The sequence below is a fragment of the Eptatretus burgeri genome, chromosome 12 (assembly GCF_056783735.1).
Source record: "Eptatretus burgeri isolate ZD-2024b chromosome 12, Ebu_testis_v1, whole genome shotgun sequence".
In the NCBI taxonomy this organism is placed as follows: Eukaryota; Metazoa; Chordata; class Myxini; order Myxiniformes; family Myxinidae; genus Eptatretus; species Eptatretus burgeri.
Genome location: NC_140972.1, coordinates 47,219,997 through 47,292,085, shown reverse-complemented (window position 1 = coordinate 47,292,085; position 72,089 = coordinate 47,219,997). Strand labels below are relative to the sequence as shown.

General features: G+C 41.9%; 1 protein-coding gene across 1 annotated transcript; it reads right to left on the bottom strand.

The window, feature by feature from the left end:
* Nucleotides 1–19,011: 19,011 nt before the first annotated feature.
* On the bottom strand, nucleotides 19,012–70,830 carry LOC147015547 (radixin-like). Its single transcript, XM_085850383.1, has 15 exons — nucleotides 70,629–70,830; nucleotides 37,510–37,562; nucleotides 34,967–35,050; nucleotides 31,033–31,128; nucleotides 29,255–29,350; nucleotides 26,794–26,972; nucleotides 26,085–26,168; nucleotides 25,334–25,480; nucleotides 25,100–25,196; nucleotides 24,833–24,996; nucleotides 24,593–24,723; nucleotides 24,307–24,467; nucleotides 23,422–23,514; nucleotides 20,048–20,278; nucleotides 19,012–19,946 (listed from the first exon to the last, which is right to left on the bottom strand). The coding sequence occupies exons 2-15, from the start codon at nucleotides 37,519–37,521 to the stop codon at nucleotides 19,782–19,784; spliced, it is 1,740 nt and encodes a 579-aa protein (XP_085706509.1). The 5' UTR covers nucleotides 37,522–37,562; nucleotides 70,629–70,830; the 3' UTR covers nucleotides 19,012–19,781.
* Nucleotides 70,831–72,089: the final 1,259 nt, after the last annotated feature.

Sequence of the window (72,089 nt, the reverse complement as noted above, 5' to 3'; positions counted from 1 at the left end):
AACCAGTGAGATTCAAAAAAGAATAGAGGTATTAAAGAAATTAACTTATCTCACCAGGGAGGAATATAAAGAATTAAAAAGTCTATTTGCAATACTTTCGACAAGACTATCGACATCGAGAAGACATGTATTTTAATTCAAGTTTTTTCTTAAATAAATGGAGGAGAGAGTGAAGGCATTTCTAAGGATTCTTTATGTTTTAAAAATTAAGATTCAAATGTGCATGTTGGAAACTAAAAAGGTTTTTGCACTCTGCAGAAATTTTTCTCATAAATAAATGAGTTATTGTCTCAAATGTAAAAAGAAAACTAATACTAAAAATATTTCATATATTAAAAGTAAAAATAACAGGGTTATACAAAAAGGTATATGTTCGGTGTGTGGTTCAAAAAAAAAAATCAATTTATCTCCAAACACAAACTCGGAGGAGATATACAAAAGTTTTTATCAGGAAGTAAATTTACAACTACTGGAATACCAGGGGAATTACATCTTCCAGGGTATTCTTTCTGTGGTCCAGGCACAAACTTGGATAAAAGATTAGATGAGGCAGACAATCCTAAATCCTGGAGTAAACCAATCAATAGAGTTGATGAAGTGTGCATGAGACACGATATTGATTATGGGAATACCACAACGTTGAAAGAAAAGCATGAAGCCGATAGAGAAATGTTATATAATTTGTCTCTGATACAAAATCCAACCTTGAGAGAAAAAGTTGATAGGTTCATCGTGAAGAAGATGATTAGTGCTAAATTGAAACTTGGACTTGGAAATTCAAAAAACTTATAGGCTCTAATGATGCCATTAAGACTGAAGAGCAATTAGCTGATGAATTACATAAACCAATATTCACAAAGTTTCAGAGAAGGAAAGTTTATTCCAAGGAAGTTGATTATATCTGGTCTGCTGATTTGATTGAACTCAATAATGATAAGGGGTACAAGTATGCTTTAACCGTTATTGATTTGAGGAGTAGATATGCGTGGGTTGTCCCTTTAAAAAACAAAACAGGTAATACTCTTATGTTAGCTTTTCAACAGATATTTAATAAAAGTAAGAGAAAACCTAAGAAATTGTGGACTGATGAGGGTAGAGAGTTTTATAACAAGACATTTATGAATTTTCTAAAAAATAACAGTATTACATTATACAGTACCTTTAATGAAGGGAAGGCAGTTGTTGTTGAACGTTTTAATCGTACCTTAAAAGAGAGACTATATAAAAAATTCACACAACTCGGTTCACAACAATGGTCATCTTTTATTCAGGATATTGTGGATAAGTATAATGACACGATTCACACGTCAACGAATATGAAGCCATCAGAAACATTTACAAAATTAAAATATGAAAAAGAGATTAATGTCAGAAAACCTAAGTTCAAAGTTGGTGATATCGTAAGAATATATAGGTGGAAATCTCATTTTGAAAAGGGTTTTACTGAACGATGGACGAAAGAACTTTTTAAAATTGTTGATGTAATAGATACAGTTCCTTGGACTTATAAAATATATGATTTGGAAGGGACAGAGATTTTAGGTTCATTTTATTCACAGGAATTACAAAAGACAAAACTAAGCAGATAATACACCTTTGTGGACACTCGAGGGCCAAGTCCGAGGTGTATAACAGTATATAATGTGTGTCAAGGGGGACGTTCTTAGATCTGTGAACCCCAAACACAGAATCCTCAACTGAATAGTCAAGGTTTAACTTTTGTTTGTGTGTGTGTGTAATGGGAGCAATAGGTTGGCGCTTCACTCCCTCCTACTATACACCGTTGTGGACACTCGAGGGCCAAGTCCGAGGTGTATAACAGTATATAATGTGTGTCAAGGGGGACGTTCTTAGATCTGTGAACCCCAAACACAGAATCCTCAACTGAATAGTCAAGGCTTAACTTTTGTTTGTTGATGTGTATGTGTGTGTGTGTCCCAACCCTCACATTCAAAATCTCAACCCCAACCCTCACATTCAAAATCTCAACCCCAACTCAATCCTCGCCCAACACAATGTCTTTTTCAAAATGAGATTTCCACCTATATATATATATTTTTACGTTTTTTTTTCTTCTTCCAATTCTGTCTTTTAAGGCTTTCAGGTTTGATGACGTAGAAAGGGGGAGTAAGCCTGCACTTTCTTCCCAGAACTTTCTTGATCTTGCTCCCATCAAGCACCATCCGACAAAGAACTACATCGATAGGTTTAGATCCCAAAGAGTGATAGCAACTCCAAAAGTCTCCAAAATATAAATAAATAAAATAATAATAATAATAAATAAATAAATAAATAAATAAAAGCCCCCAAAAAAGTTTCAAGTGTCCAACATAAACCCAACTTTCCAAGTCTTCAAGGTATAACCACATTCCCGTTGAGTTTCCAAGATATGTATCACATTGTGAGTTATCAATCCAGAACCCACATTTCAAGTATTCAAAGTAAAACCAACTTACAAAGTCTCTTAAGGATAACTCATTTACTGATTTTTTCAAAATTTGTGAGTCTCCAAGGTAGGCCCCATATTTAGAACCATCTTGGCAGAACCCTTTTCCTGAGTCTCCAAGGTAGTTATTTAAACCATCAAGGCAGAACTCATTTACTGATTTTTCAAAATTTGTGAGTCTCCAAGGTAGGCCCCATATTTAGAACCATCTTGGCAGAACCCTTTTCCTGAGTCTCCAAGGTAGTTATTTAAACCATCAAGGCAGAACTCATTTACTGATTTTTTCAAAATTTGTGAGTCTCCAAGGTAGGCCCCATATTTAGAACCATCTTGGCAAAACCCTTTTCCTGAGTCTCCAAGGTAGTTATTTAAACCATCAAGGCAGAACTCATTTACTGATTTTTCAAAATTTGTGAGTCTCCAAGGTAAAACTTGTATTCTGGCTCATCAAGGTATAACTTGTTCAGTGGGTATTGTCTTGATAACTCACAATGAGTACTATTGCTGTAAAACTCTTTTTCAGGATTTTGCTGGTCTCCAAGGTATAACTCTTTGGTTGGGTCATCAAGGACGAACTCGTTCTGTGGGTCTTGGTCGCTCATAAGGTCTTCAACCAAGCCAACAATTTCGCCCCAAGTTGTAGCAAAAGCAGTATTTTCATTTCGTATTTCAGACACAATTTCCTGTGAGAGAAAATAATAATGTATTAATTAAGTTATTTAATTATTAAATGAGTATGCTTCAATCAAAGTTTGAAAATAGGAAAATAAAAAATCTTACCTCAATAGATAAGAGGTTTGAATCCAGTTCATCAACTTGAAGGTTTAGTTCCATAGAAGACAGAGAGTTCCAAGGAACACCAAAGTCATCCCACTCAAGGTCTTCAACCAAGCCAACAATTTCCCCCAAGTTGTAGCAAAAGCAGTATTTTCAGATACAATTTCCTGTGAGAGAAAATAATAATGTATTAATTAAGTTATTTAATTATTAAATGAGTATGCTTCAATCAAAGTTTGAAAATAGGAAAATAAAAAAATCTTACCTCAATAGATAAGAGGTTTGAATCCAGTTCATCAACTTGAAGGTTTAGTTCCATAGAAGACAGAGAGTTTGAGACAAGCACACAGAACACCATTGCCAGCAAGAACAAATGTTTAAAATGGAGCCTGGGTTTGAAGCTTTTATAGAGAAAGACTGGTGGGTGTGGTTTCCTTTGGAAATTCCCTGGGCAAGCCTAGGCAAGCCTTCATTGGGAAATTTTTCAAAACCATAACATCCTGTAATTTTCTAGTGATTTCTTTGTGAGTCAGAGATGAACTGGAAATGATGTAAGAGTGGGCGGGGCTTAGCAAAAGTAGGCGGAGCTTAGGAAAAGTGGGCGTGGCTTAGAAAAAATACCTTATGAAAAGTGGGCGGAGCTTAGCAAAAGTGGGCGGGGCTTAGGAAAAGTGGGCGTGGCTTAGAAAAAATACCTCATGAAAAGTGGGCGGAGCTTAGCAAAAGTGGGCGGGGCTTAGGAAAAGTGGGCGTGGCTTATTGAATACCTTGTGGAAAGTGGGCGGGGCTTAACAAAAGTGGGCGGGGCTTAGCAAAAGTGGGCGTGGCTTAGAAAAAATACCTTATGAAAAGTGGGCGGAGCTTAGCAAAAGTGGGCGGGGCTTAGCAAAAGTGGGCGGGGCTTATTGAATACCTTGTGGAAAGTGGGCGGGGCTTAACAAAAGTGGGCGGGGCTTAAAGAAAAGTGGGCGGGGCTTAAAAAATAACCTGTGGCTCAGGAGGTGGCCAAACAAGAGCATTAAGAGAAGTTTATCATTTCGTAATGGCACAAATGGGGTATCTTAAAAAATATAAAGATTCAAATGTTTTGTTTGTCAATATTTTAGATGGGGATTATTGTGCAAAGAAAATTAAACTATTGAAGGAATTTGAGAATGAACAAATCTTTATAGGTTCAATGAGTGAGCTGTTCAACCCCCAGGTGTTCAATTCAATGAGGTTCAACCTCCAGGTTAAAAGGGGAGACAAATAAATATACCTTGGGATAAAAAGGGGATTTATTTTTAGGGAAAAAAAATATAAATCGCTGAAAATCCCCCATTCATTTACATGGGGAAAAGTGAGCCAGAATCAGTATTCTTACCCTACTGTGGTATGAGTATTGATGGGTGATTGTGTACGGAGTGCTGTTGGTGGGGGTCTTGTTAGGGGGGGCTGTGTGGTTGATGTGTTTTTAACCAAGCCCATGCCCCCTCTCTGAGGTGAAGAAAAGAAAAGAAAAATTACAAAAATAAAAATAAAAATACAAATTTTTTTTCTTTCATTAATCAAAAACATTTTAATATATATTTTCTTTCTTGGATCTTGGGTTGGTGTTGTGTTCACACAAGCATGATGGGCTGAATGGCCTCCACCTGTGTTGGATTTCCTTGTTTATGAATTTGGAAGATGTTTATGGTTGTTAAATTTTATCTTATTTTCCCAAATGGGTAAAAAAAATCATTAAATTATATACTTAGAAAATAAATGAAAAAAATTATTGGCTTATTTAGAAACCGTTTTATCCTCAGTTCAGGTTTAATTTTGAGATAATCCATTATTTTATTCATGCAATATCTTGTATATTAATTACGATTGTCATTTTCAGGTAAATATCAACACATCATCAATCCATGAAACATAACCGTCATTTGTTCAGTCTCTTCTCTTGTCAGAAAAGGTGTATTATCACCCTCGTACTGAACATTGATTTCTTTTATTAATCTTGGTAAGCAATTCATTTTTGGTGTAATTTTGAAACGGTTATGTTCCGATTATGTTCCTATTTATATTTTCATTAATTAGAAGATACTCACAGAATATACATTGTTTATGGGCTTTTGACTGTTTAATCCCACTATCACATGCAGGACAATTCTATAATGTCATATGGAGAATCAGGAAATTCAAGAGGCTCTCGTATACAATTCATATTTATAAAGTAAAACTTTACTTCAAATAAAATTCATCTTCGGAACTTTCATTGGTGCTTTCACAATCATCAAAAAAACTACTTTCATAACTATTGTTTGAACACAAACTCTCGATATAACTGTCTTCTGTTCCAACAGAGATACTATCACTCTCAATCTTCAAAATCTTCACTTGAATAATGACTCGTATTTAATTAGTAGAAAAAAAATACGAGCATCAAAATCCATGTACTTTTATTCATCAACAGATTCAACAACTACATTTTTTATATTAAAGGTAATTTCAAAATGATCCTTAACCACTACTGAACGAAATGTCATTTCACCTGATATATTAACATCCTTTATTTCATCAAGATTTACATCTTTAGGGTTGTTGAAAAAAATACAAATTTCTTCTTGCATATTGCTGATTGTCTAATCTTTTCTTTCTAAAGCTTCATCCATAATATTTTTCTTTTTTGATACTTTTTCTTGTTTCAATGCTTTTTCTAGTTTTGAATATATTGCCAGGAGAGGAAAAACTTTTGTTTGAGCTACTTTAATTGATGTTCTTCCATATACACTAAAAGCCTTTCCACTGAAGAAAATTGAAGAACTCGTATTATAAACCACAATTGTTTTTATCCAATAGTTATATTTATCTTTATTCAATTTTAAATCCTCGACATATTTCTCAGTATATTTTACAAATGTAGAGATCGAGTGAAACTTGTCTTTTGTGTCTTGATGCATTGTATTTATCAAGTGAAAAAAGTTGGTGGGTAAAATGGTTGTAAGCACAGATACACCTATAAATTAAATGGAATTTTCATCAAGAAAATTTTAGTTAAAACGAAAAGCATCTATAAATTACCATGAAATTTTCATCAAGAAAATTTTATTTCAAGCAAAGTTTTTCTATATAAATATGCTAAATACAACAAACTGCAACATTTGTAATCATGAATATAAATGATATAAAAAAACACCTTCAAACCAACAAATACACATTCAATCTTTTCAGACAAATATCTCCATTTCAACAAGAAACAAAAACATTGTGATGTCTGTTTTAAGGATGTCTTAAAAGAGAGTTGTAAAAAAACACCTTGTCACAATAAATGCAAACAACATTGAGAGAAATTTGAGACAAAACCATTTGAAATAACAACTCTTCAAATATGTTTTAAAGATCGGATAGAGGTAAAACTTATAAGGTTTAATATTAGAGTAAGATCCATTTGGGAAGTGATTCATATCTCAAAGGATTCAATTGTCAAGGTTGTTAGTGGAATGTTGAAAAAGCATAAATCATTCAAAATATATCTTGCCTCCTGTACCTTCTCAAGAGAAGATAATGTTATTGAAGAAAAAAAATTGAGAATGAATCCACCACACCTTATTACAATTGATAGCTTCCTTAAATCTCCTATCTTTTAAGAGCTTATTAGATTTGAATTAGAAGAACAACAAGGTAGTGGGTCCAACATTGGGAATGTTTCAAATATCAATCTTAATATTCTTAAATCCACTCCACTGAAGGCTTCTTGTATCGATTTACCGAATGATATAAAGAATAAAAAAGGAATAATAAATATGAAAAATACAGATAATAAATGCTTTCTCTAGAGTATCTTAGCACATCTTTATCCACAGGAAAGGGACTGTGAAAGAGTTTCAAAGTATAAGAAATATGAGAATAAATTAGAAACTGGGATCTCGGCATCTCGAGAGAACCCATGAGCTTAAACGTTAAAGTTTGAGAATATGATTAACCTATCAATAAATGTTTATGGTTTAACTGATAAAAACAAAGTCCAAATTCTAAGAGTTAGTAATACAATATCCAATGATTATAATTGGTCAAACGAGCAGCATGTAGATCTCCTTTATTTCATGAATAAAGAAACCGCTCATTATGCTTACATGAAAAACTTTTCTTGATTTGTAGTCAAGTTTATAAATCAAAGCGTAAATCATATCCTTGTAAGAGATGTCTAAATATCTTTCGACCTCAACAAAAACTTGATAAACATTTAAAGTGTTATTGTGATGCCAAAACCAGGAGAGAAAGTTGTATTTAATGAAACAGTTGTATTTCAAAGGGCGGAGGAGCTCCTTGTGAGCCAACGGCCATCCATATCTAGTGCCCAACTGTGTCTGCGGACGTCCTCCTGCAGTTGGGTTACTTCTTATTAGGAGGTTGGTGGCAGGATTTGCACTCCAGCCACCGTAAAACGCTTCATTCCGCAAAACGCAAAAACGCAAAAAAATCTGAAAACCCACTCCGTGGGAGTACCTCCTGTGCAGCTTCCCTTCGCAGGGCAGCTCACCGGATGATGGGATTGGGGCAAAGCCTTCGGGACCCCCAATCTTTGATAGGAGGGAAACCACGGGGTAACATCCCTGGGTCAGATTGCGGGAGAGTGTGTCGGAGTGGTGCTGAGGTGTCGTCCACCAGACGGCGGTCTCCTTGGGTTAACCTGAGGCGGTCCCTTCGGGTGGGTGCCTGGAATGTCCTATCCCTAAGAGAGGATGATCACCTGTCTCTGTTATCATCTGAGCTCAAGCGTTTGGACATCGGGATTGCAGCTCTCTCTGAGGTTCGGAGACCGGATTGCGGCGAGATAATGGTGGGTGGTTACACCTACTATTGGTCTGGTCGCTCTGATGGTTACCATACCCAAGGAGTTGCTGTAGCTGTGTCCAATAAGCTGACCCCAATGATAATTGAGGTAACACCGGTCAACGAGCGTATTATGAGATTAAGGATTCGTCACTCCTTAGGTGTCATTTCCCTGGTCTCTATTTATGCTCCGACTGAGGCGAGTGATCTTACCGTGAAGGATGCATTCTACGCCACACTCGAGTCTGTGGTTGATCAGTGCCCCAGACGAGATACACTTCTAGTCTTGGGGGATTTCAATGCATCGACTGGAACTGATAGGGATGGTTATGAGGTGTGTGTTGGTCCCCATGGGTCAGGAACTATGAACCAGAATAGCACTAAGTTCCTTGACTTTGCAAGAAGTCATGGACTTAGGGTGGCTGGTTCATGGTTTCAGCGCCCGCAAGCTCATCGCTGGACTTGGTATTCCAACGCTGGCGGTGTGGCAAAGGAGATTGACCATGTCCTCATTGACGGTCGTTGGAGGATGATCCAGAACTGCAGGGTCTACCGGAGTGCTCAGTTCCTCAATACTGACCACAGGCTTGTTGTAGCAACTCTAAAGCTGCACCTTAAATCCTGGAGAATGGTACCATCCCAGCCTAGGCTGGATGTTGCCAAGCTCAGGGATGAGAGAGTAGCTGAGGAGTTTGCGAACAGGCTGAGTGGACACTTGGGGGTCTGGGTGCTTTGGGGATCCTGAAGAGTTGTGGAGCACCTTCAAGACCACCGTCCTTGATGTTGCCGGTGGATGCCTTGGAGCTCACCGCAGGGCAAAGAAGAATTTTGTCTCTCAAGGGACACTGGATACCATTGACCAGAGTCGCAGGGCCAGGCTGAATGGCAGAGCTGAGCTGTTCAGGGAGCTGAGGCGTAAAACTGTACGTGCACTGAGGGTGGACAAGGAGGCCTATGTGCGAGGAATCTGTGAGGGGGTAGAGCATCACCTGTGGACAGGTGATTCTCGTCCCGCTTACAGGGGAATTCGCGCATTACGTTCATCCAAGCCCATCCCTCGGAGCACTGCAGTTCGAGCAGAGAGTGGTAGGCTCTTGACAGAGGAGTCTGAAGTGAAGGCCCGCTGGGCCAGTTACTTTGAGCGGTTGTACCAGGCTGATCCCCCAGCTGTCGAGTTGGACGTCAAGGGTGTTACAATCCCTGTTGCTGACCCTCGAATCAACTGTGGTCCACCATCGCTTGTGGAAACACGGGCTGCGGTGAACCAGTTGAAACGGGGCAAAGCTCCAGGGATCTGTGGCATCCATGCCGAACTTCTCAAGGCTGGTGGAAATGCTGCACTCGCGTCGTTGCATGCAGTTTTGTGCTCTGCCTGGAACACAGGCATCATCCCAACTGACTGGAAGAGGGGCCTTGTTGTCCCTCTCTGGAAAGGGAAGGGTGATCGCCAAGACTGCAACAACTACCGAGGGGTGACGCTGCTCTCAGTGCCGGGCAAGGTCTTTGCTCGGATAATTCTTGATAGGGTTCGCCACCATCTGCTTGAGCACCAGCGTCCAGAGCAGTCAGGCTTTACACCAAAGAGGTCAACGATTGACCGTATCCTTGCTCTTCGTGTCCTCACTGAATGCAGACGAGAGTTTCGGCAGGGGCTGCTTGCAGCCTATGTTGATCTCTGTAAAGCGTTCGATTCAGTGAATCGGGATGTCCTCTGGAGGATTCTTGGTCTTCGTGGGGTGCCACCGAAACTGATCGATCTGATGTCTGAACTCTACTCTGGTACTGAGAGTGCTGTGAAGTGTGGTGGTACCGCCTCTGACTTATTTCCAGTTGTTACTGGAGTTCGTCAGGGATGTGTACTTGCCCCCACACTTTTCAACACTTGTATGGACTGGATTTTTGGGAGGATGTCGGAGAGATCAAGTTGCGGTGCATCGTTTGGCAATGTCAAGATCTCGGACCTTGATTTTGCAGATGATGCAGTCATCTTTGCGGAGACTTTAGACATCCTCTTGGGGGCCCTCGAGGTGCTGAATGAGGAGTCGGAGCCGTTGGGATTACGGATTTCTTGGGTCAAAACAAAGATCCAGGCTTTCGGTGACATCTTGGATGCTGCTGTCCTGTCTGTGTCTGTTTGTGGTGAGGATGTTGAGGTCGTGGATAGATTCACTTACCTTGGCAGTGATATTCATGTCTCCGCAGGTTGTGAGCCGGAGGTCAATAGACGTCTGGGTCGGGCCTGGGGAGTCATGGATTCACTGGATCATGGGGTGTGGCACTGCCGGTACCTGTGCGGGAGGACGAAAGTCCGAGTCTTCAGGTCCTTGGTACTTCCAGTCTTGCTCTATGGGTGCGAGACTTGGACTTTGACCAAGGATCTGAGACGGAGACTTAATTCCTTTGGTACCAGGTCTCTTCGGAGAATCCTTGGCTATCGCTGGTCGGATTTTGTGTCCAACGAGCGGTTGCTGAGAGAGACTCGGATGAGATTTGTTACCTGCATAGTCCGTGAGCGTCAGCTGCGGCTGTATGGACATGTGGCTCGTTTTCCTGACGCTGATCCTGCTCACCAGATTCTCTCAGCGAGGGAGTCTCATGAGTGGAGGAGGCCAGTGGGCCGACCACGTGCCTCATGGTTGCAGCAGGTTGACCATCATCTCAAGGAGATGGGGATGGGCCTGGCATCTGCCTGGGGGATGGCCAGACGGAGGCCCCTGGAGTACCGGCGGAAAGTGGACGCAGCGACGCGCTGTTCTGGCACATGCTCCCATACCTGAAGAGATGTCTAAATATCTTTCGACCTCAACAAAAACTTGATAAACATTTAAAGTGTTATTGTGATGCCAAAACCAGGAGAGAAAGTTGTATTTAATGAAACAAATAAATGTATAAAACACCCATTTGTAATAAATGCTGATTTTGAGAGCATCTTGGAAAACACTGATATTAAAAATATCAAAAGCATATCCCTTGTGGGTTTTGTTATTACATTAAATCATCTGTAGGAAATAAATATGATAAGTTGGGGTTGTATGGAGGACCTGATGCTGCTGATGAATTTGTAAAAAAGGATTGAGGATGATTGTGTTAAACGAACTGAAATTATGTCAAGAACAAATAAACCACTCGACATCTCCCAATGAAGAGAAATAATGTCATATATGCAAAGAGGCTTTGGTAAAAACTGATAAAAGGGTTAGAGATCATTGCCATATAACGGGGAAATATAGAGGATAGCTCATAATAATTGTGATCTTAATTATCGAATCCCTACATTCGTACCTGTATTTCTTCATAATAATGATACGCATCTCTTTATAAAAGAACTAAGTAAGACTTCTGAAAAGAAAATAGCAATTCCAAATACAGATCAAAACTAGAGGGGGAGTACTCGGGAGAGTGCAAAACCTCCGCCGCCAATACTGCTGGGTCACTCAAGTGAACCTTATATCTTATTCATTAAATATGATGTCAACAGTGCTGAGAGTTGTAGTTCTTTCCTCCAACATTTTTTTTTTGGGGGGGGGGGGGGGGATTTGGAAATCACTTAAAACATGTAAAAATGCAAAAAAAAAAAATGCAAAAAAAAAAAAAAAAAAAAAAAAAATCTTTTGTTGAAAAAAAAAAGTTGCAAAAATTTTTTTCTCAATTTTTTTGGGGGGGTTGGAAATCACTTAACATGTAGAAATGCAAAAATAAATTTTTTTGGTGGGGTTAACAATTTTGGGGGGGGTTGGAAATCACTTAAAATATGTAGAAATGTAAAAAAAAAAATTTTTTGTGGGGGGGGTAACAATTTTTGGGGGGGGGGGTTGGAAATCACTTAAAACATGGAGAAATGCAAAAAAAAAAAATTCTCACAATTTTTTTTTTGGGGGGGGGTGCACAAAGTCCAAAATTTAATGGCATGATCCTTGGACCATACCTAACCCCCCCCCCCCCCCACCAAGTTTCGTCGAAATCCGTCGAGGAGTTTTTCCGTAATACTGTTCACAAACAAACAGAAAGGGGTGAAAACAGTAACCTCCATCCATCTTCGAAGATGGCGGAGGTTAAAAAAAACAAAAAAAAAACATGAAGATCACGGCCAATCGCCACCAAAAATTTATCAGCTGAGCGCCAGACCATGAACTATATTCCCATGAAGTTTGAAGACGATCCGATCAAAACTCAAAAAATAAGGGTTTCGTTGACCCCTGATTTGCGACAAAGTGACCTTGACCTTTGACCTTCAAAATTTTGTGCACTGAAAGGGACCTCTATAGGCCTCTGATATGCGAAGTTACAAAAATTTCCAATAACTGTGCTCTGCAGAATTTTTTATACGTGATTACAGACAAACAAACAAAAAAAAAAATACAAGCTGACTAACATATCTTGCAAAAACTTCGTTTTGGCAAGATAACAAACAAGCAAACAGAAAGGGGTGAAAACAGTAACCTCCATCCATCTTCGAAGATGGCGTCCATCTTCGAAGATGGCGGAGGTTAATTATATCTCATTTACAAAACAGATTTATACTCGTGAAATGGGTGTAAATACAAATATTAGATTTGACGTAAATTTATGACAAGCCCTCTAAGTTATTTTGTTTCAACAATCTCCTCTTTTCCTAAACTTTCTAGTCAATTTAGGACTGAAGCCGACTTGGGGTAAGACATTTCTCTTCTTACTAAAAAGGGCATTTACATATATTATATGGATTCTTTTGAGAGATTTTAAGAAATAAGACTTCCTCCTCAAAAGCGTTTTTATAACAAGTTCAGAAGATGTCATATGAAAGGTGAAGAATATGAAAGAGAAAACAAGTTTGGAAAGAGTTTGAGATAAAGAATATGGGTGAATATCATGACCTTTATTTAATAACTGATGTTTTATTACTCGCTGTGTTTGAGAAATTTAGAATAATAAAGATTTCGACGAGGTCCGTCTAAAAAGAAACGGGACTGAGCCTGCTGTGTGCTCCACTTGCACTACTTGAATGAATGGGTTATGTGTCAGTCTTTCACAACATTCCAGCAATATATATATATAGTTGTGGTTTCCCGCCCATCGGGGTGCGGGCAGCTGCTCTTGCCCACCGAACAGACAAACCGAGTCGCAGCTTTCGGATCAACGCCGAAATCCAGCTACGGGTGTATCTTTAATCACACCGAAAATCAGCCAGCTATTGTCCGCGCGCGACAGGGTCCGATCGCCGAATTGTCGATTTACCTAATTATGCACGCAGACAGAAATGCCGGGGAATTACACCTCAACGGGACCTGCTTGGAAACGAGCTGCGAAGCAGCTCGCTCCATTTGCGATTTGCCGAGCAGTGTATATCGCCAAGCCCCGCCGGATCCGATTCTCTAATCAGTTAACAACCAGCTATATTCCGAACTCAATTATGGCAGTTCAATGAGGGAAAGGATGCAACGAACGGGTGAACATTTAAACAATGATATTTATTTATACATGCACATATACAATGCAATGGAGCAATGGGGGGAGGGGGAAAGGGGAGAAGGTTCGAGTGAAAGGAAGGCTGCAGCCGTTCTCTATAATTATTCAATCACTTAAACAGGTTTACTTCAGACTGGCGCCACAAACACACACACACACACACACACACACACACACACACACACACACACACACACACACACACAAACCCAGAAACAAATAAAAGGAAAACGTGACCGTGTGGTGAGTTCCCCGAGCTCGTGTCTTACACGATCCAAAGTGACTCCGTCACGACCACCGACCAAATCCACGCGTCCAGAGACTGCGAGAGCGCGCGCAATCCAGTGAGCATGCGCGATGCAGAGCCCAGTTCGAGAGAGAAATACTTCAGCGTACGCACGCACGCACACCAGAGCCTGCACCACCTCCTTATATCTCAAGCTCCACCCGACTGCAGACTCCAGACTGACCCAGCTCCCCACGCGACTCCACACAACCGCGCACTTGGCGTCTCTGCGCACCTTTATATTGGATCCGTGAGGCGAGGTTTTGATCTCCGATCTCTCACCTCTGACACCCTGCCGGCTCCGCCCCTTTTGATTGTCGCGAAGTTCGGAGAGAGCGGACGTGGGTGAAATCAGACCCAACGAAGGAGTCCCCGCGTCTGGTGGCAGAGATGTTGTTCGTGGGGAATTCGCCGTGGCTGGCGCAAAGATGGCGGCGCAATGGGGATGAAGGTGAGGCGTTGCTGTTCATTGTTATGCAGGTGGTGAGGGGATGTCGTGGTGGTCATTGTGGAGATGGTTGATGAGAGAGATGTTTTCGTTGTGGAGAGGTTTGATGAGAGGTTGTTGAGGAGATGGCAAGATGTCGTGGTTGGCGTTGGAGGTTGAGAGGCGGTTGGTCCAAAATAAAGATAGCAAAAGAAAACACTACCTCAAAGATCACAGCCCGGTTACGCGAATAAATCCCGCTAGACAACGGTGGGGAAATCTAAACTGAACACTTACTTATCGACATAACTGATCTAAGGACCTATATGGTGTCCTGTGAATTTCCACAACCGTAACATACATATATATATATATAAATATAATATGATTGATGGTTGACTGCGCTCAGTGTGATTTTTTTACAGGTCGTGCATTACATGCTGTCAAGTCTGAGTCGTCACGCTGCGAGTCGTGAGCAGAGAGCCAATCTGAAGTTTCTTGCCAAGCTTGGCAAAACACCTTCCGACTCCTTCGCAATGCTGCAGCAAGTCTATGGGGAAGAAACAGTCACGTACACGTGCATTTGAATGGCACAAGAGGTTCAAAGAGGGACGGGAGGAGGTTGAAGACGATCCACGGTCTGGAAGAACTTCAACGAGTAGAACGGTGGACAATAACGAGCGTGTGAAGCAGATTATTGCCTCACGGTGCGGATGATTGCTGAGGAACTTTCCATCAACAAGACAGTCTGGAGCATCATCACTGAAAATACACAAGGTGTACGCAAAGATGGTCCCCAAGCTGGTGTCTGAGGATCAGAAACAGCAGAGTCACTGTCTGTCAAGACATTATCGAGCACCTCGAGAACGATCCAGACCTGCTCAGGAGGGTCATTACTAGCGATGAATCGTGGATATTCGAATATGATCCAAGACCAAAAGGCAGAGTCGTCAGTGGAAAAGTCTGGCAAAGTCCAAAGAAAGCAAGGATGTTGAAGTCAAAGGTCAAGGTGATGCTCATCACGGTTTTTGACATCAAAGGCATCATCCACTTTGAGTTTCTACCACAGGGTCAAACAGTGAATCAATACGTGTACAAGATCCTCCAGCACCTCATTAGATCAGTCTGAGACAAGAGGAGGAATCTGTGGGAGAACAACGCCTGGGTGCTCCACCATGACAATGCCCCTGCTCAGTGTCCTAAGCATCTGAGAGTTTCTAGGGGAGAGGAACGTGCAAACTCTGGAGCAACCCCTGTATTCGCCAGACTTGGCCCCTTGTGATTTTTTTCCCATTCCCCAAGCTCAAGGGGGTGATCAAGGTGACCCAATTTCCTGATGTGGAGGCCATCAAAAGGGCCATGATGGAGCTCCGGAGGATTCGAAGCGTCTAAAATAAGCGATATGAGCTCCGGGGGTGCATCGAAGCGTGGAAGAAGATGGACAAGTGTGTGAGACTGCAAGGAAACTATTTTGAAGGGGGACAAGCTGTGATTTCAACATTTTTTGGAATAAAATTTCTGTGAAGTCAGTCCCGTTACTTTTTAAACGGACCTCATATGGACTTGATCCTTTCCATTATTATACATCTCCTGGACAAGCCTGGAGCGCGATGTTAAAAATGACGAACAACCCCTTGATCTTCGAAGTGATGTACATAGATGCTCTTTATGATTGAGAAGGCTAAAATAGGAGGAATTTCACAAGTTTGTTCAAAGATATGCCAAAGCAAATAATAAATATCTTCCAGACTTCTCACCTGATAAGCCCACATCTTACTAAATGTACTTTGATGCTAATAACTTGTATGGCTGGGTAATATCTGAATCTCAACCCTATGGTAATTTTAAATGGGTGAAAGAATAAGAGTGCAAATCCATCTTAGATGATATAATCTCCACAAGTCAAGAAGATTTAGATAAACAGGGTTATGGGTATTTTGAAGTTGATTTGAACTATCCCAGAAAACTTCATAACAAACATAAAGACCTTTCTTATGGAGCTGAAAAAGAAATACCCAAGAGCTATTCAGTGGTTATCAACATTTCTTCAGTTCTTCAAATTAGTTTCAATATATTCCTGCAACTAAATTACGAACAACATCGTTCGATAAAGAGAAGTACGTTTTACATCAAAGAAATCTAAAGCAATTTATAGAAGCAGGACTTCAAGATAAAAAGGTACATAGGGCACTAAAGTTTAGTGAAAGTCATTGGTTAGGTTAATATATTGTTTATAATAAAAAGGATGAGAACAAAGGCTAATGATTTTGAGAAGGACTTTTAAAAGTTGATGAATAATTCTGAAGCTGGTAAAACAATGGAAAATAAGGAATAGACAAAATGCAAGACTTGCTACAACTTGAACAGGCAGAGAAGTTGATAAATAAACCAAGCTTTAAAAAAAAGAGTAGAAATATTTACAGATAATTTTTGTGCTGTTCATTTGAATAAAGAGGGAAAACCGATTTATGTGGGAACATCTGTTTTAGATCTTTCAAAGTATTTAAGGTACAATTACTTTTATAATAATCTAAATAAAAGATATGGTGAGAATATTGTACTGCATTGTTATACATGGATACAGAAAGCTTCATACTTGAGATAACTACAAATGACGTTTATAAGGATATAAAAGAAGACAACGATATTTATGATACAAGTAAATATGATCCGAATAACCTGCTCTTTTCAAATAAGAATAAAAAGGTTATTGGTAAATTTAAAGATTAATTAGGTGAAAAGATAGTGAATTTGTAGGTGTTCGATCAAAGGCATATGCTTATAAATACTTAACGAGAGGGTTAAACGAATTCAAATGTGAAAAGAAACTTAAAAAGGTCGAAAGAAGAGTATTAGGAGACAATGAACTTTCAACATTACCTTCAATTTATATGAAAGAGAAAGGATGTTTATCGAGAGATGAATCTTATTAGAAATTATAAACAAAATATTTTGAAAGTGTTAGTGAGAAAGCTCTAATAGCATTTGATGATAAAAGATATATCATGAGTGATGGAATAAATACATTACCTTGTGGGTTTAAAGTACAAGTATTAATAAAAAATGGGGTTGGGGGTTTTAACGGGCTACCACTGCACTATTTTAAATGGATGAGTAAATAAAGTTATTTCTGAAAATAAAACATGAATATTTTATAGTATCTCAATACGAGTGCTCAATTTGATTAAAGAAACGATTACATGAAAGAGGAGTGAAGCCCAGCCCCTGGCAGGGGAGTAGCATCGAAAGGGAGGGCTATGACAAAGTAATGTGTTCCAATTTGAAAAAGAGAAATACAAGTGAGCGTAAGCGAGCGAATATTGGGACTGAGAAATGAGACATTACTGCATCAAAACCGCACTTTTGATACTACCAAGGACATTGCGAGCCAGGGTGTTTTGGCGTGCAACTTGAAGTGTAAACGTGCGCTGAGGTTCGTTCAATGACTTGCGGATAGCTCCGGTGTTTCCCGAAATAACCATGCTCGAACGGAGTCAGGCGCATGTTTAGGGCCAGAGAGTGCTCACGAAAACCCTCGGCCAATGTTAATTGTGGAGCTGTCACAAGGCCCAACCAAGAAGCAAATGAGGCAATGTTCGACTCTGGAGTCAGGCGGGGTATGGCTACAGCAAGCGGTGACTATGCGCCAATGAGGGAGCTCGGGAACGCCCACCAGGCCTCCTAAGCTGCTTTTTGGCCAATCCCTCAAACAGGCTCCATAAAAGAGAGCAAATCAAGCTGAGTCGATCTTTCAGCCAGGCTCTCTCCTTCATCCAGCCTCTGAACTGAATCTCTTCGAGCTGAGCACAGGGGCAGCGCAACCGAGCGAGGATTCATAACGCTTATAGACTCACACGTCCCTGTTAAGTTTTCTTCTCACGCATCTCTCTCGTCCACTGCAGACGCCGAACCAAGAGAGAAACAATTACTGGATCACATCTCTCATACCTTCCTCTTGCATCAATCTGCCTTCCACATTTCGCACCTCCCACACCATAAACACCCCCACTTTTCTTCCTCCTCCCCCTTCCTAAGCGATTGGGTTGCATTAGTCCGTCGACCGCACCAGATTCAAGGTCGCTACACCTCAACTGTTTCTCCCCTCTCTGGGCTAAATCTAATTTCCTCGGGTGCGTATATGATGGTGCCTGTAACCTGTGCAACATAAAGATTGCAGAAGGTTATCGAGTAACTCTGCATCATGTCTTTTTAATTTTTTTTTTTATAAATGATTGCATTTTTTTGCTGCACCCACCAATTCCTTGCTTTCCCATGCTATACATTTTGTGAACAAACCTATTACTGTGCCATGTAACTTTCCTCACCCTCACTTGTAATAAATTGCTTTGTTATAAATTTACCCAGCTCGTTTTAGTCTTCCTTCATTGGTCCAGCATGGTCCGCACACTAGCTTAGCCGGGAGATTAAAATTCTCCAACAGATTGGCTCCAACATCAGTCTGGCATTGTGCGAGTGGTAAGCTCGGTCACCTTAATCAAGATCCAAAAGATAAAAACACAACCGCCGAGGGCGCGATTCCTCGATGAGACTGCGTACCTCAGTTAAACGGTAGTCAGACTGAGGACACTGGGTCAACGTGGTTAAATTGCTGGTGTTCACGGTTAATTATCGACAGACATTCATGTGCGATGGCCTCGATTCCCAGTGAGTGTGGGGAGAACCAGGGATATCCCCTCCCTCGAAGTATCCCCACGAACCCGGGTCCCCAACAATATCAATCAGCCTTCCTCAAAGTCAAAAACCGATCCTCGAGCTGCAAAATGGGACCCAAATGTCACACAGCATTAAATAACAAACTCGTTGCACAAATTGCAATTAAATGACCTTTATTTGTGAATACTATTAGAACAAATACTACAGTAATTGGAAAGCATTAAGTAGGAATATGCGAGACAAAGAAAAACAAAATACTGAAAAGCAAAGATGCAACGAGCAGAAACTTTTTCAGTTGAATCCTGATTTGTTGAGTAAAGCCAGCATTGGAAATACGTATTTCCAAACAACAACAAAAAAAACTGGACAGAGAAATCTACCCAGGTGTTCTAAATGTCCATTTGTTCCAAACAATCGAGCTTAGACGGTTGGAAACAAATACAAAAAGGACAAAAACTTGGCTGTAACAGTTTCTAAACATTCTCCAAAAAAAAAGAATAAAAAAAAAACAAACCAAGTCATGGAATTGCAACAAAAGGAACGATAACTTCCATCATAACACTAAATCCAGACGATGATTTGTGCCTCAGACAGTAACTTCAAATTTGGCAACAGCTTCAAGACACGAGTGAAGACAAACAGTGTTGGAAAGATCCACAACGTGGATTTCATGTCGATGTCATTCCAATGACCCAATTGAAACTCACGTCTTTGAAACACGAACCCACTACCAAGCGTTGCTGATCGATCAACTTCCAGGGGTTTGACGATATTCATCTTTCAGCGAATGATGATAAAAAAATCTCTGCCCTTATTGACTGCAGGTATCGACATCCACTCTGTCCGGCTTATTTTAGAGGGAGAGGGAGGAGAGGGAGAGGGAGAGCGAGAGAGAAAAACCCCAACCACCCGACTGCAGTCCCTCCTCACATGGCCTCAAACTCATCAATTCTTTGCTTTGTATTTCCCTGACGAATTTGCCTCAGAGTTTTGTATTTATCCCTTCCAGCCTTCACATTCTCAGCATGAAGTAGATCATTTGTGGTTTTCTTTGTACCATCTCTGGCTGCCGCTAGCTCGCTGGTAAGAGCCTGTGGGGGGGGGGGGGATTAACAGCAATGCTTCTATGTCATTCCGCTAGCACAAATAAAACATCAAGTAAAACATGAAGTGTCCATCTAATTTAACACACCTCGAGTTGTGTCTGTACCCTCTCGTTTTTCTGCGCTTCCGTCTGTCGGTTCTCCTCCGAGCGAGTATCTGTCGCTCCGTCAGCTCTCAACTCCGCACTTCCTTCACCTCCTTCATCTCCCTCTTCTCCCTCATGCTCCGCTGGGAGCGGTGGCGGCGGAAGAGCTGTGGTTGACATAATTTCTTTTAGCTCCTCACGAGTCTTCATCAGGTCATCTTGCGCGTTAACTGCCTGCGAGGAAACGAGAGCACAAGAGGCAAAGCTGCCACCTGCATGCCAGTTTTTGAACAATGCACACCACATGCTGCTGTAGTTTTTGAAGTTCGAACCAGACAGATGAGACGTGCCACATGGAATTAGCTAGTTTTAGATGTTATATTTCCTGGTTACATCAAAACCAAGGACAGAATTCATCCAAGTACAAGTGGATATCTCTGCACAAATTTTAAGCTCGTGTTCTTATCAACGCAGCAACACACACCTAATTGTCTACCCCCTTTACCGACAAATGCTCATTTTCATCTTCAACACTTCACATGTTGTCTTTACATCGTCAGATCCCTTTCGCTCAGTAACATGAGGAAAAGTTGACCTTTTCCAAACACTGGGATTCCTGTTTGGTCATTTTCAGTCGTGGAAGGAAGATTATTATCTATACATTAAAGTAGCCGAATTTCGTCAAGTTCTTTCCACCAATTAGTTGGACAGCTGGTCTGACACCACATCGGACTGAACGTCAAACAAACAAAAAAAAAACAAGAAAAAGAGCAGAGATTGCAGGCCCTCACCAGGACTTGTTTTATGGGGTGTTTGTGTGGTGTATTTTGTGCGGTGTGTTACATGATTAAGAAAATACATAACTAGAATTGCCACTTTATAACTGCTGGCAGTGATAACCGGGTACCAAGATATCCCGCTTTGATTGGACACCTGACCCAGACCTATTACGTTTATTTATTATTCAATTGAATTCAGAATGGAATTAAAATAAATTCAATTCAAATCAAATGGAAGACCAAATAGGGAAAGTAGCAATAGTCATCAGAAGGAACCTGAACAGGCAACTGCTACTCCTTTACCCCCAAACACATACAGGCACAACTTTCTTCAATATATATATATATATATATATATATATATATATATATATATATATATATATATATATACATATATATATATATATATATATATATATATATATATATATATATATATATATATATATATATATATATATATATATATATATATATATATATATATATATATATATATACATATCTTTTTAGCCGCGTATCGCTTGCGAGACATGGCTCGAAGAGAGCTCGGCGTTGTTCTTCTTCTTCTGAAGACAAGACCTTTAAGAATTGGCTCTTTTATATACAGGATCCAAATCTCCTTAAATACTAAACACCTGTACACATCCTCGCATTGACGGTGCCTTTTGAGAGCGTCTATCATGAACTTTTAAATATATTTGGACATTTGCTTTAAAGTTACGAAAAGTTCACGTTACTATTTAAAGATTATTCCATTTAAAGTATTGTAATTTCGTAAATACACTACTTTCTCATCATGAACGACGATCATCCAGGACGGGTCTCGCTATTGGCTCCGTCAAGGCACGTGACAAAATATCGGAAGTTGTTTTTTTCTTCTTCTTCTTCCTCTTATTGTTCTTGTTCTTCTTCTGGTGAAGACAAAACCTTTTGGACGTGGCTCTTGGACACATTTGTCCTTGTTTTTTTAAGAACACAGATTTAAAAAAAAAAAAAAAAAATTAAGGCTGCCAGACCATGCGTCCAATCAAGTTGAAATTTAAAACATAATCCCGTCACTTCCAGATGATAATTGTGAAGTTCCATGTCGATTGATGAAGCTATTCAAGAGAATTTTTTTGTTCCTTTTTCACTCAATCCAATATGGCTGCCAGACCTTGTGACCTATCAATTATTTGTGAATACCCAGTTATCCCCAAGGCTTGGGGGAACATTTGTGTTAAATTTCCCCTCGATCTGTCCAGCGGAAATGTGAAAAAGCATGTTGTGGCATCATTATGAAGTTTTTTGGTTGATTTATCATCTCTAAGCTATCCTGAATCAGAATCAGCCAGGTGCCAGACTCACACCCTTGAGGAATTTTTTTAGAGGCAAAAAACAAAATGGCCACCACCGACTTTCGATAAATTCTGTTTTGGGCTATATCTTCACTTGTAATGCACTTACAAACAATTTTGGTGTCTACTACTGTTTCCTGCCACACTGCAAAAATTGTGTCTACTACTGCCACACTACAAAAATTCTCGATCCAACAAGTGGCTGCAAGAGGGGGTTGAGGAGTCGTGGTGGTGGATGGGGGGGGGTTGAGGAGTCGTGGTGGTGGGTGGGGGGGTTGAGGAGTCGTGGTGGTGGGTGGGGGGTTGAGGAGTCGTGGTGGTGGGTGGGGGGTTGAGGAGTCGTGGTGGTGGGTGGGGGGTTGAGGAGTCGTGGTGGTGGGTGGGGGGTTGAGGAGTCGTGGTGGTGGGTGGGGGGGTTGAGGAGTCGTGGTGGTGGGTGGGGGGTTGAGGAGTCGTGGTGGTGGGTGGGGGGGTTGAGGAGTCGTGGTGGTGGGTGGGGGGTTGAGGAGTCGTGGTGGTGGGTGGGGGGGTTGAGGAGTCGTGGTGGTGGGTGGGGGGTTGAGGAGTCGTGGTGGTGGGTGGGGGGGTTGAGGAGTCGTGGTGGTGGGTGGGGGGGTTGAGGAGTCGTGGTGGTGGGTGGGGGGGGGTTGAGGAGTCGTGGTGGTGGGTGGGGGGTTGAGGAGTCGTGGTGGTGGGTGGGGGTTGAGGAGTCGTGGTGGTGGGTGGGGGTTGAGGAGTCGTGGTGGTGGGTGGGGGGTTGAGGAGTCGTGGTGGTGGGTGGGGGGGTTGAGGAGTCGTGGTGGTGGGTGGGGGGGTTGAGGAGTCGTGGTGGTGGGTGGGGGGGTTGAGGAGTCGTGGTGGTGGGTGGGGGGGGTTGAGGAGTCGTGGTGGTGGGTGGGGGGTGAGGAGTCGTGGTGGTGGGTGGGGGGTGAGGAGTCGTGGTGGGGGGGGGTGATGAGTTGTGGTGGGGGGGGGGGTTGATAAGTTTGTCACATTTTACATTGTGCTGATGTTCCCTGCTAGTAAAGGTAATTGCAGCAATGAAAGGCAAAATAGCACCAATCAAAAATTGCATCTATCTGATCACATTAAAAACAGAATGTGGCTTCCAAGACATTTCCTTCAAGATTTTAAACCGATTGTCAGCACAACAGGAAACAGAAACATGCTCATGGCGATCGATCAGGTGTCGTGTGCCAATTGCCAAACTGCCACAGAGCATAATGTGTGGAAGACAAGGAGGGAGCATTCTCACCTTCTTCTGCCACTCTGAAACCTCTGCTTCTTTACACTTCTGTGCTTCCTCCAGCAGAGAGATGCGTTCAGTGAATTCAGCCAACTCCAAAGCCTGAGCAAAGTGAAGACTCGATTAGAAATGGCAGCCCGAAACATTGCCAAGACCGAATCTTGAGATCAAAATAGCAGCAACAGTTTGAGCAATAGGATGGGGTTCGCAGAGTTCAGAGCAATTGCTTAGGCTAAAAATTACCACCGGTTGGGAGTGACGGTCATCTCTGAAGCTCTGATCGGCTTAGAATGGCTTTGATGTCGTCTCGTCTAATGGTTCAACGTACAGATGAAAGCCCGGGAGTAAAAATTCCGCCGAGATCGGATAATAAATGGCGGAGATAATGTTGAAATTAGCTGATTTTTCAACTTTGGAGTGACCTTGACCTTCAATCGTGTCTAAAGTCATACCGTCATGCATCACTCATCGACCCCCACCGACATACTAAGTTTCATCAAGATCGGGCCAATTTTTTTTTTTTGACCGTATCACCGACGATTTTTCCAACTTTGAAGATACGTGACTCGATAACCAGGACGAATTTCAAAAAACCGGCCTGACCAAATTTAGATATTGTTCCATATTATCAGAATCCGAAGGAATTTCGAAGATCGGATCACAAACGGTGGAAGAGATTGATTTTGAAAATGGACGATTTCGCAACTTGAGTGACCTTGACCTTCAATTGGGTCATAGGTCATACCGTCGTGCATCCCTCATCAACATCTACCCACACCAAATATCAAGAAAATCGGAAGAAAAAATGGGGACATACGTACGGACGGACATCGAGACTAGTTTTATTCGGTCATCTCTTACGAGATGACCTAAAAACAAAGATAAGCTCCTCACAAGCTGATCCTGCTCCATTTGCTGCAAAGAGGACTGCTGTTCCAGTGCCGACTTTTCTTTTTCTGCTTCAATCCTTTGGAGTTCCAGCCGACGAGCCTCGGCTGCAGTGCGACTCTGCTGCTCTTCCAGCTCCTTGGCTCGATTAATCTGCTCTTCCAGGTCTGTTTTGCCACCAGAAGAAGGAAAAAAAAAAAAAAAAAAAAAAAAAAAAACGTATTTTTCAACTCCACATGTGCAACTGAGCACTTGTCGTAAGTAAAATACCAATACAAGATGTTCGTCGTACCCAGCTGAGCTTTTATGGTCTGTTCCTCTATAAGGCTGAGTCGAGCAGACAGCTCTTGTTTTTCTCTCTCGGCACGCTCTTTATCCAGTTCTGCCTGTTCCCGTCTCTTCTTCTCACTCTCAAGCTGAGCCCTAAAGGGTAGGAGACAGACAGAGATAGAGATATGGGGAGAGAGTCAACCATATCAACCCTGATCATCATGACTTCCACGCTCCAAAGCCCAAAGCAAGGTCAACCCACCTCTCTACCTGTCGCTGCTGTTTCTCCTCACGAGCCTGGGCCTTCATCTGCTGCACCTCAATTGTGTCTGGTTTCCTCCTCCGCATATACAGCTCGTGATTGCCCATGCACAGCGCCAGAACGCGCTTGTTAATGCGCAACCGTGGTGCATAGAACACAAAGTCCTGGACACCAAGTAGCAAGGACAAACATTCACTGTGAAAACAGGCAAGTGCTAGTACTCACAGAGGAGGAAGGAGCAAGTGCTAAAGCCGGATGGCCTCATACCGGTGCCTTTTTGTCGATGGGCTTGATGACAAACTTCTTATCACTGAAGGAGATGTTCCTGATTTCACTCCAAGGAAAACCAATCTTTGGCGTTAATCTGGGTTGATGAAAATTGAAGAGTAGTATTCAGGGATAGACAGAGAAAATACGGCAAGATTGAGGCACGGCCAAAAAAGTAGGTGTAACCACAATTTTCTGTAAATGGTCCTTTCCCAACCACCCCAAGGCTCTTACCGGTCCTCGTGTTCATAAATGTTCAGACCTAAGGCATCGACACCTAACCACAACTGAGTTCCCTTCTTGTTGCGAATGTCAAAGTAATTCACTCCATACATCTCAAGATCTTGAGCAATCTTTAGGTATTCCAACATGGAATCCTCCCTGTACAAGTAAAGGATGGGATGGGATGGGATGGGATGGGATGGGAAAAAGATCGATGTGAAAAAAATGCACCCATTGCCTCTTATCAATTTCACATCTGAGTTAGTGTGGAAGGAATGAAGATGCTACTATTATAGGTGTGACAAACAAGACCAACAACAACAAAAAATAAATAAATGTATGCAAGGAGTTAACATTACATGACCTGGACCCAAGAATCAAGGTTTGCATCTCCAATAGCAAGGCAGATGTTTGAGGAACAAATCATCATGCTCTCCACATATGGTACAATTCCATTAAATAATAAATTGACCAGGATTACAATGGTGTAATCACCAATTCCTAGCATATAAACAAACAATTCACCTGCATATTGCTCAGGTCTAAAAAAAAAATATATATATATATATATATATATATATATATATATATATATATATATATATATATATATATATATATATATATATATATATATATATATATCCCCAATTTGTTCACAATTAAAGGTGGAACAATCATGGAAACTTGTTCAGACATGACTGATATGTGGTGAGAATTTGTTAGTGAAGCTGCAGCACAATCATAGAAAAAGATTGCTCACCTCAACATGCTATTATGCTCCTTGTGCCAGTTCTGGATCCGTTCTTCCCACTGTTCACTGCTCAACTTGTGCTGCTCCAGAACCCTGAAATGGGGAGAATACAAAGGGGATCAACTTAAGTTAAAGGTAGACACAAAGGAGGAGTAAGCTTCAGTTACGAGTACTGCTTGAACTTCACTAAAAGCACAAGTGTGTGGGCCAAAAATAAATAAAATGACTGATCATAATATGTACAATTTCAATTCCATCAGCAAGATGAAAAATTCAATCACCCTCAAGAGTGATCAGCAAGCAAATGAGATGCTGTAATACAACTACCAGCTGGAAGGATGACCTAAAAGTATGCACACTCGCCTCAAAGTCGAGTTTGGGTTATAATCCCGACCCAGCTATAAACTATACCAGTGTTTCACAGGCAGGGTGACTGATGAATCAATGAGTCTGCCTTTCCTCGGTGATATTCAACTGAACATCCCATTTCCTGGCATCAGCTGGTGGACGTTAAAGTCCTTCATGAAGAGTAGGCAAGTAATCGCTGACACCATGAACAAATTCCAAATTCCTGCCCGACCCAACTACTGCTGTGAAGGCAATGACAAACCACCCAGGATAACCCTTGCAAAGAAACTGCTTTGGCAGCACCAACGCTCTGCAGCAGAGTACAGTATACATCAGAATATAACTACTAGGCAAAGCTCAAAATTCATACCTATGAGGTAACAGCCGGTCTCCAGACAAATAGCCTGGCAGGTGAAGGTCTGACTGCCAGTCCCCATACTTGGCTTGAACAGCATATGATGCCAGAAGTACAGACGTCTCCGGTGGACAGTAAATCTCATCTGACAAAACTGCATCTTTGACTTGAAGAAAGAACAAGCGCTGCGTGACCTAGGGGAAGGAAGAAAAAAAAAATAGAATGGCACTCCAACAATGTGCCACCACCCACATTACACGATACATACTTGTACCAAGTTTGATTTAAATCCCTTAGCTGTTCTCAAGTATCACATTTTTTGCCTGACATGACCTTTGACCTCTTGATGCCAAAATCTAATCAGTTCATATCAGCATCATAATACGTAAACTTATACCAAGTTTGGTCAAAATCCCATCACTGGATCACAAGCCAGCACAGCAACAGAGTTTTTACCGAATGGGATCTCTGACCTCATAATCTCATCGGTCTTTACATCAATGTACAAACTTGTACCAAGTTTGACTTGGATCCCTTCAGCCATTCTTAAATTACCAAAAGCAATGCCTCCTGCAACTTCATCAATAGAGCCATGAAAATAAATAAATAAAAGGAATAATTTTGCATCTGCCCTCAAGCTCTCGAGGTCCTCCTTTCAAATTTAATGCTTCAAGACTGAACTTATTGTTATGGCTGTGGAAATTCACAAACCACCATTCATGGCCCGTAGGTGAGATAACTCTAATTACATGTGTAGTTAGCCCCAAACCCGTTGTTTAGAGGGAATTTATGTGATTCATTCGGGCTGCGACGCTTTGAGATAGCCGTTTTTCTGTTCTATCTTTATTTTGAACCAACCACGTCTCAACCGCCATAACCATCAAACCGCCACCGATAAACCCTCCACCACCCTCACCTCTCTCCTTCTACGGCCATTCCCGCACCACCTGTGAACACTGAGCGTCGGGCTGTCTTGGTCTCGTTCAAGATACGCACCGAGCCGCGAGTGCAAATAGCGGCCTTTCCGAGGAAAATTCGGATCAAGAAAGCTACACGCCCACTTCTGAACCGTTTCCAATAGCAAGCGCGGAGCGGCTGTGTGAAATCGAAATATACAAATTCTAGGACCAGGGGAGGTTCACGCCCACTTTTCCTCCGTCCAATTGGCGAGCGTGGCTCCGCCCCCGAGGTCATTCTGATCTGGAAATTTGCATATTGTTTCTCCTGCCGGCCTATAAAACGGTGAGCGCAAGGCGAATAGTGGAAGAGTCAGTTTTTGGTCGGAGGGCAGAGTGTGGCAGAGAGTGGAGTCGGGTGGCAAAGGCATCGAGTTGGGTTCTGCAGTCGGCTGAGGAGAGTTGTGGGAAGAGGCCAAGGAGCTCGGGTCCGAGGCAAGAAGGACGGCGGTCGGCGACGAGGTCGCGGTGGGAGATCGCTCGTCGCGGGACCCAAGCCAGCCAGCCATTCTCCCTCCCCCAGGGCATCAACACTTCCCCCTTTTCCCCCACACTGAGATAGTGCAACAAAGGGGGCCCCGTTCCCACCCCACTCCAAACGTCGTGCCAACGAAACCCACCAAGGAGCACAGCCACGCGCCCACATCTGCGGCTCGTCCGCCAACATTTCACGAGGACGCGGGTAGGACCCACCCGGTCTCGCGGACCTGGCCGCTCCTTCAGGTCACATGCACATATTGGCCTACAGGCCCGTCTGCCCCCTTGTCTATGAGGGTGGCTTCTTTCCTTTTGAGTAAATGTGTGTTGGCACCGTCTGTAAAGTAGAACTGTATAAGTGTTGCCGTGTGTACGCGTAGTCGGGAGTAACACTGCGTCGTTGTTGCTTTTATTGTTTGGACTGCTATATGTGCATTTTGACTGTTTGGCTGTATATGTGTGCTCTCCGTGTGCCGCGTAATAAATGTGCATTGTGTGAACTGTTTTCCCATTTCGCTTAGTCTTTTCTTTATCGACCCTCCATCACGTAAAGGGTTCGTAGTGGGCTTAAAACGCCCGATAATTAATCGGAACCGTCGAGGCCGACGATAACACCGCTCGGTTATCCCGATAGCACGGAACGGACCGCTTAAGCGGTTCGTGTCTGGAGTCGGCCTGTGGCGAGGTACGATCACCCGGTCAACCATCCGCGCAGGAACTTGGGTAGATCGAATTTGGCGAGCAACCCTATCCTGCGTGGGTGGGCAATTGGCACGGTTGTGGTGGGGTTAAACCCCCACCCGTGACTAGCTCCCGGCGTTGTTCCGAGAGGGTCACGACAGAATTGTCCGTTCCGGTGGGGGAGGCGGCCGCCATTCGAGTCGAGCGGCCGATCGCATGCCGGCGGGCGCGAATTCGAAACAATATTCACATTTTCCAACTAGTTCATACTCCTGAATTTACAGCTAATTGGTCTTCTCCAATCACGAGTCGACAAGCAAGAAGAAACTAACCCAACAAACATTCTCAATGGCTAAGCCCACCTCCTGAATGAGTTCTTCGGCCACATCTTCGGGGAAAAATTTTCCACGAAAACGAAATTGCAGCGGGCTTTCCTTCTTCACATCCTGCCCTGACACCTAAACGAGATTAGAGATTAGATAGCAACAAACAATGTTTGATCAAATATTCATGAAGTGAGAATGCATTGAAAGTGTCTGATATGTACTGTAGATAGACAAGAATAGAACAGGCATTTTATGAAAAAGCTTTGGTCAACCTTGAACAAATTGTAACAAAAAGTATCTCCGCTGTTTTATACTCCTGAATATGTCCTCAATCACAAATAAAAAGTTTTAAGGGATCTTAGAAGGGAAAACATGTGAGGGGGGAAAATAAAACAAATAATAATCATTAAAAAAAAATTACAACAAAAACAAACAAAAACCAGCAATAAAGCCACATCCAAAAAAAAAGGCATTTTTACACATATCAGCCATCTTTAAAGATGTTAAAGCCAATCTGAAAGTTACAGTAGACAAAGATACTGATATTTATTGAAACTGTTGGCAAGCAGTTGGGGTTTGAAGGACAAAGAGGCAGTCCTAGCTGATAGTTAAAAAACGAATACTAAAATAATTGGAAGGGCACTCATCGACATCGTGATGTTGCCAGATATGCCTCCGCCCACATTATTACATCATTATACATTCTTGTACAAAGTTTGATTTAACTCCCTGAACCCAGATTCAAAACACTGAATAAGAAAAAAGAGCAATCAGATTGCAGACCCTCACCAGGACTTGTTTTGTGTGGTGCTTGTGCACTGGTGTGTTACATAAATAACTAGAAGGGCACTCGTTAGAGCGCATACCTCCGCCCTGTAATGCCTGATCCACGAGAACATATCGGGCCCAATACATTTTTGAAATTTTGTGCCACATCGTTTTTGAGCCCTATCTCTCAATGGTGAAGAATCACTTTAAAAATTCTAGTAGTCGGATCCTGAGTCTGATCTTCACCAAAATCGAATCAATTCATCGTGGTCACACATCTAACCTGCCCACCAAGTTTCATCTGAATCCGTCCACAACTTTTTGAGATATCATGCTATATATTGTTTTTGGCCCAATCTCTCAATGGTGAAGAATCACTAAAAATTATTGTTGTCGGATCTGCATCTTTACCTTCACCAAAATCTAATCGGTTTGTCCTTGTCACACACCGAACCTGTCCACAAACAAATTTCATCCAGATCCGTCCACAAATTTTTGAGATATCCTGAAGACAGACAGACAGACAGACAGACAAACAGAAGGGGTGAAAATAACCTCCTTCACCTTCGGTGGCGGAGGTAATTAGCATAGATGGATGTACGTACGGACAACCTGAAAACTTAATGCCACCGGCGACTTCGTCAGCGGAGGCATGACATGTTTAACACGAACTAACATTTTGACAAAAAAACAAACACAAGTATGAGGTCAACAACTGGAGTGTGTGGAGGATGGGGCAAAGATGTACGAGAAAAGATGGGAGTGAAGTTTACAAATAATTTTTTTTCTAAAGGACAAAAAAGAATGCTGACTGATGCCCAATTAGAGAGCACACAAGTCAGGATTAATCATAGTACCAATCAAATTAATGCCACTTAATCACTTCCTGCCAATGGCAACACCTGCAATGGCTACTGGAAGAGTGAAAGACAAGGATGGGGAGATAAAACAGATGAAGAAAGAGCATATGAAGGATGAGAACGAAACAGCAGGATCAAGGTTGAATGAATGAGTTGAAAGCATAACCAGAGTTGCTGTATTCCAACCTTCTTGTTGAGCTTGAGCCAAGTCGAACAACCCTTGCTGTCCACATACTGAAGACCAAAGAACCAGATCTCTCTCAGGCCAATAGTCTTCACAACCTTGAGAAACATTGATAGAAATGAGGTACAACTTACATGTAATCGGTGAAGGCTGCAATGAAACTCATAGAAGCACTCGGTGCAACGAGCCAGTGGTGAAGCTCAAACCAAAAGCTTTCACCTCAAACACTAGCACAGAATTAAAACTAGAACCGCGAGCAGTGTTGTTTTGTTTCCAAGCAGTGCGAATCTGCCACGCACATAGCCACCTGTCATACATTTTCTGGAAAAATGGAGCCCAAACCCATCGGCAACAAAAAATAAAATACGTAAAGTGTGTTACTTTTTGTGGGCTATTCAGCATCAGTGGGCCAAAAAAAAGGGGAAACACCTGGGTAAATGAGGGACACTAAGTCATGGCTTCCACACAGGTGTGGCCCATGTGTTAAGCAAGTAACATCCTAGCATGCTTATGGTCATGCATAAAAATGTAACATGCCTGGTTGCCTATAATTATGGCTAGCATGGCTGCAAGGAGACCCCCCCAATGACCCCATCCCGCAGAACACATGTAGTTGCCCAATGGTTTGATGAGCATGACACTGAAGCTATCCATATGTCATGGCCTTCTCAGTTACCACATGAACCCAATTGACAATTTATGGGATATTCTGGAATGATGCAAGACAGCATTTTACACCTCCAAATAGGTGAGTTGACTCTCGTAAGATAATGGTGCCACATCCCTGCTGCAGAATTCCATACGATGGTGGACACTATGCCATGGCACATACAGGCCGTGCTGGCTGCACATGATGGCCCGACACCCTATTAAGTGACACTACATTGGTGTTTCCATTTTTTTTTGTCCACTACCTATATATGTAGTAAGCTACTTTTGTCAAATTTCAGCATTTTGCAATTATGTAATGTATTGGACCAACAGCGAGCTTCCAAAGTTTAGAGCAGCTGACTCTCACTTCAATACCAGATAGGGATGCTTGAGCTGTCTGCCAAATTTCATGGCAATCTGTTTCGTACTTCTGCAGAAGATAGTTTTAGGTTTGGTACAAAATTAAAGTTGGCCACCAATACAGGACGCCAAAAAAAAAAAAAACAAACAAAAAAAAAAAACCACCAACACCACATCGGATCAAATTCCAAGGGTATAGTCAAGGCAAAAAAAATATTGGCACCCTTGCACTTTTTTGAAATAACTCGCAATTTACTCAAAAAAACAAGTTGAAATTAACAAAAGTGTTTGGTCTCCAAAATTCTTTATTTCACTTAATATTACAGAACCTTTGTTTTTGATTCAGAACTTCATATATATTTTTAAATCAGAAAATAAAAATAAATGGCATTGACAAAATTGACACCCTCGACTTCATATTTGGTAGCACAGCCGTTGACCAAAATAACTGCAGTCAAGCGCTTCCTCTAGCCATGAATGTGCTTCCTACACCTCTCTACTGGCAGTGTGGCCCACTCTTATTGTGCAAACTGCTCCAGTTCTCCCAGATTTGAAGGGTGCCCTTCTCCCAACTGCCGTTTTCAAATCTCCCCACAGGTGTTCAATGGGATTTAGATCTGGACTCATTGCTGGCCACTTCAGAACAATCCATCGTTTTGTCTTCAACCATTCCTGGGTGCTTTTTGAAGTGTGTTTGGGGTTATTGTCCTGCTGCAAGACTCATGACCTTCGACAGAGACCCAGCTTTCTGACACTGGGTTGAACATTGCACTTCACAATGCCATGCACACATTCAAGGCACCCAGTGCCAGAGGCAGCACAGCAACCCCTAAAACATCACTGAACCTCCTCCATATTTGAATGTAGGGAAGGTGTACTTTTCTTTGAAGACTTCATTTTGTTTTCTGTAAATATAGAGATGTTTACATAGAGATGCTTTACTTTACCACAGGACATTTTCCCAGAAGGATTTTGGCTTGTTCAGGTGTGTTTTGGCAAACTCCAGTTGGGCTTTCTGATGTCTCTCTCTCTCTCAGCAGTGGGGTACCTCCTGGGTCTCCTACCATAGAACCCCCTTTCATTGAGTTGGCGACAGATGACGTGAATTGAAACCGTCGTATCTTTTGTCTGAAGGACAGCTTGAATCTGTTTGGCAGTTGATCGAGGTGGTTTCTCCACCATTCGAACAATCCTTCGCTGCAATCTTCGATCAAGTTTTCTTTTGCGGCCACGTCCAGGAAGGTTGGCTACAGTGCCATGGACCTTAAACTTCCTAATAAGATTGCATACAGTGGACACAGGAACATCAAGGTCTCTGTCGATGGAATTGTAGCCTTGAGATTGTCCATGCTTGGCTACAATCTTGTGTCTGACCTCAGACAATTCTCTGGTTTTCTTTTTCTCCATGCTCATTGTGGTACACACTGACAAAACAGCAGAATCGCTCCTTTTCTCCATTCAAACTGGTTGCACGAGTGATTTTTTTATATTGCAGGCACCTGCAACTCACCACAGGTGAGTTAAATTCCAAAGTAAAAGGAGAATCACCTGCTTGAAGCCGAATTATTTCGAACAACTTCTAAACGGTGGCAACAATATTATCCAGGCCATTTTAGGATTTGTGTGTGGAATATGCAAAGATTTTGTAATTTTATCAGCTTGTTTTGTTCCACTGCAAACTAAATATACATATGTGGACACCAAAAGACTTTAATTTCAACAATTTTCTGGAAGAAATGGTACATTATTTCAAAAAAGTGCAAGGGTGCCAATATTTTTGGCCTCGACAGTATGCTGTAAACATGCAGATTGGCATGGTAATCTAACCTTTTTTCAAAAATTTAAATAATAATTAGATATTTGCGATCACAAAGGGTAAGCGATGGCCATAACCAAGGATCAGTCAGTGATGGCCATATATGACCTTGACCTTCAACATTTAGGGATAGAGTAAATTAAGAAAATGTGTCCAATCTACAATATACCCATAAAATATGAAAATTATTCAACTTATGGTCAAAAAGGTTTTGTCAAGATCACAATCCAAAAAAAAAGTAGGCCAAGGACACAAATCAAATATCAGGTGCACAACTTCAGTGCAGGTTTGCTATGAGGCAAGAACATCTTGGAAGGCTAAGCGTTGCGATATTCCTCATTGGCAAAAACTTTTCAGACTGCCATTTGACCTTGACCTTTAACTCTGAGGGGTATGATGTAAATGTGCCGTACTTTAGGCCATCAAGAAAGGGCAATTTCTTTCTGATTGGAAAAACCTTCGTCAAGTTATGGTGAAAAAACAGTTAAATGCAGCTCGGAAATTGGCAGAAATTAATAAATTAAATTAAATAAAAAGGAAGGGAAAAAAAATAAATAAATAAATCACAGGGTCTGAAGGAAGCAGTTCAGTTTGGCATTATTAATAGGAAATAGACAGAGCCTAGAAACAAACAAAGCTCATTAGAATGATCTTTTAGAAATGAACACCGAGTTAGAAGGGTTCTTCTTCTTCATGAATGACAGCCAAATACTGAAGCGGCTTCACCACTTAAAAAAAATAATAATAAAAAATGGGTTAGTACTCCTTGGGGTCTAAGAAACTGAGGTACCATTAACTGGAGGGGCACAAATTGTATACAAACCCGACAGCAGCTAAAAGACTCACCCCATCCCATAGGGGGAGGCTGAATAATCCCAAGAACAATAGGCTTCTCGCCTGTTAGCCTAAATAACTCAAAATCAAACAACAATCATACTGCACCACCAGTCATCCCCTACATAAACTTCCCTTTCCATTAGCACTTACTCCACCCAACTTCCTCTGACCTTCCCTCCATTTTAACTCACTCAAATGCCATTGCCATGTTGATACATTTTACCAAAAAAACACCATTCAACCCGAGACTCAACCTTAAAATACATTCTTACCTGGTCAAAAAGTTGTTTCCCTGTCGTATTGGGCTGGATGGCAAACTCGAGCTCTGCATCCATTGTCGTCACACGTACATTTATCTGGTCAGAAACAGAAGTTGATGTTATATTTCCCCCTCACCCCAAAAAAAATAACCATAATTCGTGGCAATTCCAGATACTTTCTGCCTCTGATATAAGAGTGGAACAATTTGGATGGATAATCTTAAGGGAAGGCATTAACCCGAAAGACAATGAGAACGGCACTCAGAAGAGCGCATTCCTCTGCCAGGTGGAACAGTTTACGTTTCGTATCCCACCGTTCGGCCAGATATGAAACCAGACCGAAACCAGACCGAAACCAGAATCAAATTGGCTTGTTCTCTTCACTTAGCCAACTCACCAACAACTTTTTGAAATATCATGCTATACAGAGACATGACAGAAGTAAATAGACACATTAAATTTCTTCATTTCATCCGTGTAACAGTTTTACTCAGTGATTTGTCCTAATATATTTGTAGAAACGAGTTCCTGGGTCTTGTACGACAATTAACTATGCCTCGAACCCAGGGAGGACACAACCTTTCCGATTTTCAAATAGGACGAATTGTTGGAAAATCAGATGGTGGAGTCAGCCAGCATCAGATAGATCAGAATCTTGGCATTCCACTTTGTCCATTCAATCGGGTGATTGTGCAATTCACCAGCGAAGGCAAGGAATCCACAGCTTCCTGTTCTGGTCGATCTGGGCCCTCAGAAAGGTGTCTTCGAGCTGTCAAGCGGTCCATTGAGAAAACTCCCCGTTGCAAGGCAGCAGACGTTGCAAAGGAGGTCAAAGTTAGCTCAAGAACTGTCGTGTGGTACCTTCATCAATTGGGTGACTGTGGGAGAGCAGCTAGGAGTAAACCTCTTCTTAGACCAGCCAACATCCAAAGGAGAAAGAAGTGGCCTGACGAGACGGCCATCAGATGCTAGCAGTTTTGGCAAACTGTCATTTATTTCAGATGAGTCCCAATTTACTCAATTTTCTGACACTGGATGCATATGGGTCTGAAGAGCTCCAGGTCAAGAGTTCTCTTTGCAGCCAACTGTCAAACACGGTGGTTTTTTCAGTGATGGTGTGGGGAGCAATCTGGAGCGCTGGTTGGTGAGAGCTTGTGGAGTGTGTTGGCAACATCAACACTACGACACACATTTCTATCCTTGAGGATGGAATTCTCCCAGTCTTCTCCACTGGTCAGATGATCAAAAACAACACTGTTCATGGAAGATGGAGCTCCAAGCCATACTGCAAAAAAGACCAAAGAATGGCAGGACAGAAACGGGATCAAGCCACTTCCATGGCAAAGTGAGTCTCATGACATGAATCCCATTGAACACCTCTGGGCCACATTGGATCGAGTTGTGCGGAAAAAGTCCAGGAAACCAACATCACGGGGAGAATTGCCAACTAGTTTGCATGAAGCCTGGGCAGAAATCTCACAAGAGAAAATTTCAGAACTCGTTAGCTCTATGCCCGAAAGAGTAAAAGCATTGAAATCTGCAAATGGCAAGTCCACCAAATACTAGTGCATGTATTAAAATGGATCAAATGTTCAATAAATAAATTCTTTAAAAATCATGGTGTCTATTTACTTCTGTCATGTCTGTATATCATTTTTTAACTCATCTCTCAGTGGTGAAGAATCACAAAATTAAAAAAATTCTCACATCCGGATCTTCACCAAGATCTCATTTCCGCCTTGTCACACACCCAACCTCTACACCAAATTTTGTCCAAATCCGTCCACAACTTTGAGATATCCCGTTCAGAGACAGACAAGATTGACAGGCAGAAAAACAGGGGTGAAAACATAACCTCCATCCACCTTCAGTGGCTGAGGTAATATGCAAATCATCTAGATGAGAGCAAGTTGGCAAAAAAAAAAAAAAATGATTCAATCACAGTGTTATATAAAAAGTAGACAGTTAAAAGACTACAAAATAAAAACATGTCCCATAAATTGACAAATCAACGGGGACATCTGCCTGTCCCAATTGATTCTTTGTTCACCCTCACACACGCAGGAAGGCCAAATCAAAACTAATGCTCACAGCAATGCATACAACATCACAATCAATCCAAGGCACCGTTGCAGTGGCAAAAAGGCTTTCCAGGTGCTTAAGGTGCACATCCAGCTCGTTGAGCTTGATGTGGCCAGCTGCCCAAATCCCTTGCTGCGGCGTCAACGTCACAGGTATAATTTTAGGTCATCAGAAAAAGTCCTATGGGTCAATGGCTTTGCCGTTGCCAATGGTCCCGAATATGTTGCCAAGGAACACGCTAACGAAAGGGATATTTGGACATTTCACCAATGTCAATTGACAGCTCATTAATTGAAGGAACCCCATTTAGCTTAAGGTTTTTTTTGAATGGTGGATTTATTAGTCTTTTAAAACCCTTTGTCATGCTCAGCAGAGAGAGCACACCTTTAGTTATTCTACACCAAGAACCCCCTGCCCCCCCCCCCAAAAATGACAAAATCTCAATCCTTAGCCCACCCCAGGGCCATCCTTACCGGTTTCGGCATGATTGATCGTTGTCAGTTAGTCACCAAGGCAGGTAGATTTCCTGGTGGAGACAGGTCATCAGGATGGAATAGAACCATAAGCAGGTCCATTTACAATCATGTACAACTAGTACATTATATTATTCAAGTTTACAATTACTGCTTTGCAACTGAAGAACGGATTGCAGTTAAAATAGATGTCGAACGAGGCTCAACGGGAGCCAGGAATGCAAGCAAAGACCATTTCATGGTGAGAGGTGGTCAAAATCGACATTACCAATCTCCACAACCTATTACTGGCAAAAGGCACATCCACACAAAGCAAACAAAATGCAATCAGCAAACAGCAGGCCGAGCCACCCCTCAAACTGGCGCACAATTATATTTTGTCTAAGATCCAATATTTTAGTGCAAGATTAAAATTTCACAAAAGCATTACCAGGGAAAATTACCCCCCCCCCCCCCCCCCACCCAGCAACCCTTCATGATGAGTGGAAAATATGCACACATACATAACATGAAACATGGGTGTCAACGATTTTAAAATGAACCCTTCATCCCAAGGAAGGAGAAACTCCTACCTTTTTGGCACCTTGGTTTGAATATCAATCACAATAATGTGGCCTTAATATGCATCTGTTATATACACGATTACAGGGTGGCTGGAAAGTCGCTTTACCCCTCCTGAATAAAACAAACATTCTTGAACAATTTTAATATACAGGTTTTATTGTGCAGTACTTACAATGATTAATCATTCATTCGTCTGATGTGCCCCATCATTCACATTGCAACGATTAATTTGTCACCCTCTTAAACCTCTTGTGTAGCATCAAGAACGAATAGCAACTTTCGTGGTGTGTGGTGTGTGCGTTTCATCCCGTATCTTGGAGGTTTTAACTTTTATCTTCAGCAGCGTACGAGCAATCACGGTTTCCTTTGTCCTCGTGACGTTTCTAAAGCAATTGGTTATTTTATGTGACTGTGCAGTGCTTTACAGAGCTTATATTGTTTCTCTGTTAGTTTCAAAGCAAAATACATTTGACGATACCTGATTTTCAGCCGTTTACCGTATTAACATGTTTTCTCAATTAGAGCCAAAAAATTTTCCACCAGTCACATGACTATAAAGTGCGAGTGCGTTTTCATAAAGCACAACATTCTCCAACTCCTGTACCCCCAATACCCCACCCCTCTCTCTGTCCCATCATCACGCCAGCCCCTTCAAATACAGTGCAAAAAAATAAAACACGCACTGGTTATCTTCATGGACCCCTTTCTTTCCCCATCCCTCCTAATCCTCCATCTCTCCTCTCCTCCCTTTAGTATACCCGTCTTTTAGAGGGTGGTTATATCCAGACGGGCACTCCCCTCACGCTACCTTACCTTGCCTTCCCCTTTCTGCACCTCTCCTCACGATCCCACCCCTCACCATACCCTCCCTCCCTTTCCTTCTTACCCCCCCTTAATATTCCCGTCAGCAAAGCAACGGGTTGTATTTGCCCATTAAAAAATGAAAATAAACAGGGGAGGGTGGGGGGCAACACCAACACTGGAGCCGAAGGACAAATAGAGGGAGACTTGGACAAAGTGCAAAGTGTGGGGAGGGATGGGGCAGGGTGACAGGAAAGGACACGAGGTGGACGAGATGGACACTCGGTAGAGAGCATACCTCTGTCACGTATTGCCTGATCCAGGAGAACATATCGGGCCAAATACATTTTTGAAATATCGTGTTATATATCGTTTTTGGCCTGATCTCTCAATGGTGAAAAAAAAATCACTAAAATGTTTTATTTTTTTTTTATTATTCTTGTATCCAGATCTTCACCAAAATCAAATCAATTTGTCATGGTCACACACCCAACCTGTCCACAAGATTCATCTGAATATGTCCACAACTTTTTGAGATATCGTGGTATATGTTCGTTTAGCACCGTCTCTCAATGGTGAAGAATCACTTAAAATATTCTGGCAGCCGGATCCGGATCTTCACCAAAATCTCATAAGTTCGTCCTCGTCACATACCCAACCTGTCCACAATTTCACCTGGATCCATCCATAACTTTGTGAGATATTCTGCGTGCGCACACGCACAATACTTGCAAAATCTACCCCTCTCCAAAGGTTGCTTTGGATACATCAAATTGTCCATTTCATTAAGATAAAAATTCACAATCTTAAAGCTCAGGTCAATCGGATGAAAATTGATGATTTTAGAAGGTTGGCCTTTGACCTCAAAATTAGTTTTCCAAGTTCAGCAATGTACAATGTAATTTTCAGGTTAATCAGTTGAGAAATGACAATTTTAGAAATTCGACCTCAAGATGACCTATGACCTGAAAAATCAATAGGCTTCAGTCGAGACCAACTCGACAACTTAGTAAAGTTTCATGACGATCGGTTTAGAATTGTGATCTGTAGGCAACAAAAAGACAAACAAGAGGAGGAAGTTTGGCAGAGCACTATACTTGCAAAATCCATTAAACAAATTTGACCTAAAAAAATAATTGGTGGTTGAATTCAATGACCAAATATGCAACTCCTCTTCAAATTTAAAGTCAATCGGATGAAAATTGAAGATTTTAGAAATCACACTGAAGTTGACTTTGGCCTATGTTGACCTTTTGACCTCAAGATCAACAGGCTTCTTCCTTATGACTAACTCCACCATGTGGTGAAGTTTCGTGAAGATCGGTTTAAAATTGTGACCTGCAGGCGCTAAGACAGACAGAGACAGACATCAGACACCCAAAATCGACTGACCAATATACTTGAAAAATCTTTAATTTTGCAAGTAACAAACAAGAAAAAGAGCAATCAGAGATTGCAGACCCTCACCAGGACTTCTTTTGAGTGGTGTACTTTTGTAGGTTTGAGGGTAAATCCAATATGGCTACCAAACCATGTGACCTATATCATATATGTGTGAGCCTTTTGTTCCTCATGGACAGGCGTGGAAAGTTTCACCTCGATCTGTTCAACCACTTCAGGGAAGATGATTAATTTTTTTTTTTTTTTAAACAATATGGCTACCGAATTACGTGACCGATGAAGTCATGAATTTTTTTTCTGTGGACAATTTTATCCTGAGATGACCCTCAAAAATTCATACTGATCGGATGTGGCGTTCTACATATGCAATTATGATGTCATAATGAAGACACCTGTAACATCATAAAAATAAACAAACAAATTCCCCTTGAGTACTTGCTATTTGCCAAGTTTCAATTTTTTTCCCATGGTGCAGTTTCAGAAATAGAGGTCCAAAGTTTTTTCCTCGTTTTTCCAACATTGCTGCCACACCACGTGACCTATGATGTCATAATTAGCATTAAAACATTCTACATGAGTAGTTGCACCAATGGTGAAAATGGTCTCAATCAGACAAGCGGTTGCAGAGAAAAACACGAAATTTATTTGCAGGCAAACGGACCCAAATGCAATACCCTCTCCTCTGGTGAGGGGAACAAAGACACAGGGGTGAAAATAACCTCCTTTACCTTTGGTGGCAGAGGTAAAAACTGGAAATTTGGAAGGAGGGCTTGGGGTGGGGTGGGGTGAGGTTAACGAGGTTAGAAAAGATCAAGTGTTTGGATTGAGGATGATCTGAGATGGTGATGAACAGCTGTCTTGAAGACCTGGAGAGAAGAATGAGATTAAACAGAATGTGTAAGTTGGTTCCACAAGGGGGGGGGGGGGGGAAAAAAAAAAAAAAAGAGGACCGAATGAGTGGAGGCGAGCAGTGATCCTGGGTTTAGGGAATTTCACCAGAAGGGGGTTGATAGTGGAAAGTGTCCACCCTGCACAAACTTGGGGGTGGGGACAAAGCATGGAAAAAGAGCAGAGGGTGCAAGACCTGAAAGGAAGACCGTTTTTACAGATAGACATACTGGGTGATCACAAATGCACATTTGCAAAGTTTCGTTTATGAAATCCTTGGAGGAGTAGGTATGCAACTAGCACATCTGTCCTTGTACCTGGGCTGAGCATACTCACACATTATTTATAAACAACCTCTTCAGCCAATATTTCTCATTTGAACTTCAATCTTAAAGAAAATAAATAAAGAAAAAAATTGTTTGACCTCTATTCTTTCCACTGCATAATTTTCACATCAATCTACCCAAGCCCGTTCGCCAAACGAACCACACACATTTTAAGAAGAAATTAAGCAATTTCTACACTTATCAGAAGAATGCCAAAATATACTTTAAGTGCTGTGCAGTTTACTAATGGATTATGAGGTAAAGCACCAACAATAAAAGTTCTGTACAAGCTGCAACAAGACTTCATCTTCTTGGAAGAAAAACAGAATTAATTCATTAATTTTTTTCAAGGTGGCAGCACTTCCAACCAGAAGTAAACTAAATATACTCCAATGATTTCAGCAGTAAGCAAGAGCAGACCTGGTCTCAGAATACGTTTCACCCACTTCACAGCAGGCTTCCTCAAGCCAGTATAAAAATGTATAATACCAACTGCCCCAATCTTACACCACGTATCAGCTTTACCACACATTTCTGTCTTTAACCAATTTCTACTGTTCAGTACTTGAACAAGAGCCACAGTTGCTCTGGAATGTTGACCGAGATACTGCTGAGCATCTTGTGACCCACAAGGCAAGTGCAAACATCCAACGGGTGAAGTTTTAACACTCATTTGAACAGGGAGGTTGCATCACAAGTACCATGACTGCACAGACAGGGTCAAGATGAGTCACTCCCAATGCAGATGTTGGACAGTGTAGTTTTAAGACAGTATTTAAGACAACGATGGTCAGGATGGCACGTTGGAAATAAAATAATAATTTACAGCAGGCAAATATGTACGTTGAAACATTCACAGCTTGTCCTTTTTGTAACAATTTTACCAACAATCATTAATCCTCTCATCCTTGGTCTTAACCTTGAGGTGTATCCGATATCTCGCAAGCAAAGCAGCATCATGTTTTCTCTCCTGTCAGTGTCATGTCTGCACTTTCATACTGGACAATGGCCAACCATAGCAAGTCCAGTGGGGCAGAGGCCATTCAGTACAATCTGGCCATTGTCCCAAGTGCGCACACACACCGGCTCGAGATTACAAATAGCCGGTTAAGTTTGGCCACAGTTCATCTCATGAAATTCCTAACATGCCGAGACACCCAGGCAACACACCCAGGTGAAAAGTGCAGGAAAGGACTGTTGGCAAAGAACCTCACAGGCCGAGGACTAAGTTTGATGGCAGAAGGCCATTAAGTGTTGCGTGCCATCGAGTTAGTGAGTGTGCTCCGTGTGGGCCCAAGATACTCTTCAAGAAAGGCAAAAACGTGGCTGCAAACCTAACTGTTACAAGATATTGCCAAGGCCAAGGCCTGCAAATAAATCCACACAAAAATCTAAATAATTTGCTTGTCACTATCATTGCAAGTACAAAGTGAAACTAATGCAAATTTATAATCATTTGTTAAAGTGACAAAAAGACTGTTTCAATGTTTTCACAAGTGCTCAAACAAGTAAAGTTTCTCAGAACTTTAACCATCCTTGAGATATATTTACAACATCCTCCCTTCTGGACTTGGTGATGACTAACTTTCTGACAAATGTCTCCTGTTCTTAAACTCCTATTGGTTCATCTGATATGCTTCTGAAAGTCAAGAACTCTCTGGCTATTCTCAGAGAGATGCCTCAATGCTGGTGAGACTGGCATTTAATTCAATCAGATTGGCAAGGACTACAAACAGCTATTTTGAGGACTGGTCTCCCATATTTACTGCCCCCGATTTTAACTCAGCCTGGGAATTCTTCCACAGAAACTTGTGCTCACTCCCTCCTGCAAAGCTTCATCCCATCTCGTCTTCAAATATCCTACCCTTCTTCCCACCTATGGTGCACTGAATCCTGTGGTGAGGCAGTTGCTCTTAAACAACTTGCCTTCTATTCCTGGAAGGCAATCTCAGTGTATTCCAAAAATCCCACAAGTGTCCCCACTCTCAGGAGAGCCAGAAAACACGTATCCAACCTCAAGAATGAACTTTCAAACTGGTCGCCCCCTCTAAAACCTGGTAGCGTCTTGTTAAGTATATCTGGTGTATACTCCCCTTCCATCCGTTCCCACTCTTCAAACAGCACCACAGCTAACTCAACTTGAAAGAAGGCTGAATGCCTCAACTCTGTTTGCTGCCAAATCTTGTGCCCAACCCCAAACCCTTGGTACCCAGCTTTCTGTCGTACCCAACTGCTCCACCACTCAGTGTGGTGCAACTCAGAAGGTGGAGAAGGTTCTTTCAACTTTTGACTGACTGCTACTGGACCAGACGGTATCAGTTCACGTATCCAAAAAAACCTGCTCTGCTGGTCTTGCACATCCTCTCTCTGCCCTTCTTACCATCATTTGCACTTGGTCATCTTCCACCTGCTTGGAAATCCACCATCACTGCACTACATAAAAGATGCAAAAACAGATCCCCTCAACTACAGACCCATCAGCTTACATTCAATCAGCAAGGTCATGGAATCCATCCTCACAGTTGATATGAAATCTTTCCTTTTCTTCAACCTCATTTCAGATCACCAATTTGGTTTCAGACCAAGTCATTTCACCTTGGACATGCTGCTTCTGTTAACCCAACAATGGATGGAGGCTCTCAATGTCAGAGAGGAGTTCAGGGTCATCTCTGGTGCTTTTAATTGTCTGGCATCCTGCTTTACTCTCTAAACGCTCTGCCTATGGCATCCAAGGACAACTTCACACATGGCTTAATGACTTCCTTTACTCTCATAGCCAGTATGTGACACTCAACGGAATCCTTTAATCTCCTCTTCCTGTCAAGGCCGGTGTGCCCCAAGAGTGTTCTGGGCCCAGTCCTTTACCTCATCTTCATCAATGATCCCTCTGACTGGAAAATACTCTATTTGCTGATGACTCCACCCTGTGCCATGACATCCTTCAACCTTCAGACAGGCAGTAGGCAACAGTCTCTTTCCTCACTCCAGATCTTGACAAAGTCACAAGCTCGTCAAACATTTGGAATAGGTCTTTCAATTCTGACAAATGACTTGCATACTCTCTCTCCGAAAGGACCGTGTGGCAAACACTCCTATCTACTTAACAATAAATCTTCTTGAGGTTCAGTCATTAAAACTCCTGGGTCTCACTATCAGCCATGATCTTTCTTAGGCAAAGCATATTTCAAAGTTGGTCTCAAAAGGCAGCCACCAACTGGGAATTCTCTGTTGCACAAAATCCTTCCCTGGCACACCCAAACTACGATCCACTGAAAAGGCCTTCATCCACTGGTTGATGGAGTGTTGCTCTCCCCTCTTGGATGGCTCCCATGCCCCACATCATGCTCAGCTTGACATCATGGAAACCAAGGCCTTCAAAATCATTGGAATCCCCTACACTGAGGCTGAGTTCAAGGGCTTATCACTTCGCCACTGCAAACAGGTCGATGATCTCTATCTCCCTCCTCCTTTCTGGTCTTGCACCCTCTTCCCTCTCCATGTTTCTTCCCCCCTCCTTCTCTCCACCTCCACCCCCACACTTATCACTGGTTTCTGCAGGGCTAACAGTCCACAATCAGCCCTCTTCTGGCAAAATCCAGGATCACAGCTCACCTCCACTCATTTGTTCCTCCCCCCCTCCACCACCCACCCCAACCCCCCAACCCCCAGCATCAACTACCACATACTCTTCAATCTCATCATTCCCTCTAGGTCTTGAAGACAGGTGTTTACCACCATCTCAGATCATCCCCAATCGAAAAACCATGATTTTTTTTTAATGCTCATTAACCCCACTAAAACTTTTTCGTCCTTGGAGTTTCCTTATCCATGCAAGCACATTTTGCCTGTCCCGTCCTGATCCGTTCAATGTGCTCGGTCTTCCACGGACCTTGACTATATATATATATATATTTTTTTTTTTTTTTAATTATTATTATTATTTTTTAATTCAACTATAAAAGGCACTCAGTATCCAGATCCGGATTCGGATCTTCACCAAAATCGAATCGATTCTGTCACACACCAAAAGTGTCCACCAAGTTTCGCCTGAATCCGTCCACAACTTTGAGATATCGTGCTATATATCGGTTTTTGGCACTCTCGCTCAGTGGTGAAGAATAGCTTAAAAAAATTATAGTGGCTGAATCCGGATCCTCACCAAAATCTAATCAGTTCATCCTTGCCATACACCCAACCTGCCCATAAAATTTCATCCGGATCCATCCCCAACTTTTTGAAATATCCTGCACACAAACAAAGACAGAAGGCGGATATAACCTCCTTCACCTTCGGTGGCAGAGGTAATAATCCTGCACAGGGCTTCACAAAATAATTCAATAAAAGCTATTTGATTGCAGCGAATACACTTTCTTCAAGTTCTCACAAGCAGGAAGCATTCAACTTGTGCTGCATTATTATTTTAAAATTTTTTTGCAGAGCTACAAGTACACAAATATTTATTCGCAATACATTTTAATCTCAAGTGAGTCATCCTTAAGTGGTGCACATTACTTGTACAGCAGCTGCTTTGCTCACTCGCTTTATCCTCATCTTTTTCATCAAATACATTGGCATTTATTATTAATAACTCTTATTATCTCCTGTTTCTATGTCCGTTTGAATATTGTTAAAACTCATGCAACACCTTGTTTCCCCATTATAATTTTCTGTGGAACAAATAAACCTAATTTAAGCTCAACAAAACTTGCCAACCAAGAACTTTTGAAAGGCTAGACTTGTATTTATTTATTTTTCCCAAGCAAAAGCAAACCAAACACTTATTTAATTTACTCCCAAAAGTGAAATACTGCACTTGCGGCAAGAACCGAAAACACCGTCCACAAAGTGAAAAGTGAAAATATAGTACTTTTTTTTTTTTTTTCAACGATGATGCAAGCAACTGCACTCATGTGTACGATGAACCAAATTTTTCAGTTAATCCTGTACCAACTGACCACAGGGAGAACATATTTCTGGTTTATAAAGACAGTTAATATAACTCTCTCAAGGGCCATTCACCAGAATAAGAAATAAGTCTTGTGCCAATGTCAAACAAACCACAGCACATGAGCAATACTTGGGGGGGGGGGGGCAGATACAAACAAAAAACCTTTGAAGGCCAATCAGGTGAGACAAGGAATCTTGTTGGGAAGGGGGGGAGAAATAGACCCCCCCCCAAGCCTGGGCATTTGCAATGCCAAACAGATAACCATATAGTGTGGGTGTTAATGCCGCCAGGGAGAGGTAACTGTGGTTTAGGGGAAGAAAAGCAAGCATTTCTTCCATCTGCCTTGGAACCTCATGGAAGTGTACAAAAGACCATTTTGGGTAACACTGGAGCGATCAAGTCTATTTTTTTTTTCTTTTTCAACACACAAGGAAGACAAAACCTAGGTAGCTACAAATACTTCTGAAACATCATGGATTGTTCTGCAATGAGTTCAAAACTAGTGCCAATTAGTTCAACTTCTGATTGTTGACTATTGAGGTTTGAAATCTGCCATAAAGACTATCACACAATAAGTATTATAATTTGGCTTGTGGATTCCAAAGTGTTTGTTTGACTTTAATGCACTTCGAAATCGCTGGATGGAGTTAGTTGAAAACTGGTGGCAGGGCTTGGGGTGTGCCCAGGAGGGTTTTAGGCCATAAAGACAAAAACATGGGGAGGGGGGAGGATGCAAATTCTCTCAATGTGAATGTTTGTCATAGCACCACCTGGTGGGTGCTGGTATTGATATTACAAATAAAGTATATGTTTACATTGGGTGAAGTTTACATTGTGAAGTTTACATTGGGTGAAGTGAAGTAAAGTATACATTTACATTGGGGGGGAGGGGTTTAAATATTACCATAGAGCAAATAGAAATGTATCGAAGATCATGATCCGTGTACGATATGTTCATCCATCTTGATGCAATAAGGACACGTCAACTTTCAGATGTCTTGTTTGTGTGTGCACCATACAGGGGGTGGTGCATGGTAATTCGTTAGGGATTAATTATGGTTCAGGAAACTGTGCCATATAGCCCCTATGTAAACATCCACTAAGGGCACTGGGAGACAGTGCCCCTGGTAGATGCAAGAGAGGAGAGGTGGAGCATTGCCTGGGAAGAAGAGGGAGGAGCCCAATGAAGTGGCTGGGAAGGTTATGGCATCCAAGGAGTGGGGGGGGAGAGAAATTAAATAAAAATCTGAAGAAAAAGTCCCTTGAAGGCCAATCCACAGGGATTGGTGGGGGGGGGAGAGGGACACGATGGAACACTAGGGCCAATCCACAGGAAACACGATGCAGATAAAGAGTTCTGAAGGAAAAGCGTTCAGAGAACAAAATGTGAGGAGAGCTCTCCAAGGTTATCGCCCTGCTGACTTGCCACCCATCACTGTGCCACGCCCAACCTTCCAGCTGCTACCACCAGAGCTGAGTACCCTGGTTTTGTCACTTTCCCATCAGTGACCAAATCAGGAGTGTGGTGCCATAGCTTTTATTCTCATTGTATACAATAAATTCTTCATCAATTGCATTCTCTGCCTCCCATCCCAACCCACCATCATCATCTCCTCACGATCACCATCCATTCCCCGATTTATTGCTTGTGGTTGGGGAATAAACGTTGGTTTTAAAGAGCCAAGTTTCTCACGTTTCTCCTCACGATCCACGTAGTCTGGCATAAATTCAGAAAATCACGGAACTTTAACCTCCCACCCCGATACTGCAATACATACGGTCAGATCCTGACATACGCGGAGGGATATGTTACTGAAAAACGCCACGTCAAATCCACAAGTCGAGGTATCGTTTCAATGGGGAAAGAGGATAGGTTCCCGGCGGTTTGTGCATGATTCACAAGGTGAAAATCAAATATCCAATGAAAAACCATGAATGTTGGTCAGAAAAATGGCAAATCTCGAAGCAGGTCACATGTGTGTGTGTATATATATATATATACACACACACACACACACACACACACACACACACACACACACACACACACACACACACACACACACACACACACACACACACACACACACACACACACACAATTGCATAACATTTGGGCAGTTGGGATTACACATTTTAAAGGCACTGCCAACCAAGAGTAAAAAAATAAAAATAACAAGTCTGAAGACGGCGATGGTTCACGAGCAATGTACACTGTTCGCCTTTTTTATTTTTTGACCTTCCAGGGGATGCCACGGGCAAACTGGCGGGAATCGGGCAAAACGTAAATGATGAAAGTTGTAGTACTCGAAGAGCACTACTTGCATACCAACTTTCATTCGAAACAGTTGAAAACCCGAGGAGCTCGATGCCCAATTTATTGATTTTTACCATTTTCTGAGTTTGTGACTTTGTGACCTTGACACGAAAATGAAAAAAAATAAAATAAAATAAAAAACCCGAGCTCCGTGGGGCTATGCAGGTGCCATTGGGCTAACCAAATACAGAAACCTCTGCCAGATTCGACAAACCCCCTCGGAAAAGCTGTAACTTGAAATCGGCTACCCCCTAAAAACATTTTTTGGGCGTGGCTCCACCCATAATGGGCGCAGCATGCCCATTCTCAGGAAAACACAACTACATCATGATTTAAACCTCCCACCAAAATTTTATCAGAATCTGATCAAAACCCACAGAGCTATGCTCAGGACAGACAGACAGACAGACAGACAGACAGACAACAAACGAATATAGTGGTCACTCTGGCTGGCACTCGTGAACCAAAAATGAGCGACATCTCCTAATTTGAGCAAAAGAAATAAACAAATAAATTAAAAAAATTAATAAAAACACCTTTTGGTTGGAAGCACCTTCTTAAAAAAAAATAAATAAATAAATAAAAATAAAAATCACACACACACACACACACACACACACACACACACACACACACACACACACACACACACACACACACACACACACACACACACACACACACACACACACACACACACACACACACACACACACACACACACACCTTTGCCAGTATGTTTTGTGGGTTCACATCATACAGTATGCTGATTCTTTCAATGGCTGCAATTGCCTTGGAAATTAATGTCAAATCACTGATGTCTGCCATTGAATCCGATATGGAATTTGTCTCCAAACTTTGACCCTTAGATCGCTCAATAAACTAAATATAATGGGCTATGGTTACAGATCACGTCATGTTTCCTTTAATATTAACAAAAATAATAATTATCCTATCTATACCATACAAACAAATGCTGGCTGCGTTTACATTGACAGAACAGACAATACACATCTTCTTAGAAGATAGATCTGAAAGTCTCTTAAAGATGAAACAAAAATATGAGTACCTGTCAAAAGGTTGGGGAATAAACCCATTGATGTCAAGTCCTGGAATCATTCCAGAAAATTATGTACAAAAAGGTTGTATATTTCAGTACGAGTATAGTCTTAAAAACATCTCCCTCACATTTCAATCAACTCCTTGCAGCGTTCGTCAAGAGCTTGGGACACTAGCTGTAAGCCATTCTTCGCAAGATCCTCCAGCGTATCAGTTGCAGATGATTGCAGACAGGCATTCTCTGTCTAAAGCCCAGACCTTAGTCCTAGGGAACTTTTGCTAGTTTCAATTTCATAAATTCTGCCGGATTTGGCAGTTTTTACCCAATTTTCGACGAAACTCTTAGCACAACAAAAGGTCATCTTCACTGAATGGAAAAAAATTAAAATCTAATGGCCTCTTCCTCCTCCAAAGAGTTAAACCAACTATTAATAAATTCTGATGTTGGATATGACCAACCCTACATTTTGTACACAAAAGGAATCAGATGTATTTTCACCTCCCTGTGGAACAACTTTAGCTTTCAAAAACAATTTTCAAAGGGCAGCCACATTTCTGCTAATCACCTTCTTGCCCCCCTCACCAAACAACTTTCAATGAAAAAGACAATTGCATTTGACCTTTCAATGGGAATACTCATCAATAGGAAAGATTAATCATGCACACATCTGGATGATCACATAACTCACAAATACAGCTTGAGCAGGATGATCACAACCAAATACAGCTAGAGCAGGACACCATCGGTTTCAACTTGTTTCAAAGTGTCATAGAAGTTGAAAAATACTTATATTTCAAGTCTTTATACATTTGAATACAGTGGTTCACAAAAATGTGAAATGAGTCAATGCTTTCCAACAATTTATTCCAAGCTTTCCCACGATTTCCCCAGAGACCATCGCATCCGATGAAAAAAATAATAATAATAAATAAATAAATAAGGGGGAACTTTCCACTTCGCCGTTAATCAAATGCTACATACACGCTCTCAACATTAACATTTCACCGATTGGAGGACGAGCTACACTGTAGAACACAATGGGGGCCTAAGAATACCCAGCTCCCCCGAGCTGACTCCAGGACACGATTCCTGTTCACAAGGCGACAATTTGCACCAGTCATCGCTAGAACAAAAGGTGTATTGATAAGATATCAAGACAAGAATCCAGAAGATTGCAAGGTTGATCCGAATGATTTGTACATTTTTCACATTCCATTGATAAACTTGACAGCAGCCTGGTGTTGGCTTAGTGGTTAGGGTGGCTGGCTGAGGATCCTAGGGTCCTGAGTTCGATCCCCGTTGGCCACTGAATTAACACCAGGGGGTTGACTCAGCCTGTCATCCTTTTGAGGTCGACAAAATGAGCACCAGTGTACTGGTCTTGGTGTATGCCCTGGTGAGAATAGGTGTACCATATCTGTGTGTCGTAAGAGGTGACCAGAGTTGGCGTCAGCAAGGGCATCCGGCCATAAAAATTGCCTCAAGAAGGGAACCATGATTGCATTGACCCGCAAAAAAGTTAACCCCTGCTCAGCAGGGAAAAAAAGGCTGTAATTTTTTTTTATAAACTTGACAGTGTGATGGACAATGATGTCCTGAACACTTGGGAGGAGGACCCATTGTGTATATCTATCTATACTAATAAATGTCACTGTCAGTTTGTGAGTGTGACTCCTCCGTAATTCTAAAACCATGAAATCTTGCAGCCTGAAACTTTAAATGCACACCAAGGGAACTCCAGGGGAGTGGAGGAGTGAAAATTGGGTGTTGGTTTTAGTTAAAACATCCCTTTTGAGGATAATAATTAACGGCCTCATTAACTTATATCCTTCATCATGTGCCTTCTCAGACACCTCACTCTCCCTCGATGGGGTCTAAATTCACCTTTTTTTGGCCTGCTCAACAATGCCTTGACTTGGAACAGGCTGCAACGATTTAACGATAAAGTTTTTTTTTATTTCACTTTCCTCACTCATATGATTGAATACCTGATAATCATACCCAAGAATCGCTGGATACATTGCAATGCTTATAAATGCTCGAAGACACCAATGTTCGTGGCTGTATTTCATTTCCGCACATGCCATAACCTCGAGAATCTCGTAAACTAAGCTGATTCACAAAATTTAAGCTCCAGAATTGAACTTAGCAGCAGTTCACATTCCAGGCATCTCTAGGTGTTTAATATGATAGATCGATGATCGCTAATCACTTGCCAAGGCAGCCATTCTTTATCAACCATTTCATTGCAGTCCTTGGTTAAGCCAGTTAGCACGCGCTCTTCAAGCTTGGATGGCAATACCACGGTTCGCTACCAGTGAGGAAGGCAAAATAAATTGTATGATTACAAGAAGTATAAAAAAAGCGTTTTCAGTTGTGACAAAGCAATGAATTGCCACGGCAGGACAGCCAAGTGGTATGCACGCTCGCTCTAAGCAGTCTAGCCGAGTTGAACCCCGACCCAGCTATACACAGTCATCCTGGTGTTTTACAAGCTGGGCGATTCATCAATGTGTGCCGTCTCTTGGATGGCCATTAAACTGGGAGTCACATCTGCCGAATCCAGCCCCCCCCCCCCATGCCCGGTAGAAAAAATGTATTTCAGACATTATTTGTTTCCATCTACAATGTTTTTCTGCATGAATCATTTAACACTACCACATGTCTGCCTTCCCTTCCCCTTCCCTCCCCTCACGCTTCCTTCCTCCCAAACCCTTTCCCACAAAACTCGAGACCAGTGTTTCTCAAGGTGGGGCATGGCAATATTTTGGTGGGGCATGAGGATTCAGAATTAATGAATCAATACATGATCGCTTTCATTGCTTTGCCTTTTAAATACATATATGTAGTATATACTGTAGTGTCTCTAATCATGGTGGTGCGTACGATTTTTTTGAAAATCAAAGTGGGGCGTGGGACAAAAAAATGTTGAGAAACACTGCTCAAGACTTTCATAAGCATTACAGCTGAAATGCAATAAGCTCCAGAGTTTAACCTGAACCAAATTTCAAAATTTAAACTGAGGAATTGACCTTAGCAGAAGTTCCCACTGCTAAAAAAATTGTTCATTTGACAAATTCACACATTGTTTGATACACTGGATGTCTCCGGTCATCTCCGGATGGAATAGAGTAACCCAGCCAGCTGTTCCATTTTAACAGTTTCGTTTGGGTGCTCAATAACGGTGGGTGGAAGAGGTTCTAAAGTACTCAATTCCAACCACGGAATCAAAAGGAATAGAATAGTCATCACGAATCGGCGTCAATTCCAAGCAATACCTACTTCATAGAAAAGCGTTTTTATGGTCCCTCCCCTGGGGGAAATTATTTTTTGTATCTGTTGGGAATATTCCAGTTACACATGGCCTGATAATGTATTGATTGAAAAGGAACACACCCCTGGGCATCCTGTTTGCAATACAGCAGCAAAAAGTAAGCCACTTGCAAACTAAACATGCCCCAAGGGCATGTTCCTTTTAAATGAAGAGCAAGGCATTTGGAATTGGCGAGTAAACTGTGCTAATTGTATTGCCTACCCGGTCAGCAAAGCATTGACTGATAAAAGTTTTGACAACACATCGTTCAAAAGAGCCAGACGTGCAGTTTGGAACCATTTCGGGAAGGTTAAAGACAGTCCAAAATTTGCATGCCCACTTGGTTCAACAGATCTTGCTCATCACTGTAGTACGTCCAACATTCCAAAACATTTGAAAAACCAAACACCAGAGAAAGTACTTATTAGTGATGGTTGAGAATGTGGATTCAAAGAAACCAAAACCTGCAACAAGTCTGCTTTCACAATTATTTGAAAGTACTTTCGCCCCAATACGCTGCCTGGCCTTCCCCGTCCCTTCCCACTCACGCAGCCTGGCCATCCCTTGCCCCACTCTTCCCTTTTCGTATTCCCATCAGCGAAGGGGTGGAATTTGCGAGTTAATAAACGCTCTTCGTAAAAAAACTTATCACAGCACTTACGATAATAATGACCAATTTAACGCAATAAAAATGACATCTCCAGCTCCATTTGGGCCTTTCAACAAATCAAACACTGTTCACAATTGAAGCGGATGTCAAGTCTAGTAGGGAGATGACGGACAAGAGTTCAAGTATTTTGCTTATTAAATGTTTCACATGCAAATAGCAAGACATATCCTTCTTCTTTTTTTAACGCATTCGCTGAGACACAGGTTTAGGAAACTCAGTTCAGTCACCACTTCATGTACATTGTGAAAAGCATCAAAGAAAGAAGAAAGACATAAAACAAGAAAAAGAGCAATCAGATTGTAGACCCTCGCTAGGACAGTGCTTGTGTTACATAATTAGAACCGCCACTTTATAACTGCTGGCATTGACGGGGTACTAAGACATCCTGCTTTGATTGGTGACCCAACCCTGACCCATAACGTTTATTATTATTCAATTGAATTTATAACGAGATCAAAATAAATTAATTTAAAATCAAATGGAAGACCAAGTCGGTACAGTCCTGCATTGGAGTAATCTGAAGGAACCCAGACAAGCAAAAACCAAAGATGACGTTATCAGGAGAAACCTGGCTTGGATTCACATTTCAGCTGCTACGCCTCTACCCTCAAACCCATCCGGGCACAGCCAAGTGAGCCTTATTAAAAAAACAAAAAAAAACCCATATCAAAAAATTTAAATACTGGCTGCCAGACCATGCATCCAGTCAAGTTGAAATACAAAACATGTATTGCTCACAACTAAAATATCATAATTGTGAAGTTTCACGTTGATTGGTTAAGCGGTTCCAGAGAAAACATTATTTAATATTTTCTTTAATCCAATATGGCTGCCAAACCATGTGACCTATCAATTATTCCTGAAACTTGTACACCCAAGGCTTGGGGAACATTTAATTTAATTTTGTACACTTAAATGTTGAAAACACTGGAAATCAATCATCATGGAAGAATCTTACCGACACGAGCCGTGGAAAACCCCCTCTTCCTCTTTGCTCACATGCTCTCCTTGTATCTATTTTTCCGTAAATCTCACATGTTCCAAGTTATAATAAAACTTGTAATCTTATAATTTATAAACTTAATTTTGTAAACTCAAATTTTGAAATCAAAGTACATCATAATCACAGAAGAATTTTATCTACACAAGATAAGAAAACCTTCCATCAAAAGCCTCGGTTGTACGCTTTTGAACTTTCTGAGAATCTTTGAAGTGCGCATTTAAAAAAGTGTTTTTTCATAAATGATACACATTATTGACACACGGTAATTTTTCAAAGTATTCCCACACGGGAATACTGTCACCCCCTCCAAAATGATGAGAACGGTTCATTTACTTCCAAATTCAACTTGTATTAAAAATGATTTTGTTTTTAAGCGAGATCAGTGTTGGTTATCAGCACAGGTCGGGATCCATTGCTATCGCCGTACCAGTATGATCATACCTGTATCACCAAAACGTAGCAGAGTACAAAGCTTTTTAAATCACATCGGGTATTTAAAAATTGTAAACACCTTTCTCCGATTTGTTGGCGATATACCGATAATTTGTTTCAGATTACATTTTTTTGGGATACTGCAATAATCTAAATTCCAATATGAAAAATTATACTGTTATAACCAGTATAATCGCCGAACCCTACTGGCCACAGACAAACAGACAAGGCTGAAAACAACCTCCATCCACCTTTGGCAGCAAAGGTAATCAAGGTAACAATATACAGGTTTTAAATGACAAACAAGTTTAAAGGCAAAACGTTTTAATTGCATAAACATTTCAACTGAGCTTTAAGTCACCTCAGTGAATTTCCAAGCATCCGTCACAGGCCTTTCAGCTTCTGTGGGGTGAGGAGGGGCAGGGCAACCCCCAGCCTAATGGCTATACCTCACTGCACTTGGAGCCAAGCCTACCTACTTTTAATTCAAGACTCCTACTTTCCCAATTGAGCAAAACTACGAGCGACACAATAATGCCCATTAAAGCCAATCAAGAAAGCATGCAGCCATCTACTTTTCATGCGGCATTCATTGTGGAACCAAGTTCGTCACACAAGAAGAAAAGCAAAAAGCTTCAAGTTAACATTTTGCAGTCAAGTGCTAAGTTTACATCAACCCACTCATTTATCAATTTTAAACGGAAGTATTTCAGCCACCACCTCTTGCTGCAAACAATGTCATCCAAAAACCAGAGACCCTCCCATGACTCAATGCTTTACTTTGGGTTGGAGGGTGGGGTGGTGTGAGGCACCACGTGACAAATACCAATCCTTCCCTTATACAATAACAAATTAAGTGAACTCAACATGGCCCACCGATCTGGATCAAACAAAAGCAAAACAACCTCCAGGCAGGAACAAAACATTACTTTTGGTCTCAGCCTTGTGGATCAGTAATGATTACAGGGATTGAACGGAGTGATTGGTTCCACATTCACAAAGTAACAACGGCATACATTAATTTTTATACGCCCGATATATATATATATATATATATATATATATATATATATATATATATATATATATATATATATATATATATATATATATATATATATATATATATATATATATATGGCGTATTATGTGATACCGGTCGTCCGTCCGTCTGTCCATTCCTGTCCGCACTCTAACTCCGAAAGTTTTCAACTTTCACGTTTCATATTTGGTACATAGGTACAGACGGTGTCGCGACATACATTAGTCATCTAAAGTGGTTGCCATGGCAACCAGGATGCTGTTTTCCATGTAGTAGCACAATTCTGTATATACATTCTTGTTCAGGCATATATTGTGCTCACTTGAGCTCTTGTTATTAATATCATTACCTCTGCCACCAAAGGTGGAAGGAGGTTATGTTGTCACCCCTGTTTGTCTGTCTGCAGGACATCTCAAAACGCTGTGGATGGATCCAGATGAAATTTGGTGGGCAGATTGGGTGTGTGACGAGGACTAACCGATTACATGTTGGTGAAGATCCGGATACAGCGACTAGAATTTTTAAAGAGATTCTTCACCATTGAGAGATACGGCCAAAAACCATGTATAGCATGATATTTCAAAAATGTAATGGGCCCAATATGTTCTCGTGGATCAAGCAATGCGGGGCAGAGGTAAGCGCTCTACCGAATGCTCTTCCAGTTATTACTATTATTATTACCTCCGCCCACTGAAGGTGGACATAGGTTATGTTTTTACCTGTTTGTTCGTCTGTGAGCAGGATATCTCAGAGTGAGGCAATGGATTTGGATGATATTTGGTGGAGGGGGTTGGGTATGTGACAAGAACAAGGTGATACGATTTTGGTTCAGGTCTGGATCCAGATCCAGTCCATTGGTGGGATACAAAATGTAAACAGTTCAACCTGGCGAAAGTATGTGCTCTACAAAGTGCCGTTGTTCTCTGCCTGATCTTATCAATTGAAAATCTCCACCTTGGCTTGTGCAAACAGACGACACCAAGAGTGCTGATTAATGGAAGAGATAGTAATGTCACCTTTCAATTGTCAAATCAGTTTTGAATGTACCCATGGGTGTTTCAGGAGCAGAAATGACATAATAAATTTTTTTTGTGGGGGGGAGGGGGACACGGGGACACACACACACACACACACACACACACACACACACACACACACACACACACACACACACACACACACACACACACACACACACACACACACACACACACACACACGTTTCACCACTTCAAAGCGCGATAAAATTTGCACAATGTCAAGCACGTAGGGGGGCATGCCTCTGTGGACCACAACGTGGCCAAGTTATTCACTGCAGAACTCACGAGCCTCATCGAGAAGGGGTAACTGCTGGAGCAGGTCTTTATCGCTGATGAGACCAGCTTGTTTTGGAAAAAATAAAAAATAAAAAAAAAATAAGACGCCGACCAGAACGTTCATTTCAGCGTGAGAGCAAAGCAGCCGGCTTCAAGGCCGCAAAGGACCGAGTATCCCTTCTCCATGCATACGCCGAAAGTGACTTCATGGTAAAGCCCATGATGCTCTACCGTTCGCTGAAGAACAAAAACAAGCAGGCGCTGCCCGTGTACTGGAGGGCGAACAGGAAGGCGTGGGTGACATGGAACCAGTCCATAAAAAGTTGACCGTTTCGTTCCTCAGGTCCTGGCCTGGCAGGAAAGAACCTTTCGTTTAAGGTACTCCTGCTGCTCGACAACGCTCCTGGCCACCCCACAGACCTGAACAGCAATCATCCAAACACTGAGGTCATGTTCCTTTTGACAAACACCACAGTCATCCAGGGTTAATATCAACTGACTTTTTAATTATTATTTATTTTTTTACACCTGGCGCACATCATCTTCATCATTTTGCAAAGTTACATTATGGTGTGTGTTTAATAAAAAATTGAAACGGTACATGATGATTTTTTTTTCTTCCCCATTTCACGGTATGGTATGGTACGCTATGGTTGAGACTTTAAAATGCATTCTTCAATAAATTGGAAACGGTACCTGGTGTTGCCATTTTTTTATTTGTAAGCATCTTGACTGAAACTGTCATCATGCATTTGTGGTCAAAAACATTTGAAACTTTAAAAACTTTCCCTTTTGAACCAAGAATCGCCACAAACCAATAACGTTATCCCCTTGTCCCCAATGCATTGTACCAATTCCCCGACTTTGGTGGTGTCGCCATTTGCGGCCTTTTGCATGAACCAGGCAGGAACCGCCGCGAACCGATAACGTTATTCCCCTCGACTCCAATTTAACAATGGCAAAATGCTCGCGGATCGAGACATCCCCGGAACCTATCCCATATTGATCATAGACTCACTTGATGGGATTTCCAGTGGAAAGTGGCAAAGCTTGTGTGAAAAAGCAGCGAATTGAAGGGGGCTAGATAGGTTTGGCATGGTGTATGAGAGCATCAACTGGGAAAAGGGACACAAAGGTCTTTTACATGCACAAGGAATGTTACCTGTCCATTTCAAGCAAGAGAAAGCTCCAGCAAGCTGAAAAGCGAAAATCTGCATATAGTGAACAAAGCAGGTAACCCCTACAGTTGCAGTTCTACAGGCAGTCTTTAAATACTGCATTGGCCTTGTTTTGCCCTGACCTTTTCTGCTATTTGTGCTTGGAGAACAGTTCCTGCTCACTATTTTATTTCGTTGAGTTTGTTGGTTTCATGTTTTCTTTACACTTGCGCATTTTTTATGCATAATTGGAGATGAACATTTTTGACAATTGAACTTCATTTGTTTTGTCTGCATTTGCCTCTGATCAACCCTGCTATTTTATTGGGTTTGGATTTCCTCAATTGATCTTGTGTTTGCTGAAGCACCACACATGAACTCAATACCTTGTTTTTTTTTTCCTGTGTGTGCAGTGAATCTACGTCTGCGTCCGAGACCCCGAAATCTACTGCTGCTGATCCCCATCCAGCTCCTTCACCGAAACGTCTACGTTCGAGTATAGCGCATCCACATGATATTAAAAAAAAAAAAAAAAAAATAAAAAAAAATAAAAAAAACTTGTCTGGTGCATGCGTCCAGAAGACAAAAAGCATCCTGGACGGAAATGAAATACTTTATATTGTTACGAATTTGGAAGTTTACTGCACTCAACATACAGGTCCTATAGCTCAGTTATATCGATAAGTAAATGTGGATAGATAGCTCCCTTTTCCCTTGTCTAATGGGAATTAAATGTACGTGCACTGTGTGTTATTTTAATAGTTACGATTTTTACACCCCTTATAACAAGCCTTCACCTCGCTTCCTCACACCAACGCTATTGACTATATGTGTTCGACCACGTACGTAGGCGGAGTTTCCTCGGCCACCAGAGCTCCGACTCTGCCCCAGAGAGATGGAATGTTCCCCAAGACCAATGAGAGGCGAGACGTCTCAGACATGGACTTTCTCACGAACCCCGGACCAATGGGAGGCGTGAGACGTCTCAGACGGCGATCCTTCACACGACACCCCAGCCCGCAGGAGAAATGCAATATAAGGAATGCCAGGGCCTTGGAAAGAGTGTCAGGGTTGGGCAGTGATTGGGTTTGAGGTGCCGGAGATCGACTCGTCTGGTCTGGTCGGGTCTTCTCTCGTCTCGTCCACCTGGCGTCCGACGCTTTTCCTCCGTCCCTGGTGGTTGGAGTGGCATCGTTGCTGCGGGTTTGAGTCCCAAAGAGCCAGATCGTCGAAGACCACACGAGGTGGACAGGTCTAAGCGCAGGCTCTGGTCTCTAGCTCACCTGGCCTCGAGCTGGAGGCCTTCAATAAAAACCATTGGGTGTGTGTGTGCGTGTGTGCGCGTGTGCGCGTGTGCGCGTGTGCGTGTGTGTGTGCGCGTGTGCGCGTGTGCGCGTGTGCGTGTGCGCGTGTGCGCGTGTGCGCGTGTGCGCGTGTGCGCGTGTGTGCGTGTGTGCGTGTGTGCGTGCGTCCGTCATCAAGTAGCAACTGTTAAGTGCCTTGTACATTATTTCATTTCTATTAGTCGTGATAACTCTGCTTCTTACATGCTCCCCTCCTTCCCCACCTATTATAAATAAACCCATGTGTTAAATGTATCAGTTCGTTTTTATGTCTTTTATTTGTTTAACATGGTGCGTGTTGGAGAACTAGCCAGGCTGTTGCCGCTGTAAAAGGGACATTTGGACCGACGAAAGCTCGGTGATCATCAGCTCGGGTCGCATACGGTTCGAGTAAGCTAGCGTCTCATTCCGTCCGAGCATCGTCAAGGGTGAATTTTCCCGGTAGTTGGACGGCGTGGGTATTTAGGTAAATTGAAATTGGCAATCGACCCCAGCCCACGTGGTCGACCTATTGGCGAACTTTGGTCCGATAAGGGACCCGTCGGCTCCGGAGTTATCCGGGGTGACGACCTATAAATTCCGGGTGTTCGGCAGAGTTGACCCTACTGCTCCACCTCGCAGTCGCGCTCGCAGCAGATACCCGGCCCCGCAACAGTATCTCCTAAATCAAGAAAAGGCTTGTTATTATTATTGCCAAATTCCTGCCCTGACTACTAGTGAGGCAGATAACAGCAATTTTTGAGAGGAATCGTGCAAATGATGATACAAGCATCAAATTTGGCCCATTTGTTCTCCAGGGGATTCGAATCAAATCTGCCTGATTGGCCATTTGAAAAATAAAAATAAAAACTTCAAAAAAAGTCAAGATCACGAATCAATGTTGGATGCTGGCTGAGATTGGTGAATGTTTCAGAAACAAAGACGTTCCAAGTCTGCCATGCAGTTTTCTTCCCTTTACCACGGAAGGCAGACACGACGTCACATCCAGTGAACGCATGGAAGTATGGGATCCCTCGAGCTTTCTCAGGCCTTATTGCAGAAACTACCTCATGGACTGGAATCCATTGCGCCTTGGCTCCTTGGCCAAAGGCAATCCACATGTTCTCAAGACCTAGTTACTGTAAGGATGGCAGTACAAACATTGCTATGACTAGTACGTCCGTGTCATTAGCCTTAATGATAATGGACTTGCTACCATCCGTCATTGCATCCCTGGCGTGTACAAATATTCGAGTGTCAGCTTCTTCATGACAACATGGAGACAGCATCCAGTGACTTCCTTGTGTTGCTAATGGCATCTTCGCCTTTTGTGACAATGCCTGCGCTTGTCGTCTATGCTTCACACATCTTTTCCGCAAGGAAGTGAAACAGCTCAGTTTTGTTGCTGTCATCTCGAAGAAAGCTTCTCCAGTTAATTGGGGTCTTACTGGTTCCTGTCACTTCTTCTGATTCCTTGCCCCCTTTTAGACCTTGCCTCGGACTTCTTGTACACATCAAACACTACGTCCACCCTCTCGTACCTGGCACCATAGGATTCTACCTTTGGGATGATGTCTTCTTTAACATAGTCATCAAATATCTTTGAAGTGCGTGGAGGGAGGGCATTGATAAGTGCTGAGCCATCAATGATGACTGCATCTCACCTTGGTTCTCTGTCTGGGATGTTCACTTGCGCTTCAAGAATTTCAGCCAGCTGTGACTTCAAATATTTTTGAAGTTTTTTTTTTTTTTTTTTTCAAAATTTGGATTTTCAAATGGCCAATCGGGCAGATTTGATCAGAAAGCCCTGCAGAACAGAAATGCCAAATTTGATGCTTGCATCATAATTTGCACGATTTATCTACTATCTACTACACTATTGGAACGTGTTTAAACAGCAGTGTTCCTAGACGACATGGAAATGAGATCGCATTATCAAACTGATTGACGCCACACCTGACCCATTTGCAGCTGAGATGCGATACCATCATCGCTGCTGGCTCAAGTAAATCACCAACAATAAGATTAATGATAAAAGGCATGAGCTGCAAAAATGACCATAAAAATGAGTTAGAAACCACCGAGATCATATTTTCAGGTCTGACGATGACCTCAAAATGGGCAAGTAACACCTGGAATTAATTTGTCAAAAAGACACTTCATAATTCATGCCTGTATGTTAATTTACTCAAGATTTATGTATTTTTAAAAATTCCAAGATGGCCACAAGAGCTATTTTGGATTTTATAGTGAAGATGACATCCAAGTCGACAAGTTAGACCTGGAATGAATTTCCCGCCATACAATTACTTGAAAACAATACCTTAATCGTCTTCCTACCTTAAATGGTTTGGAAGATCTGAAATATTCATATATTCAATATGGCTGTTGGTGGCCATCTTGGATTTCACATTGAAGATGACTACTCTTCTTCTTCTTTCGGCTGCTCCCGTTACGGGTCGCCACAGCGGATCATCCGCATGATCTGCATAGAGATTTGGCACATGTTTTACGCCGGATGCCCTTCCTGACGCAACCCTGGTCGCTTCTTACGAAACACAGGGATATGGTACACCTATTTTAACCGGGGTATACACCGGCCCAGTACACTGGTACTCACTTCGCCGACCTCGGAAGGATGACAGGCTGAGTCAACCCCCTGGTGTATTAATTCAGTGGCCCAACGAGGCTTGAACTCAGGACCTTTTGGATCCCAAGCCGCTGCCCTAACCACTGCGCCAACACCAGGCTTACATTGAAGATGACTACGAAATGAGAAAATAACCACTGGAATGGACCCCTAGTCATTAAATTAGTATAAAAAAAAAACGACACTTATTTCATGTCAAAGTTATTTTACTCAAGAGTTATGTAATTGCGTAATTTCCAAGATGGCCACCAGCGGCTATTTTGGATTTTGCCCTTTGGTGGAGTTAGCCCACACTTTTGGGAGGGGCATAGGAGCTCATTTTTTTTCTAAATACCCCAAAGTACCAAAATCCATCCTCAAACGAACTTATGCTCTCAATGGTCACGGGAGTCCTGGATATGACCCTACATGTTCCATGAATGTCTTGCATCAAAAGGAAGAACACAACAGTAAATAGGACCGACACTTGGGGTCTTAGCATCATGAGAGCAAGTGCTACAACAGAGGTATAAATTAAATTAAATCAGCATAAGGACTTTATAAAAACAAAAATAAAAAAAAGATTGGTTTCCTGTAATCCGACCTACCCCAATTTGATATATATATATATATATATATATATATATATATATATATATATATATATATATATATATATATATATATATATTTTTTTTTTTTGCAAGGGTCAACTTGCCAGACCATGTGGCCGGGCGGCCATTTTATGTCCGCTGTGCATGGCATTACTCTGCCATTTTGTGACCGCTGTGGTAAGAGAAAATCAGCGGCTGTATTTCAGTTCAGGGGTCAGAAAGTTTTATGAACTTTATAAAACATTGCACAACCCACCTGGGACACATCAATGGAGCCTTGTTCAAAGTCAGAAATTGGTTGCTGGAAAGGCATTCCTGACTTAGAAGTCATGGCTGCCGTGCAGACATTTGGTGTTAGTTCCACCCCCACCCGCCCCCAACTTAAAATGCCAATGTGGTCACAAAGACACAAGATGTCAGACCCATGAAGGCTGCATTTGAAATACTTATGTCTGGCAAAAAACAGCCATCACAAAAAAAAAAAAAAAAAAAAAAAAATTGTGAAAAAGAAGATGAGGCCTCCCACGATGAGGCCAAGTCTTTGGGCCTCTCAGTCCCTCACCGCAGGCAGGTTGGTGGCCTTTGTCTTCTACTGTCTCCTCTCCGGTCTCACCACCCCCCACTCTGTCTGCAATATGCCCCCCCCCATATTTCCACAGGGTGCTCAAGGTCCACCAGCAACCCCCTCCTGGCAAAACTACCAAAATCACGAATCACTGCTCACCTTCACTCCTCTTTTTTTTTTTTCCTGCCTTTGGAATAAACTTCCTCACACTCTTCAATCCCATTCTTGCCTATAGGCCTTCAAAACAGCTGTTTAGCACCACCTCTTATCTTTCCCCATCCAAAACCATGATCTTTTCTACCCCCATTTATCCACCCCAAACCCACCTCCTTCAAATTCCCTGCAATGCCCATCTTGTATATCCCGTGTTCCCCGCCACATCCCTCTCCCAATGTCTGTTCCCTACTGTTTTGTTGTTCTTCCCTCTTCCGCCCCTCTCGTCTCATGTCGCCCTTGCTGTGCATTGTGTCAGCTCTCATACGAGCCTTGACGATGTAGACCAAAAGAAAGAAAAAAAGAAAAAAAAAATCAGCAGCATATTGTGAACATAGGTCTAAAATCGAAAACGAAGTGGAAATGAATATTTGAAAATGAAGAACTAAAATGTTGAAAATTATTTAAAGCCAGTTTTGTTACAAAGTAAAAAAAATTATGAGATCTTATTACCTCAGTTTTGTGTGTACAGTTAAGAGACAGTACTCTATTTTGTTGGGGGCTGGGCCTATTTATACCCTGCAAACAGTTTACACATTTTATTTTATACCAGCAAGTGCCACATGTCACAGGGATTTATTGTGGTGTGAGGTGTGTTCCAATAAATTATCAGAAAATTTGCCAGTTTGTTGTTGAATGACAATTGACGTTTTAGGATTTGTATCAAACATCTGTTTGACACTTTGTATTGTGCATTCAGCTGCTCCATTATGAGTAGGAGGTATGGTGGTACATCAGTACGTTTGACACCATTCCTACTCATAAATTGTCTGAACTATTCTGAAAAGAACTGAGGTCCTTTATCACAGACAATTTAATTTGGAAAACCATATTCTCCAATTAAACTACAAGGGCACTCGGTAGAGTGCATACCTCCGCCATGTAATGCTTGATCCATGAGAACATAATCGGGCCCAACACATTTTTGAAATTTCATGCTATACAGTGCAATATCGTTTTTGGCCCCATCTCTCAATGGTGAAGAATCACTTTAGATATTAAATTATTCTCATATCCAAATCCAGATTCGGAACTTCACCAAAATTGAATCAATTCGTCCTTGCCACACATCCAACACATGTCCACCACTTTGAGATATCCTGTCCACAGACAGACAAAGGGTTAAAAAGTCTCCTTCACCTTCGGTGGAGGAAGTAATAAATAAATCAACAAAAAACAAATTCATCCTCGTCACACATCAGTGTGCACCATGTTTTGTCCGAATCCATCCAGAACTTTGAGAGATATCCTGCACACAAACAAGCAGACAGACAAAAACAAAACCTCCTTCCACCTTCAATGACGGAGGTAGAGTTTGAAGAACACCTTCCCCCATACAGTGTTCAAGTATGTAATTCAATTTAGATAAAAATGACGATTTTAAAGTTTGTATTAAAAGAAAAATTCTGAAGTTTATCACCATTGATGCAGCATCTTTTACACCACCTTATTTTTTCATGTTACATAAGTTCTTTGTGCCTGTTCAAGTGTTCTTCATGACATCCTTAAAAAACAGTAAGTTTCCTGTTTGGAATGAATTTTAATTGACTGCCACACAGGCAGTTAATAAATAAATCAAACAAAACAAACACTTGTCTGCGCATGTGCAATCGAGTCAAATGCACAGCCAGAGTACTGCAAAACTGCAGGTTTGTTTCCCCAGTTGTGTTCAAAATATAACATTTGATTGAAATAAGTTGTTCCTCGATCATCAACTGACGTTTGTGGACAGACAGATGTGAACAAATTTCTGAACCCCACTTTTTGCTTCGCTTGCACAGGGTAATTAATGACATGAACACCACGCAAACCAGTTGATATTTACAAAACAAAGCAACGATCAGAACGGTCTACATAAATAAATAAATAAATAACAAACAAATCCAACCAATTCAAATTGTACATCGACTAACGCAACGCAAGGAGGGATGATGTGCACACAGGCAAACCAGCCTTCGTACTTCTCTGGTGCCACATGTGAAAAATATATCACGCATTCAAATAGTTACACACATTCGAGATACGATGTTGTCTGGACATGATTGCACAGGGCAACAGTCCAGTCCCTGGGTTCGATTCCTAACCAGACTGTAAACCGTCACATTGGTGCATCACAAGGTGTGCCATCCTCAGTCGGACGAAAAAGCCCGAATGTCTTGTCTGCTTGCATCAACAGGTGGAGATCAAAGATCCCACAGTGCCCATGAGGTAACATCCTGACAAAATTCCAAAAACTTCCTGTCCTAAAAAAGTGGCAGTCAAACGTCAGGCTCGGCCAAACGCTTTGTGAAAGACTCAGGCTCATTTCCCTCCCGTGGCCTACCCCACAAGGTGATGCAACCGTGGTGGAATACTTGGATTTGCAATGTAAAACTATGAAGTAGAAATTCAAAGACGTCTCAGACAAGAGTAGCCACAGTGGAACTCAGGTAGTATAATCGAGCATGAAAAAATATTTGTGCGCCTTTGGCATTTTACTGTGAAAACAAAGAACGAGGCAAATGGAAATAATGTTTAAAGATCATACCAGATGTCGTGGCGATTACATTAAAACAGGAGCATTTCCTCTTGCAACCGGCAGTTATTTCCATAATCAGCATTTAAACTCTGTCCTTAGATATCTGAACACAAGTTGACGACAAATAACACACGAAACCACACCGATGGGTTTGTAATACAGAGGTGAGGCTCATGGGAGAGGGAACAGAAGGCTGCAGGTTGACAAAACAGACAAGGGAAGAAAAACAAACAAACAAGGAGACTGTGAAATCAAGGTCTCCGAACAAACTACTACATTTCAGAATGCCACTGGCATGTTGCAAGTTTATACCTTTTTTAACCTCTTTAGCTAAAGGTGATTACAGAAGTCAAGCAGGATTGAAACCATGCCATAGATCAGCCAACAAAATTCCATTGCAAGGAATGTTTTGAAAATAAAAGGTAATGCAAGAATCATCTCTTTCCCATTCCACAATCTATACTTTACACGCTTGCATCGGCCATCATTCCAAGAAACCATCGCCATCCCAAAGTCCACGCTGGTTGCCCGCCTGCATTCATTCACCACTTATTCTCCCGATTGTGTAATAGTTTCCAGCGTCCGAAGTCTCGTCTTCACTTCAGCCCTTCAAATATGCTGCCCAATACTACCTTATGCACATCCATCTCTTCTCCACGCCCATCCTGTTCCTCTCCGGGCTATTGCTACTATTTTAGTACTCATTGTACGCTCACATCCCCCTCACCTTGTAGTAGTTAGTAATCATGCTGTCCTTTAGCTCCTTCATGAGCTTAAACCCTTGGATAAAAAAAAGATGATCTTGTCATTTACCTCTCCCCCTCCGCAGTCCCATACAATGCTTTTCCCACAACACCAGTCAAATTACTATTCAAACCTCAACATCCTCTTTGACCCAACAAATCACCATCCTCACCTCTCCAAACCAACTCTATTTGAAGTATGAGAGAAAAGTGATGTGTGACAATCTAAAGACATGACACAAAGTCACTCCCTATTTACAGTCACCAAACAGCTACATTTGAAAGTTATGTCCCCAAGAATGATCAAACATTGATGACCGATACATCATGGCACCACCAGCTCAATATTAGCCCAAATAAATGTACAAGCACTTGGACAAATGGTAAGAGTAACAATAAAATCAAACAGCAGATGGTTCAGAACTGATCCAAACAATGATGCACAATTATTCTGGCATGGCATCCTCCTGTGACCAAGGCTGGTACAGCAACATTTTCGAATAATAAAGAGCAGTCATAAAGACAAGGGGAGGCAAAAAAAAAAAAAAAAAAAAAAAAAAAAAAATAAACTTACCTTCCCAAATAATAAAAGGCGAGGCTAAACTTGCTTTTAAAACAGAACAAAAATACTTTTTTGGCCTTGTGGTACAAATGAAACAAACTGATTTGGAGTTAAATTTTAAAAGTTCTGGATAACCCCTCAACAATCCATGAACTTTAATAAGGCTGAATGACTAATGAACGAGCTTCCCTATAAAGTTGACTTAACGAAGAAAAACATTTGGCAAGGCAAGAACAACAACGAACCAGAGCCAAATCACCAAGTCACAAACCGTAGATGGCTACACAACTTCCATGTGCTCTTGTAATCTCCAAGCCTCAGGGAGACCACAAATACCAAACCACCGTTTGTGGATTTGCCAGCCGGTAATCAGAAGGAAACTGGGTTGAAGGTGGGGTGGGGTTAAAAAAAAAAAAAAACGAGGAATTGGGGGGGGGGAGAAGTCCTGTATATGAGGACTAACAAACAGAAAATTGGGGTTGATAAACTTTAATAAGATGGAAGGGGTGAGAAGAAACGTGGGAGATGGCAGAGTAAAGAGCACAGATGTTTAGAAAAGATTGTTAACTCACAAATGACTGTTTCAAGCTTTGGCTTACGTCAGCAAGTTCTATAACGGTCATGTTTCCACAGAGTTGCTTGTAGCAGATTAGGGTGAAGTGGCACGATCAGCACAACATCCAACTAGAATGGCACTCGGGACAGTGCATACCTCCACCAGGCTGAACAGTTCATGTTTTGTATCCCACCGATAGGTCTGATCTGGATCCAGACATGAAGCAAAGTCTAACTGGCTTGTTCTCATTACCTACCCAACTCATCCACAAAGTTGTCAGAATCCATCCACAACTTTTTGACGCATCTTGCTTCTGCATCGTTTTTGGTCCCATCTCTCAATGGTGAAGAATCACTTTTAAAATTCTACTATCCAGATCCTCATCTTCACCTAAATGTAATCATGTCGTCCTTGTTACATGAAAACTCTCCACTAAGTGCAGCACTACTTTTTGAGATATCCTGTTTATCGACAAACAGACAGACAGAGAGGGGTGAAAAGAGAGAGGGCATAAAAGGTAATAATTATATCAAAAACAGTTCACTGACCACCCGATTCATCATCATGAAGTTTCGACCCTTTCAACCGAGAACCTCTCCGAGTAAGGAGTCCACAACCTCAGACAAAGTCACCAATGTAACTGTGAAGAGAAAGTAGAATATTTTTTTGAACCGCTTGGTGTTATGGACGTACAACTGAACAGACGACAGACAGAGACAGACAGACAACCCTGTGTGTTATACGACGATGCAATAAACAGATGGTGTCGTTCGAGAATCCAAAGTTTGCCGAAAGTTTTTACCGAAAGCATCTTGTTCGCAGACGCAGAACGAATTAGACGACATATTTTTGGACTGAACAGAACGTCATTTTCACCCAATCAAACGGCACCTTATACGGTCACGACTGGCCTGGGCGAGGTCAGCAAACTGGAAGAGTCAGTCCAAGACCCCCCCTATCCTATTGCTGTTGGGTTGGTAGTTTTTCCACCTCCAGCCGGAAGCTCAGAGGCGGTGCTCACTCGTTTAGTATGACCACACGTCTCGCACACCCCGTGACAAAACGCACTCGACCAGGGCAGAACGTCCGGGCGGACTAAGGGGGAACTCAGCCCTTCCTGAATGACTCAAACGATGAGACGAGGAGGCAAGTGAATCAGAGGCATCGACACAATGATAGAAATCCGTCAAGGTGGAGAAGCGAATCACGTACCTCACATCATCAGGTACATAGATTATAGAGCACCAACCCTCCACGAACAGTTAAATTAATTAATTGAGCCTTAAATCTTCTCAAACACCACAAACCTCCGAGTTTCGGGGAAGAGTTGAAGGAAGACTCCAAGAACAAATTAAAAAAAATTAATAATTATTTAATTTAGCCTTTAATCTTCTCAAACAGCTCAAACCTCCAAGCTTCTGGGAAGAGTTGAAGGAAGACTCCAAGAACAAATTAAAAAAATTAATAATTATTTAATTTAGCCTTTAATCTTCTCAAACAGCTCAAACCTCCAAGCTTCTGGGAAGAGTTGAAGGAAGACTCCAAGAACAAATTAAAAAAATTAAATAATTATTTAATTTAGCCTTTAATCTTCTCAAACAGCTCAAACCTCCGAGTTTCGGGGAAGAGTTGAAGGAAGACTCCAAGAACAAATTAAAAAAAATTTAATTAATTGAGCCTTTAATCTTCTCAAACAGCACAAACCTCCGAGCTTCTGAGAAGAGTTGAAAGGACTCCAAGAACAACAAATTAAATAAATAAAAAATGTAATTAATTTAAAAAAAAATTTTTTAACACTCAGAACAGTTTTTAAACGAAGAAAGGTCTAATCGAAAAACCGGAATAATATCTACAACTTTTACAAAATTTAAGAGTTGGGTTTAAGGGGGGAAAAAAAATCTTTTTTTTAAACGATGAAATATTCCGGTCGATCAAAATTGATTCAATCTATCCCTCGGAAGAACTTCTCAACAATGGCAAAACAGAACGGGGGGAATCAAAATGATAAATCGAACAAACAAAAGGAAAAAAAAAAAAAGTTTCAATTTTTTTTTTCCTCCAAATAAAAACTTTTATCAGTTACTGAGGAAAGAATGAAACTCTCTCTGAACCGCTAGAAATCGCCTGAGGGGAAACGCTTTCTCTCTCACACAACGTACCTCGAACACTCCGGCAGGATCGTCAAACTCCCTTTTCTGAGGACGCTCCGTTATTCTCACTCCGCTTTTGTACTTTTCCTCCCTCCGGTTGCACTCGCTTTCAGCACAAACGTTTCGGCAAACAAGAGCAGCTCAAGTCGGAACGCCCAAGATGGCGCTCAGTGAAATTGACGCTTTCTTCCCGCCCATATGCGTGATGACGTTTCCGATCGAACGCGTGACGTAATTATAACGGCGGGAATTTTTTTTTCCTTCTTGCTGCTTTGTCTTTTCTTTCCAATTTCATTGGCGGGTTTTATTTCTTATCGACTGAAAAGATTTCTGCGTCACGGCAATCGGTGTTAACGTGTTCACTCGAACGGTCGGTCGAAAGAGAAAGAATGTGCACACACCTTGGCTGGTAGCTTGGTGTCCGTGTATCGTTATGTACTGTATACATGTTGTTTTTCATATACACAGGGTCGAGGCTCATGGAAGATCGAGAACACAGAACGGACCAAGCCGAAACCAGGATGATCAGTTTACGTTTTGTATCCCACCGATGGACCAGATCTGGATCCGGACCTGAAGTAAAATCGAATCTGCTTGTTCTTGTCACCGAATCAACCCATCCAATCCATCAAGTTTTGTCATAACTCGTCCACAACCGTTTGAGATTCCAGGCTATACATCGTTTCTGGCACCTTCTCTCAATGATAAAGAATCAGTTAAAAAATTCTCAGATCCAGATTCTGATCTTCACCTGAATTGAATCAATTCATCCTCGTCGCACGTCGAACCTGTCCACCGAGTTTCGCCCGAATCCGTCCACGACTTTTTGAGATGTCCTGCTCACAGACAGACAGACAGACAGACAGACAGACAGCTGACAGGAGTGAAAACATAACCTCCGGGCTCCGTCCACCTTTGGTGATGGTGGGAAGAGGGGATGGGGAACATGCCAACTGCAAGGTTGAGAGAAAAAATGGAGGGAGACTTGGAGGGATCAGGACATGGGGGGGGGGGGGTTGAGGGCAAGGGGAGTGAGGACACATGGGGTGAACAAGATGGATACATCCTCAAACTCTTAATCACAGAAGTGGAAGGAAAAACCTTAATTAAAAAGAAAAGAAACAGCTCTGGGAGGGTTAATGGGAATAGAAAAGATCATGGTTGTGGAGAACATGGTTGTGGATGGGGAATGACCTGAGATGGTGGTCAATATAGCTGTCTTGAAGCACCGGAGAGAAGAATTCTGACAAATCTCACACTCTCACTATGTCTCTCTGAAAGGACCGTTTGGAAACCCCCCCCACCCCACCCCATCTACTTTCTGAACAACCTTCTTGAAGAAGTCCTTTAATTCAAGCTTCTGGGTCTCACTATCTGCCATGACCTTTCCTGGGAAAGCCACATTACCAACCTGGCCTCCAAAGCCAGTCGCCAACTGGGTATCCTCCATCATGCAAAGTCCTTCCTCTG

What these genes read in the sequence shown, in the direction of transcription:
- LOC147015547 (XM_085850383.1), bottom strand. An exon ending in GAGCATAATAGCATGTTGAG is followed by an intron (nt 25,481 to 26,084) that starts GTGAGCAATCTT and finishes TTACTTGTACAG; the next exon opens with GGAGGATTCCATGTTGGAAT. An exon ending in CCATCGACAAAAAGGCACCG is followed by an intron (nt 24,997 to 25,099) that starts GTATGAGGCCAT and finishes CTTGGTGTCCAG; the next exon opens with GACTTTGTGTTCTATGCACC.